General features: G+C 42.4%; 2 protein-coding genes across 2 annotated transcripts; both read right to left on the bottom strand.

Annotated features, from left to right (window-relative positions):
- Positions 1-14,307: 14,307 nt before the first annotated feature.
- LOC129846057 (uncharacterized) lies at positions 14,308-20,056 on the bottom strand. The gene is made up of 9 exons (XM_055914044.1): positions 20,039-20,056; positions 19,731-19,901; positions 19,516-19,582; positions 19,152-19,305; positions 18,833-18,869; positions 18,403-18,713; positions 14,991-17,991; positions 14,723-14,804; positions 14,308-14,545 (listed from the first exon to the last, which is right to left on the bottom strand). Exons 1-9 carry the CDS (start codon positions 20,054-20,056, stop codon positions 14,427-14,429), a joined length of 3,960 nt encoding a protein of 1,319 aa, XP_055770019.1. The 3' UTR covers positions 14,308-14,426.
- A 17,251-nt stretch (positions 20,057-37,307) lies between these two features.
- LOC129846054 (uncharacterized) lies at positions 37,308-44,518 on the bottom strand. The gene is made up of 9 exons (XM_055914038.1): positions 44,396-44,518; positions 42,751-42,855; positions 42,533-42,599; positions 42,169-42,322; positions 41,850-41,886; positions 41,420-41,730; positions 38,008-41,008; positions 37,740-37,821; positions 37,308-37,545 (listed from the first exon to the last, which is right to left on the bottom strand). The coding sequence occupies exons 1-9, from the start codon at positions 44,411-44,413 to the stop codon at positions 37,427-37,429; spliced, it is 3,894 nt and encodes a 1,297-aa protein (XP_055770013.1). The 5' UTR covers positions 44,414-44,518; the 3' UTR covers positions 37,308-37,426.
- Between the last annotated feature and the right edge of the window lie 20,934 nt (positions 44,519-65,452).

The raw sequence follows: 65,452 nt of genomic DNA, 5'->3' as shown, positions 1-65,452 counted from the left end.
CAGTTAGAGGGATATTTCTCCCTCCCTGGGCAAGGCTAGGGATATCTGGCCCCTTATTTGACATTTGGGGTGTCCCTGGGCACTTTCACATGGTTAATAGAATAACTATAACCGGATCCCCATGGATGTATGTCACGGACACTCTAGTCTAACTAGGTAATAATAGATTAAAAAATTTAAAAAATCAAAAATTTAGAAAACAATAGTTAAAATAAGAAACTAATATGGCTCAAATTGAGAAGGTTGAATAAGAGTGGGTGGAGAGCTATGCAGAGAATGGACAGAAGATGGCAGTATTGCAGCACCCAAATGGTCTCCCAGCCGACTGGTTGAATGCTGGTGACATAATTTTGTTTTTTGGAGTAAACATTAAGGTTAAGGGTTTCCGTGTACCCAGAGATAAGATATCTTAAAAGAATACACTCATATGGGAATAGGAGTTTTACTTTCTGAGTTTTATTTAGGCAAGGGACTTTGAGAAGATAAAGGGTTCTTTTGGGTATGTTTAGATATGGAACACGAATGTAGGTGTAACATTTTGACCTGTTTTCTGTTTCCATTGCATTTTCCGGCGACTTGATCACTCGCGGGGAAATGTGGTGAGAATAATGAGATTGTGTCATTTGGGATACTAGTTTTGAGGTAAAGTGATTATAATAGAGTTTATAACTCTTGACCATAAGGTAAGCATTTGTATTGGCCATTAGAAGATAAAGATAGGTTAATTAAGGTTATGTTAGGACTTTAAAGATTGACACTATAAGACCTGTTGTTATTTTTAAATCCATGCAGATAAAGTCAAAACAGTGAGACACTTAGTTAATATTGTAAAGGAACACATAGAAAAAGGCAGACAGATGGGTCTACCCCGCACTGTTGAGACCTTGAAGGTTTGAGAGCAGAGTGGGGAGGGTGGACCAGGAAATGAGCAAGGTGGGCTGTGAAATAAGATAGGAGGGAAATGGGTTAACATATATAAGCAGCACAGATACATTTCAAAGTAGATAGGTCACTTGACAGAGAATTGGAAAAGAATAGATATGGAGGTGCGCCCAGGGGAGAATTGGATATGCGGGGAATAGAAGGGACGTTCCTATAATATGATGTACTAGGTTATTATTTAGAGTAGGTAAGGTTGATACCTGGCCAGAGCCAGGTATCAAACGAAGGAGGGTACATTGTGGACTGGGAAAGGATGGGGCCCATTGGATAATAAACTTATTTAAAATTAAACATTTATAGCTAAAAAATTAGGCATAGAAGTTAAATATATAATCAGAAAGAACAAATGAGGAACTGTTTGTTAACCAAACCTGTATGTCCAAGAGTTTATACATTGCAGGTGAATCAAGGGAGAAGGTGAATCACTCGACCTGGGGGCATATCGCACTTGGAGGGTGAGACACACTGACACTGCCGAATGATCACAGAGTTAAGGAGAAGAACTGTTGCTAATAGAGCTCGGGGATCAACTCCTTAATGAAGAATTCCCTGCCCCTGACCTTTCCTCACTGTGTTCGTTCATAGAAGTGAAAGTGTTGCTTGATCTCTGGCTGATGATGTGTTCTCTGGGAGAGGGTGGGGTTTTACAGGACTGCCTGTAGTCCTGAGCTGTCTGATAAGGATATGATGGGGAGGTTACCATCGCAGTGCTGCCAGAACCACCACCAGTTCCAACGGACCAGGGTTCAGCCGGCCTCCTCCACCACTTCAAGACCAAGTCCCACGCCATCACCTAAGCTCTCCAATCTGGTACAGATAATAAATATAAAAGACATCTCAGATAGTGAACATTTGGGGACTGAAACTGTTTATGAGGAAAGGGAGAATATGTGTTTGGCCTACAAAACACTTAATAGAAAGGACTGTGTCGTATGTGGACATGCCAGACCTATTCTGGCTGCTCACCCATTTGTCCTAAGTAATGGGGAAGGTTGGATGTGCATCCAAATTTAACCCTGTGCAAAACTCTGAGTCTTGTGTTCCCAGAAGTCCCTCCCCAGAAGGACCGTGGGGAGTTAAGGCATATGGGGGACATAACAGCTGTAACACTGGTATAGGTAGAGGTATAGACTATGGAAGGCTCCCTGCTACTACCTGCATCACTAATACCACTATTAACTAGAGGTGTTGCTGATGTATGGTGGATGTGTGGACCTGCCAGGCGGTTGACCCCATTTTTGAAAGGAAATTGTCGTTGCTCATGTGTTTTGGCCAGTCTGATACCACCGTTGCCTATTATGATAGCTAATCAACTTCTGGGGAGCTACACAGGACACAGAGGCTTGGGACCAACCCAGGAGACGGCAGAAACGTGACGCTCCTTGGTCCGAGGGTACAGATAACATGCACACCAACCTGTTGGGGGTCCCAATAGGGGTCCCCCACGAATTCCAGACATTAACCAGGAATGATGGCCTGTGGCATCTGATGCCCATCATTGGCCCAGCTATTGTTGATGTTAAAACAAAAGGTCTGGATCAATTATAAACACACCCACACAGGACTTACAGGGATGGCTGAACAATTGGATGCTACCTCACAAACCAGTAGACACAATAGACTAACACTGGACATAAGTCTGGCCAACAAGGGAGGTGTAACAGTGTTGCACGTTTGTTCCTAACAATACTAGTCCGGATGGGAGCATTTCAAAAGCTCTGAGTGGGTTGGCAAGGTTATCAGTGGAGATGAAGGGTCTTGCAGGTGTGGAGGAGAGTGGACTGTTCCCCTGGCTGGGTGGTTGTTTTGGTAAGTACACTGCAAGGACGATTACTGGATTTCTGACACTAGTTGTGGTTTTTCATTTCTGTGTTGCCTGTATCATACCTTGTTTGAAGAAGTTTGTTACAGATGTGTAAGGGGCCTCTGGTTGATGCTCCAGTTGGAGAGGCTGATACGAAAACGAGCTTCCGCAGGAGAGTGGGCTGACAGAGGAGGACCCTTGGTTTGCTGTAGATGATGTTGTTGAATGAATAAAAAGTGATGTTTGTCCTCCCTGTTGTGAAGGTTTGAAGTTCCCGGGTGGCGACGAGCCCACCTGGTACAGGTTGTATAGAGGGATGGACCGGAGGGTTTAACATATTCTCGTTTTTTGGTTTACTAATGTGTGGTTGGCCACTCCAGGGGTAGTTATTGGAGTGGTCTCCTTTTTGGTCCTTGCTCATTTACGACTCAACTTACATTGATGCTATTGGTGTCCCTAGGGGTGCCAGATGAATATAAACTGGCGGACCAAGTGACAGCTGGGTTTGAATCATCATTTTGTTGGTGGTGTACAGTTAATAAAAATGTGGACAGAATTAACTACATTCCTTTTAATGTCCAGAAACTGGGCAATTGGACTCAACAAGGCTTCGAGGCGGTCCATGGACAATTGGCAGCTACGTCCCTGATGGCATTTCAAAATAGAATCGCGGTTGATATGTTATTGGCTGAACGGGGGGGGGTCTGTGCAAATGTTTGGTGAACAGTGTTGTACTTTCATTCCCAATAACACAGCTACGGATGGGAGTCTGACTGTAGCATTGGAGGGACTTCGTACCCTTAATGGTAAGATGAAACAGCATTCTGGAGTGGACACTACTATGTGGGACTCATGGATGGATGCTTTTGGTAAATATAAGACGCTGGTTTCCTCCATCCTAGTATCAATTTCTGTTTTTGCGGCCATTCTTGTACTTTGTGGATGCTGTTGCATTCCATGTGCGCGCACGCTTGCTAGCCGTGTTATAACTGCAGCCATAGACCCTAATCAGGAAAGGGCCCAAATGTTCCCATTGCTTGAGGATGGGGAAGCTGGACCTGTCTATCTATTTGAGGACTAAGATACTTTTATGTCACGTCTCTTGTGAGACGTGAAGAGAGGGAATTAAAAAAAATTGTCTTCTGACAAATTTTATCCTTTAGCTTTGTCTTTTTATATACTTTTATGTCACGTCTCTTGTGAGACGTGAAGAGAGGGAATCAAAAATTTGTCTTCTGACAAATTTTATCCCTTAGCTTTGTCTTTTTATATACTTTTATGTCACGTCTCTTGTGAGACGTGAAGAGAGGGAATCAAAAATTTGTCTTCTGACAAATTTTATCCCTTAGCTTTGTCTTTTTATATACTTTTATGTCACGTCTCTTGTGAGACGTGAAGAGAGGGAATCAAAAATTTGTCTTCTGACAAATTTTATCCCTTAGCTTTGTCTTTTTATATACTTTTATGTCACGTCTCTTGTGAGACGTGAAGAGAGGGAATCAAAAATTTGTCTTCTGACAAATTTTATCCCTTAGCTTTGTCTTTTTATATACTTTTATGTCACGTCTCTTGTGAGACGTGAAGAGAGGGAATCAAAAATTTGTCTTCTGACAAATTTTATCCTTTAGTTTTGTCTTTTTATATACTTTATGTCACGTCTCTTGTGAGACGTGAAGAGGGGGATTTGTATTAGATATTAGATAAGGAATTGTATTAGATATTGGTAACTTGTTTTAACAACTTCTCAACATTAGCTATGGTTGACACAATATACACACTCCCTTTTATATTGGACATATGCTGGACTCATTGGACAAATGCACGACACCCACAACTCCCCTCCCCCATGACAATCACTCAGACACACACAACTCAGGGTTGGAGCTCCAGACAAAGAACTACCTCAGGAACCAATGGAACGTGGACACCAGGCCTGTACAGGACTACCCAAGACCCAGACCGACCAATCGGAAGGCCAGACTCGCAGATCAACCTACTTTGCTTGTTGTCTATATATAAAACTGTACAACTGTGGAAACTCCCTCTTTTCCTGACGACCCCATACGGATCAGATAGAAAGAGCCGTGCTGCACGCTTTGCATAATATTTTTACACTTGAATAAACCTGCCTTATTATAAAATTATCCACCTCGTCCTATGTCTCCACTTGGTCTCCTGTCTCAAGTAAAACGAATTATCAACACGCTTAACGATGCGCCATTACAGGGACATCGTATGGGAAATGGCCAAGGGGAACAAGTTTCTGGACGAGAAGAAACTCCGCATCAAAGAAGCTCTGATACCGCAGGATCAGGCTGCCAGAGAGAAACTGTGGCCACTTATACAGAAGGCGCGACAAGAGGGAAAGAAGGCGGGGTTCAAGGGCCCACACGCGTTTATCGAAGGAAGAATGATTACTGGGTAACTCTGTTGACATTAACCAAATTGGAACTGTGAGTGCTACCATGAGTACATTTAATGTACTGCCAATTATATATGTACCGTTCGAACTGCAACTGATGAACACTTGCCAAGAAAAGGAAGTAAATAGATTTGTTATTCTGTTAACCACCGCTACCTCAGCTGAGCGTAGTTTTCCGTCAGGGTAATCCTCTAAAGGTTCACTGTTTTATTGTTCACGTTAATACTTGTTATCTAATTTGTGTTCTTTCTTTTTTAATGCAGGAGTTAGTTTTCAATTCACTCAATATCGTTAGTCTGAATGCTAGGGGTTTGAGAAATCCTACAAAAAGGAAAGCTTTATTTTTATACTGTAAACGCAGTAACGCAGATTTTGTCCTTCTTCAGGAAACTCATTCGGGTGAAAGTGATTTGAAATTTTGGAAAGCACAATGGGGACATATGGCCTATTTCAGTCATGGATAAAATCATTCTGCTGGTGTTTTGACACTTATTCACAAGTTTAAAGGTGACATTCTAGAATCCACATCTTCACAAGACGGCAGATGGGTCATAGTAACTGTTAAACTTGACAATGCTATTTTCATCATCTGTGATGTATACGGACATAACTCACATGCACCTAATAAGACCCTTTTACCCAATTTACCAGGAAAGTACAGGATTTAAGCAACAAATACTCAGAGGCTTTTCTAATTATTTCAGGAGATTTTAATGTAACACCTGATGCATCTGTTGATCGTTTTCTTCCTAGAACGAGTCAAAACCCTCAAAATAGTAACATTATTATTACATTATGCAAGGATCTCTGTGTTGAGGATGCCTGGCGTTATTTCTATCTGAATGCTAATGGTTAGTAGCACAGAACTATTTATATCTTTGAAAAACATGCAAATTACTTTAATAACATGTTCACCAAATCCAAAAAGTAGAAGAGAAATTCATGTTAAATTGTGTCAAAGGCTTTACAGAAGTCCAGAAATAGGACAACCACATCTGAGTCAATTGCATCTGAATAATCTATAAGGTCCAAGACTAAACGAATGTTAGAGCTTATGTGACGGCCCTTCATAAATCCTGTTTGAGTCTCATTTATAATGGTATCTATTCCTTTCTTTAATCTTTTGGCATAAACCAGAGCAATCAATTTGTAATCAACATTTAATAAAGTAATTGGTCTCCAATTGTCAATGAGAGAAGGGTCTTTATCAGGCTTCGGAATCAATGAAATAAGGCCCTGTTTCATAGTGGAGACCATTTCCCCATTTTTAATGCAATCTTGAAACATATTGAAAATCGGGTCTTCTAGCAACTCCCAAAACTGTCTATAGAATTCAACTGACAGGCCATCGGGACCAGGTGATTTCCCTTTTTTTATTGAATTCAGAGCCTCTCTAATTTCTCCAATTGACACAGGTGAATCGCAAACTGAGTGGAAATCATCCTCAATTACAGGGACATAATTCTGAATGTGGCAAATGTAGCTTTCACAACCATCTTCCTGAAATTGAGAGCTGTAAAGGTTTTCATAAAAGGAATTGACAAATGATGATATTGTAATGGGATCTTTGCATAAAACATTGTTAATTCTTCAGATAGATTATCTTTCCTTAGAAAACTGTCAAGCTTGCTCATCATCTCCTTTTCTCTATGGGTCTTTAATTGTATCAGCTCTTTGGCGCGTTTAATGGCTACGTAGAAGTGTACGACAGTGATGCCCAATTTTGCCATTTTTATTTATTTTGGTTGTGGAACTTCTATCTCTAGATATTCTGAATGATGCAAATTTGTATGGCTTAACCATTTTTAACCAAGAAATCAAAATTTCCCAACTGGCTGATGATACTACTCTTTTCTTAAGAGACAAAGACCATGTTGCACATGCCCTTAATGCTATAACTGCATTTTCTATGGCATCAGGATTAATGCTGAATGTTTCTAAATGTAAAATCTTATTTTTATTTGACTCTGATGATACAGAAATTAAAAATATTCCTGTAAAGGACTGTGTTAAATATTTAGGAATACATCTGTCAAAAAAACACTTAGTCAGACAACATTTGAATTTCTCTCCTAAAATTAAGAGAATTAAAAATATATTTAATAATTGGCTACAAAGAGATCTTTCTATACTTGGGAGAGTACATCTGTCCAAGTGTCACGCCCTGGCCTTAGTATTCTTTGTTTTCTTAATTATTTTAGTTAGGTCAGGGTGTGACATGGGGAATGTATGTGGTTTTTGTAGTGTCTATGGTGGTTGTAAGGTTTAGGGGGTTTATTAGAGTAGTTGGGTTTATGTGTAGTATAGAAGTCTAGCTGTGTCTATGGTGGAGTGTATGTTTCTAGGTATGTCTATGGTTGCCTGGGTGGGTCTCAATCAGAGACAGATGTCTTTCATTTGTCTCTGATTGGGAGCCATATTTAAGGCAGCCATAGGCATCATGCATTTGTGGGTAATTGTCTATGTTGAACGTTTGTTGCTTGTCTGTGCACTTACGTTATTTAGCTTCACGTTCATTTGTTGTTTTGTTAGTTTGTATATAGTGTTCGTTTTGTGTTTTCTCTCTCTTCTCAATAAAATATGTATTTTGCACACGCTGCGCCTTGGTCCAATATCTCTCAAGAAGACGATCGTGACAGAATTACCCACCTGAATCGGATCAAGCAGCGTGTGAAACAACAACAGGACCCACCTACACAGGACTATTGGAATTGGGAGGAAATTCTGGACCGCAAAGTACCAGGAGAATATAACCGCCCCAAAGCTGAGCTGGAGGCAGCGAAAGCAGAGAGGCGGAGATATGAGGAGGCAGCACAGAAACAAGGCTGGAAGCCCGTAAGTCAAACCCAAAAATTTCTTGGGGGGCTCTCGGGTAGTTTAGTTGGGTCAGTCGGGAGACGTGAGCCAACTCCTCCTGTTTACCGTAAGGAGCCGGTGAGGGCGGATTTGGAGGAGAGTGACGCAGAGACAGTAAAGGAGTTAATGGAGAAATTGGAGGAGAGAGTTATGAGGGATGTATTGGTTTGGTGCATGAGGCACGGCATCCGTCCGAATGAACGTGTTGGTGATTTAATGTCACCGGGAACAGCTCTCCATACTCGTCCTGAGGTGCGTGCTAGCCGTCTGGTTAAGACAGTGCCTACAGCACGCACAAAGCCTCCTGTGAGTCTCCAGAGTCCTGTGCGTCCTGTCACTGCTCCTCGCACTAGCCTTGTGGTGCGTGTCTCCAGTCCAGTGCCTCCAGTTCCGGCACCACGCATCAAGCCTCCTGTGCTTCTCCAGAGCCCTGTACGCACTGTTCCTTCTCCCCGTCCCCCCCCTTATGTGCGTGCCCTCAGCCCGGTACCACCAGTGCCGGTACCACGCACCAGGCCTATAGTGCGCCTCGAGAGTCCAGTGTGCCCTGTTCCTCCTCCACGTACTAGCCCTATGGTGCGTGTCTCCAGCCCATTACCACCAGTGCCTACACCACGCACCAAGCCTCCTGTGTGTCCCCAGAGTCCTGTGCGTCCTGTTGCTGCTCCCCGCACTAGCCCTGAGATGCGTGTCCCCAGCCCGGTACCACCAGTTCCGGCACCACGCACTAGGCCTAATGTGCGTCCCCAGGGTCCGGTATGCCCTGTTCCTTCTCCCCGCACTAGCCTGAAGGTGCGTGTCCTTAGCCCGGTGCCTCTAGTTCCGGCACCACGCACCAGGCCTACAGTGCGCCTCATCCGGCCAGAGCCATCCGTCTCCCCAGCGCCATCTGAGCCATCCGTCTCCCCAGCGCCATCTGAGCCATCCGTCTGCCCAGCGCCGTCTGAGCCATCCGTCTGCCCAGTGCCGTCTGAGCCATCCGTCTGTCCCGAGCCATTAGAGCCGCCCGTCTGTCCCGAGCCGTCAGAGCCGTTAGTCAGTCAGGAGCCACTAGAGCCATTCGTCAGACAGGATCTGCCAGAGCCGCCAACCAGACAGGATCTGCCAGAGCCGCCAACCAGACAGGATCTGCCAGAGCCGCCAACCAGACAGGATCTGCCAGAGCCGCCAACCAGACAGGATCTGCCAGAGCCGCCAACCAGACAGGATCTGCCAGAGCCGCCAACCAGACAGGATCTGCCAGAGCCGCCAACCAGACAGGATCTGCCAGAGCCGCCAACCAGACAGGATCTGCCAGAGCCGCCAGCCAGCCATGAGCGTCCAGAGCCGCCAGCCAGCCATGAGCGTCCAGAGCCGCCAGCCAGCCATGAGCGTCCAGAGCCGCCAGCCAGCCATGAGCGTCAAGAGCCGCCAGCCAGCCATGAGCGTCCAGAGCCGCCAGCCAGCCATGAGCGTCCAGAGCCGCCAGCCAGCCATGAGCAGCCAGATCCGCCAGCCAGCCATGAGCAGCCAGATCCGCCAGCCAGCCATGAGCAGCCAGATCCGTCAGCCAGCCATGAGCAGCCAGATCCGTCAGCCAGCCATGAGCAGCCAGATCCGTCAGCCAGCCATGAGCAACCAGATCCGTCAGCCAGCCATGAGCAGCCAGATCCGTCAGCCAACTATGAGCCGTCCAGCCAGGATCCGCCAGAGCCGTCCAGCCAGGATCCGCCAGAGCCGTCATCCAGCCAGGATCCGTCCCTCAGTCTGGAGCTGCCGTCCCTCAGTCCGGAGCTGCCGTCCCTCAGTCCGGTGCTTCCCCTTATCCCGGTGCTGCCCCTTATCCCGGTGCTTCCCCTTATCCCGGTGCTGCCCCTTATCCCGGTGCTGCCCCTTAGTCCGGTGCTGCCCCTTAGTCCGGTGCTGCCCCTTAGTCCGGTGCTGCCCCTTAGTCCGGTGCTGCCCCTTAGTCCGGTGCTGCCCCTTAATCCAGCGGGGTTAATGTGGAGGGTGGCCATTTGGAGGAGGCTACGAAAGCGGGTAGTGACTATGGTGGGGTGGGGACCACGACCAGTGCCGGAGCCGCCGCCGTGGACGGACGCCCACCCAGACCCTCCCCTAGACTTTGTGCTGGTGCGCCGGGAGTTCGCACCTTAAGGGGGGGGGGGGTTTATGTCACGCCCTGGCCTTAGTATTCTTTGTTTTCTTAATTATTTTAGTTAGGTCAGGGTGTGACATGGGGAATGTATGTGGTTTTTGTAGTGTCTAGGGTGGTTGTAAGGTTTAGGGGGTTTATTAGAGTAGTTGGGTTTATGTGTAGTATAGAAGTCTAGCTGTGTCTATGGTGGAGTGTATGTTTCTAGGTATGTCTATGGTTGCCTGGGTGGGTCTCAATCAGAGACAGATGTCTTTCATTTGTCTCTGATTGGGAGCCATATTTAAGGCAGCCATAGGCATCATGCATTTGTGGGTAATTGTCTATGTTGAACGTTTGTTGCTTGTCTGTGCACTTACGTTATTTAGCTTCATGGTCGTTTGTTGTTTTGTTAGTTTGTATATAGTGTTCGTTTTGTGTTTTCTCTCTCTTCTCAATAAAAGATGTATTTTGCACACGCTGCGCCTTGGTCCAATATCTCTCAAGAAGACGATCGTGACACCAAGGCAGAGGGACTGTCTCGTTTTGTGTACCCCTCATTATCGTTATGTGTAAATCCAGCTACTTGTAAGAGATCAATAAGACCTTTCTTGACTTCATCTGGAAAAATAAGTCTCACAAACTAAAAGAATCTGTCCTTTCTAACAAAAGAGCTGAAGGCGGTCTAGAAGTGTTGGATTTTGTTGACATAAATAACACTTTCAAGATAAACTGGTTGAAAAAATGTTTGATCGATACTGATTCAATATGGTATTTCATTCCAAATAATGTGTTTAATAAATTGGGAGGACTTCAATTTTTACTGAAATGTAATTATATTCCTGAAAGATTACCTGCTAAATAGGCTAGGTTTCACCAACAAGCTTTACTGGCCTGGAAAATATGTTTCCTGCACAATTTTCCCCTCATAAAACTCTTTTGTGGAATAATTCAGACATAACTGTAAGGAATAAGTCATTGTTCTACCCCAGCTGGCATGAGAGGAATATTGACTTTGTTCTTGATATTTTCCACAACAAGGGTAATATTCTCACATATGAACAATTTATAACATTGAAAGAGTTTCCAATACCTTTCAGAGTTTATTTCTGTGATCAAAGCCGTTCCCAGTGGTCTAACTACACTTATGAAAAGTCATCTTAGTTTTGGGAATGATCACAAAGTTTATCCAGAACTCAGATTGGAAGGCGTGGGCTTACTTGAGAGATCTTGTTGTAATAAATATATGAGACAAATTCTTCATTCACAAAACCAACTTACACCGAGAGGAAAGTTTTTCTGGAACATGCTTATTCCTGACATTGTCTGGAAAAATGCATGGTTAAGGCCTTACAAATACTGTATACCAAACAAAGTTAAGGAAGTGCACTTCAAAATTTTACATAAGATATATCCATGTAATTCTATGATTTCCAAATTTGTGGCTATTGATGATATCTGCGTTTTCTGTGAAAAAGGTGAGAATCTGTCTCACTTGTTCTTTGAATGTAAATTTGTGTCAGAATTTTGGGAAAACCTTGCAAAGTACTTATTTACCATTATGAACTCTGCCTATATTTTAACATAAAATATATAATATGTTACTATTGCGATGATAACAACCACTGAAATTATTTTTTTATTTTATTCTTGTTAACAAATACTTTATACACAAACAAAGATTTCAAAATTCTATACCAAAATTACAAATTTTTCTGATTGAATTTAATTATCTTATTAAAACATTAACCCTAGTGAATAACAACAAGAATAACATCTTCATGAATCATTATAATAAGATCTTTTCAGAGTGAATATAATTGCACTTAAATTGTTTATTTTTTGTATTTTTATTGATATATTTTGTATGTTTGAGTATTGTTAATACCTGTGTTTGGTTTGCTAGACATGTTTGATGTAGCAATGTAAGTTGATTTTTGTATTATGAATTTAAAAAATGATTAAAAAATAATAAAAATACTTAATCAGAATACATATCATAGTGTCACAGTACGTGCTGTTGACAGCCTACCCTGAACTCAAACAGGAACATGGATTTTGTGAAATCTGTTGTGAATGTGTAGTAATGTCTTTACAATTATATAACTGCCTTCATTTAAAGAGTAGCTGCTGCAGCTAAAGGGGATCCACAATAAATACAAATACAAACCCAATGCACCATGATAACACATGCATCAACTTGTTTTGACATATCACATGGGATATGACAGTTCCTGATTCTGAGATACTGTAAATCAACAGACCTTGAGAGGAGATAAAAGAACATCTGTTGATCTATTTCACAGGTTTCTGGTGGTTTCTAAGCATTCTACATGTGTTGGGGAAGGAGGGTGGGATCTCTCCAGAGCATCTAATTACATCAATCATGTCTTGCCATGCATGTTATGTACCATGCAAATATACATTGCCTAAGGCTGCAGTGGTATACTTCATGGAGACAGTGTTCATTGTTCATTTTACATGATGGATATATGCTACTCAATTTCATACAATCAATCATCAATCAGTACAATTTATTTATAAAGCCCTTTTTACATCAGCAGATGTCACAAAGTGCTTATTCAGACACCCAGCCTAAAACCCCAAATAGCATGCAATGCAGATTTAGAAGCACGGTGGCTTTGAAAAACTCCCTAGAAAAGCCGGAACCTAGGAAGAAACCTAGAGAGGAACCAGGCTCTGAGGGGTGGCTAGTCCTCTTCTGGCTGTGCCGGTGGAGATTATAAGCGTACATGGCCATTAAGGCCAGATTGTTCTTCAAGTACTGTAGTTCAAAGTTCTTCATAGATGACCAGCAGGGTCAAAAAATAATGTGGTTATAGAGGGTGCAACAGGTCAGCACCTCAGGAGTAAATGTCAGTTGGCTTTTCATAGCCGAACATTCAGAGGTCGAGACAGCAGGTGTGGTAGAGAGAGAGAGGGAGAGAGAGAAAGAGGTGGGGGAGAGGGAGAGAGAGCGAAGATCGAAACAGCAGGTCCGTGATAAGGTATCACGTCCGGAGAACACACATGCCTCTTCATGTGATACATGATGTTTGGCTGTGCTGTGTGAAGTGTTATCTTATGGGTTTGGTGATTGTTCTGTGTGAAGCCGTATTCTGCATTGCATCATGGAATGTGATGTGAAATCCCTGGCCCTATGGCTGTTGAAGCTACTCCACTGCACTGCTGCTGTGAGCAGGAGTGGGAGAGAAGCCATGCTTTTATTAGACTCTTGTTCTGTCACTCATTCTCCTGCCTCTCCATCTCAAAGGCTGCCAAATATTTTGAAGAGTGGATAAAGAGGTGGCTGTGTGCACACACACTCAGACTCCAACTCTATTTATAGGTTTGTCTTATTCCAGAATACACACATAATTGTGATTCACACAGTATGGTTCTATGTTTTCCACTCTGTGATTAAAAGTAGTTCTCAGAATAGAGCATTTTTTAATTGACCAATGCCCTTCTCCCCCGATTGCTCAGTTTGGCCTGGCGGCCAGCTCTAGGAAGAGTCTTGGTGGTTCCAAACTTCTTCCGTTTAAGAATGATGGAGCCACTGTGTTCTTGGGGACCTTCAATATTGCAGAAATGTTTTGGTACCCTTCACCAGATCTGTGCCTTGACAGAATCATGTCTCTACGGACAATTTCTTTGACCTCATGGCTTGATTTTTGCTCTGACATACACTGTCAACTGCTGGACCTTATATATTCAACATACAGATAACATCTCAGAGGGTTGATCTAGCTGCAGATAGCTAATTCTCCTCTATGTGTTTTCCCCTTGCTGCTAATAAGCTCTTATCAATCTAACTGAATAGAGAACATCTGGTTATCTGACGGTCTATGCAGCAACTATTGTATTAGAGACAAGCTCTGGTTATTATATTTTACTAGACAAGTCAGTTAAGAACAAATTCTTATTTACAATGACAGCAGGTTAACTGCCTTGTTCAGGGGCAGAATGACAGATTTTTACCTTGTCAGCTCAGGGATTTGATCTAGCAACCTTTCGGTTACTGGCCCAACGATCTAACCACAAGGCTACTTGCCACCCCAAGTCCTGCCAACTCAAAACTGCACAATAAATGTGTAACCAAGCGGGAACTAGCACATTTCTCTGAGAAAAGCTGCTTCAGTGCTACCAATCATCCAAAACACTTGAAACTCTTGTAAAATAATTTGCATTTATTTGATCAAATAGACTTTGAAAGGGTAAACATGCAGAAATTCCTCTTGTCAAAAGTCTTGCTGTTACAAAAGTAGTTCTTCATGCAGCGTAACAGGTTACAGGTTCTTCTTGGTGAAGCGCCTGAATGGCTTCATCATTGCTGAAAAGACCCTGACAATCAAGGATCGTTTTTTGATAGGCTGAGATATGGAGGGAGAAACCTCTCCAACTGGAGCTAGAAACACAAGAGAAATGGATGGGGTAAGAAAGAAAGAGAAATTGAGCGAGAGAGAAATACAGTATAATAATGTTGAAAAATAACAGTGCTATGAGTTTGGTAGGCATACTCTATGTTTCTAACACACACCTAAACAAAACTACAAGCTATAGCAGAGCTCTAAAACATCCTTACCTATGCAATGTCCATCAGTAGAGGGAATCTCAGTCTGTTCCTGGACTGAATGGCAGTCCTTTTTGTTTCCTCTCTTGGAACGCTAACAGGAGAAAGGTAAAGAAAATGGTACAGAGAATAAATAAATAAATGGAACACTTCTGAATCCAAGGCAACAATTTAGTGATGAATAAAACATATTTATCACATATATTTGTCTGATCATAGCCACATCAATAACATCAGCACCTAACTGGAACAACAAAAAAATGCTAACTCCCTGCTATACCTTGAAGTTGATCCTGAGTTTGGTCATTGAAAAGCAAAGGAAGCTCCTTCTTGCTTTCTGCTCAGCCCCCCTCTCTGTCTCAGCCTGGTCTGATGGGTTTGTTGCAGCAGAAGCTGGTCTTGACGCCTCCTTGCATCCCTGTACCAGCTGCTGGGTCAAGGACTTTACCAGGACTCTGTCAAATGTAGGGTCCTGGGAGGAAATAGCTGCTTGCAGGGTGTTATAAGAGCCAAACTCCTCCATGAGGTTTTTATGTACACCTCTGAACACCCTGTGGATGTGCAGGTTCTGGGAATATGCCTGTGTCCTGGAGAATCTGGATGCAGCACAGAACTCAGACAGGACTTGTCTGGTGAATTGCTGAGATGTTTCTGTCATGTCTGCTGCCTGTTGGGAGGGTCCATCTAGGGCTGAGGGTCTGATCTTCGATAGCAACCGTATCACAAGTATGGTGACCAAACACATGACATCATCTTTGCTGGAGTCCATCAAGTACTGCAGTAGGAATGCAGTGGCACTGCTGATGTCCGGGGTGATTAAGAGCTCCCTCAGATGGCCAGAGCTGCTGGGGAGGCACACCTCCTTCTCTTCAATGTCAATCCCATCTCCCTTTGGTACCAAAGAGGTTCCCTTGCTGGTGAAAGACGGAGTGGATGATCGAAAAGAGGCTTTAGCACTCGGTGGTCGGCTGCTGTCAGTCATTGGACTGTTACGATGCAGGGGTTCATCTGTGTGTGCCATCATCTTTGTCTTTAGGTCACTTGTAGAAATCTCTGGCATTTTAGAGTCCCTGATGTCGATGCAGGAGCTCCTGACTATGGGGCAGGTCAGATCAAAAGGCACTTTGTTTGGGATGGGAGTGCCAGGGAGGTTGATCTCTAACTCACACTCTGACCTAGGACCCTTTGAAGAGCTGGACAAGGAACTACGACCCTTTAAAGAAGTGGACAAAGATGAACAGGTTCTAGGGATGTCTTGGCAGACTTCTTCACTGTCATCCTCACTTTTCTCAACCTCCTTCAGCATAGTTCCTACCATATCGTTGATCTGAAGGAGCTCCCTGGAATCCTTCATTCGCCCTAAGTTTGAGATTTCACTCTGGATAGCAACCAGGATTTCCCCAAGGGTCTCTTTGGAAGAAGCATTTTCTGTCCTTTCGGATCCGGATGGCTTCAGCCCTGTGAAGAAATCCTTAAGTGTGTTCTTCATACTGACACAGATGGTCTTAGCTGTTGACCAAAGCTTCTCCTCTGATATTTTAACACTCAATTCAGTGTCATCCAGTTGGGAGCCCCCGTGGGAGCACTGTGAAACTTTCCCACTTATTTCCAGTAGCACAGTGCCAGTGGACTCATTCTTCTGGAAAATAGTCGCCATTCCTTTGATAAAGGTTTCCACTAATCCAGAGGCTGTATTTTGAGAAGACATGGACGCAATCTCTGATGGCGAGCTAGATGATAAGCCAGCCTGCAGACTTTTCTGAAGACCAGTATGGCTGATCTGTGTGATAAAGGAATGACTGGATCTCATCAGCACTTTACTCACTGCCGCTTCTGCCTGAGTCTGAAAGTCATTGCTAGAGAGCTTCTTAATGCTCTGAATCAGACTAGTAGAGGACTGTGTGATTCTGACACTCTCTTCTGAGCTCAGTTGAGAACATTGAGTACTCACACTCAAGTCTTCATTGGGTGAGGATGACTGGGAAATAGTATAGTCATCAAGCTCTGATAGGACACCATCAACAAACCAACAAGCCTCTAGGGACTCATCAGATGAACTGACAACGTCCAAGGATTTACTCTCCACTTTTGATAACTCTGACTTGTAGATGGAAAAAACACTGCTAAGAACTTCTTGAGTACTGGTATCCAGATTGTAGAGACAGAGAGCTGATATTGGTTGGCTCTCACTGGGAACTCTACTAAGTTTGGTGCTGGGTAACTGGACCTCAACAGTTGAAACAGTTGCCTTTTCCAGGGTGTCTGAAGACTCCTGAAGAGAAGCGTCCTTAGCCACACCTTCTTCTCGAGCGGATAGAGTTAAAAGGTCCCTCAGCTTTGCTCGTATAAGGCCGTAGAGTGTGCGGGCTGGAGAGAAGGTTATCTTCTGTGAAGAACCTGTTTTGTGGTCATTTACAGGAACTGGCCAATCAACTGCGTCACATGTGCCTTCAAATGATGCTATCGTCTCCATGCCTCCCACAAATGCCTTAACAATCACTGTGGCAGTGGAGGTTACAGATGTCAGGGCTGTAGAGCTGGTATTCAGGGGTGCTTCAGTAAGGCTAGGAGCAGCACTAGAAGCCCTAGAGGAAGGAGCCATGCCAGAAGAGCTGCTGACTTTCCTTGTAAGGATGGTGCTCACCGCCTTGAGGGCTTTAGACTGAAAGTCGGGGCTAGAGAGGGTCTGAAGCTTTCTGGCCACCACACTGGTAGAGGATCCAGTCTCTTTGAGAAAGTGAGTGGTTTCTTCTTTCCCAGATGGACACTCAACATCAAGGTCACATTGAAGATTGGTCAGAAATTTAGACCCCAAGATTGTCATCTTCTTGGCCAGATCCAAGAGGATGTTGAAGTCCTGTGCCATTTTGTCCATTGTGCCGACAATGGCATCCAGCACATCATCGGTCACAGGGTCCATGAGGGGCTCGATAAACCCTACCCACTCTGGCTCAGACGTTTTGCTCTGTAGCTCGGCCAGGATCTGCACCGAGGCTACCCGAATGACCTCCTTGCCTGCTGCTATGTCCTGACTGTCCATAGGGGGGAAACTCCCCGAGCTGGCCTGAATGGCCACTGAGAGGCCAGAGTTAAGCTGGTGTACTACCTCCCCCACGATAGCACAGCTCAACTCGGAGGAGCTGGAGGAGGTGGGGTTGGAGTGACCCTCAACCAGGGATATCAGGAGGCTCTCTTCCGTTACCCCAAAAAGAGCCTTCAGAGGCTCCTCCATGAGGGGAGCCTCTCTAGTTGCAGGCAAGCTCTGCAATGAGGTCTGGGACCTTGAAGATAAACACACAATCACCACTTATGCCATGCAAATGTGACCAACTGGTATCTTATCTGGGTCATTAGTGAGCCTGAAAACCAAATTAGAGCAATGATGGTTTACTTCTCATACCATCGTAGTTCTAGAAGCCTAAAGCCAGCGGACGCAATTTTTTGCCTGATTTTTATGTTTATACGATATCAGAATATGACTAATTCTGAAAGGCATGTACCTGATCTATTTATTCATAGATTACTTTATGGCTTACCCAGTTAAAAATTACTTTCACCTGGACCCACCCCCTCAGGGGCAACATTTCTGACCAGAACTTAAAATTACAAGGTATGCATTCCAAGTTAATAATTTATGATAAGTATGAGTCAGGTCTTGAAATTATTAAGTTGAAATATTGCTGTGAACATACCTCTTAGGCGACCAGCATGATGATGAGGTTCTGCGAGTGGATTTTTGGCGGCACACTGCACTGCCATTCCTCCTCCTCTCCTTAGTCCAGTAGTTCATCTCACTGATCAGCAGCCTTTTCTCTCTCTCATCCAGACTGCCTAAGGAATCCTCAGACCCTGTCAGAGAGCACTGGGATTCTGGGGAGGTTGCCCCACTCCTCAGGTTCACCCCCATGATACGAGCTAGCGCTGGTAGGAGAATGCGGAGGGCTGTCTGGGTCACGACCTTAACAATCTTCAGACACAGCATGGAGAGCTGCTCGAATGTCAGCTATGACCAACAAAAAGAGTAATGTTTTTGCCAATCAACCAATTCCATGACACCATTCCCTATATATATGTATATATAGTGCACAACTTTTGACCAGAACCTTATGTGGAGAGACTTACGTTATTTTTCATGCCATGCTGAATCACTCTCCATTGGCTAGAGAAAAGAAAAGAAAGGAAACATATTTTAGCTGCACACTGGTGTTGAGTTAGTGGAGTCACTAGATAGCCATGTTAGGGATAATAAAAGTGTATTTAATTAAGCTATTAGCAAGTACATGAGTCATTTTGTTCTTGATTTACAGCAAGAGTTATGGGTGGTTACAGTGATGTTAGGGTTAGGTGTAGTGTTTAAAATCCCATTTGTGGTTAGAAGGTGCACTATGACTATAAATTCAGATAAGTTGTATGTGAGGTTGGAAAAAGAAATGGAACTTGCTCATCAGTTAGACTCCTCAGGAAAGAGAGGAGGATTGGGGCACAGCATGTCCCAATCTTGAGAGAAGGCATTAGAGTCCTCTGAGCCTCCTTCTCCAGCTGCTCAATGATAGATCCCCTTTCCCGGTAACCACACCCGGGTGTCTGAGAAGACTCTGGGAAATCGCAAAGAGAAATCTAAAGTTGAATCTTAACTTTATTCCTAATTTCCTTCACCTTTAGTGATTTGATTGCACTGGACAGGTAAAAGCACATCTCTCTGAAGGCCTCCACTATATTGCTTTCACCTATATAGATACTATCTTCTCAGATCAGTGCTGATGAATTTGAACACAACCTGCACCCAACATTAAGTAATCTCGGACCTGCACCAATGCTGCTGTCCTCCTCCACGGAAGTCTTCTTGGCACGGCCACTGGACTTACGTTTAGCCTACATGACAGATTATAGGTCTCATAGCAGATCTAAGGTCAGTGTAGTGTCTCCTAATGCTTTAAGGTTAGGATTTAGTGATAGTAAACTAATCCTAGATCTGTGCCTAAGTAGGCAGAGGATGTGTAAAGGACAGCATATTTCTTACCTTGCCTCCTGTCCTGTTCTTGTTGGTCTCATGTGTCTCTGTTTCCTCCTTAATATTCTCCACAACTTTATTTTGGTCATCCAGATGATCCTCCCAATTCACGTTCTGGTGGATAAACGAGAAGTCGATATCAGTCCAAGGTTGTGACTTTATGAAACAAATGATTCTCTCCTATTTCAAACAAAATGGCAATAGTGGTCAGATTTCAGTCCATGGATTAAACCAGTGAGACCTATTGCTGGGGTAGTGACCTACTATATTGTTAGTAATTTCTCCTCTAAACTCAAAATAGGCTAAATGAACCATACCTTGCTGTCGTCTGACATGATGTGTAGCTTATTGTTGTAGGCTGTTTAGAGGTAATACTAATACTTCCTTTGAAAAAACGTCAGTGAACCATCGGCAGACAACTGATGTGAATATGAACGTACTTGAATTATGCCAAAGCATTGTTGAATACTCGATTCCGATTGGCTGAAGCCAGGGCATTCTTCAAAGATGTCATACACACATGATGTCACAATTAGGCCTAAGTCTAATGTCTATATGAATTGTCAATGCCATTAGAAAACAGATCATAGCTTGTCAAAGTTCTGCCAAACGAAAATATTTGTAAGTGCACGTTGTTGCATTTAATTTATGGTTTATCAAGCATCCTCATTCATCACCATGCACAAACACGTAACTCGCTGCAATCCATTAGCTACAATTCTGAGGTTGCAAATGTAGCAGTGTGATGTTGTTCCCCTAGATTACGCACCAAATTGCACACAAGGACCAATTCAAATAGGCCAGGTCAAGAGGGGATGTTAATAATCTGATAATAATAATAATAATTCAGTGTATTTTTTTATTTAATTACAGCTGCATAGCTAATGTTTTTATTTGGTGTACAAACACTTTTTTCATACCAATATTGTACATACAAGTGATTGTAAAAGTTTTGTATATTTTGGTTTGGCCCATCGCGGGTTATCTGTATCCCCATACCACTTTATCGTTCTCTTTTGCCTGACCCTCGGCTAGCAAGGTATGTTGTCCTTGGCTCCGAAACTGTTTAATATAAAACCGTCATAAGGTTATACAATGTACTGTTTTGCAACCATACGTTTGTTATAGTGTGGACAGTGTAGGAATTTATGTTAACAAGTTTCACAGAGCTCACTGACTGGGGTATCTGTTGTAACTCTGTTGTAACTCTGTTGTAACTCTGTTGTAACTCTGTTGTAACTCTGTTGTAACTCTGTTGTAACTCTGTTGTAACTCTGTTGTAACTAAGTACTTGTGACAGTGGTTGAGTGAGTGTCCATGTGCTCGCGCAGGTGCCGGAGAGCTGTGACTGCACCAAGGGTAACGTGTGTGTTGTCTCTTCGTGTGCAGGTATGTCTTTTATTTTGTCAGAATTATGTTCTGTATAGTTTTACTTGTATATGCTGTTGTGCAGCGAGTGTGTGCACGCAGCACCTGTTAATTCCTTTTGGCGCTCTTTTGCCTGACCCTCGGCTAGCAAGGTGCCGGAGAGCTGTGACTGCACCAAGGGTAACGTGTGTGTTGTCTCTTCGTGTGCAGGGCAAATAAAAAGATTTCAACGAGCAGACCATCAGTTGTGGCAGCGTCTTCATTAAGAATTACACAACGCAGAACGAACCACGCTACAAACTGGTGCCGCGACCTGCCGACTGGTTAGCTCAAGCTGACCACCGGAGCTGTGCATGTGGAGGAGATGCGCGACCCGCGCATGCGCACTTGTTGGTGGTTTGCTATAAGTGAATGTATACTGTAAATAGTGAAGGTGAATGTAGCATATTCACTAGATAATTGTATTGGTGTTTATTTGCATGTTTTGAGGGAATTTGTTTATTGTATTTTTTTTGTATTTGTATGCAGTAAATTACATTGTAGTTTAGTTCTCTATTGAGCCATGGAAGACTCTCAAGTTCATAAGATGAGTTATGCTAGGGATTTTGGTGTGGGTAGAGGGAGGGGTGTCCATGCATTTACACCATTGGTACAGTCAGCTCCTGGGAGTAGAGTGGCTGCTAGTCCTGAGTTTACAAGCACTGGGAGGGGTAGGCTGTTTACTCCACCTGACCAGGGTCTCCCACCTCTGTCTCTTGATGTACCATTGTCCCCAGTCCTCAGTAATAATGGGACACCGAGTCAGCTTAGTGACCTTATTAAGCAGATTGGTTCAGAGATAGGAGAATCTATCAGAGTGAGTTTACTGCAGCCTGGGGCTTCAAGTCTTTCTCCTGCCCATCCCCCTGACCAACCCCAGCAGTTTCCCCTGCCTGAACAATGTGGGTCAACTTTTATTGATGCGTCCAAGCTGAATCTGGTTGTGAAGTCAGAGGTTAGTGCTCCACCTTTCTTCAGGGGTGATGGCTCAGATAAGTACTCTGTCCTGGAGTGGGAGGAGCTAATGGGAGTCTATCTAGAGAAGAGGGGTCACTGGGTCTGAGAATGTTGGGGAGGTGATGTCTAGGCTCATGGGGAGGGCACGGGATGTGACCAAAGTCTGGATGCGTAACAACCCTGTTGTCACAGATGTTAAGGCAGTGTTCAGTGTTCTCAAGCAACACTTTGGGGATACTGTCTACTCAGTTATGCCATTAGCTGACTTCTATTCAATGAGACCATATGCTAATGAGGGTCCACTAGATTTCTGGATTAGGTTTAACAAAGCTGCAGAGGCAGCTGAACAGTACCTTGTAAGTGAGGGTAGAACCTTGCCCAATCAGTGCTCAGAGTTGGCAGTCATGTTTGTACGCAACTGTCCTGATAAAGAGTTGGCCCAAGTGTTCAAATGCAAACCCCTTCGTGACTGGACAGCCAGTGAGGTACAGGATCGTTTGGATGAACTGTTAAGGGAGCGTAAAGCATGTAGAATACAACTTTCACAGCAGGTGGCTGCTGTCTTCGACTCCCCCCAGGAGGAAGTGGATCCTGAGAGCAAACCTAATGTGTCATCTTTTTCTCGATGTGGCCGTGAACCAGAACAGGCCCAATCTGTATCTGAGGGTGGGACATTAGAGAAAGTTTTGAGTATGCTAGAGAAGGCTCTTGTCAGCAATACTCAGTCCGTGAACAGAGGGCCCCGTAAACAGTTCCCCAAACGTGAGCGTGAGTGCGCTGTCTGTGGAAGCACTAATCACTGGACCAAAGCTCACTGTCAGATGCACCAGCTGTGTTTCAAGTGCTTCTCTCCTGGCCACATGAGCTTTGACTGTAGTGAGACTGGGAAGCGAAAAAGCCCTGTATGTGGACAGACTGGCAGGTCTCAAGGAAAACTAGAACGCCTCCATTCTGAGGAGGGCAATGTGAGGCAGTCTAATTTTTCCTCCACTGATGATGATATCCAATCTGTTTATTCTTATTTTTGTGAGTCAGTACCCAAGAACAACACAGTAATTTTTCAGAACACAATGAGAATTTCTCAGAATGACAGTTTGTTTTACACCACCGTGCTAGTACAGGATAAAGTTGAGCTGAAGGGGATGTAAGATAGTGGGTCCATGGCTACTACTCTGCGCGCAGATATTGTACCTCGGTTGAGGGAGGCAGGAGTGGTAGAGGGGAACTTTCTAGCTCCTTCAGATATCATACTGGTGGGTTGTGGTGGGACGCAAACTAGCCCAGTGGGCATGTGTGACTTGAAACTACAGCTTTATGGCTTCAGTTATGTAGTCCCAGTGCTGATTGTAGATGGGCAGGTTGATGAACTCATTGTTGGCACTAACGTGTTGAAGTCTCTGATTAGACAGTTCAAATCAAATGACAGCTACTGGCGGGTGGTGGGTACGCCAGGTCCCTCTGGCCAGTGTGAGGACAGCCAGTTCCTGCGTCTCCTATCAAATCTGGAGAGATGGAGAGGAGACTCCATCCCAGATAAAGTGGGCACCATTAAGTTGAAGAGGGCAGTAACGCTCCAACCCATGAGTGAGCATCTGGTGTGGGGCCGCTTACCCCCAAAGACAAAACTCTCTGTGGGCAGTACTGTTGTTGTCGAGCCCAGCACGTCTTGTTGTGTGAATCGACACATACTAGTAGGGAGAGTAGTTACGCCTCTGTGGGGGGATGGATGGCTCCCTGTGAAGATTGTGAATCCAACAACTTCGCCAGTTACCCTGAGACGAAATGCTAAAGTGGCAGATGTGTACCCTTGTATTGCATTGGAGGATTTTGATGATGTCAAGCAGCAAGCTGCTTACCAGAACGTGGCAAAAGTACAATGTGACAGCTCACATGGCAGTCTTACAGCCAAGTGTTCAGTTGGTGGCACTGTAGTTAATGGCAACAGTACACTGAGCAATCTTGGACTTCAAGGCCTGTCTGTTGAGGAGTGTCCAGTCTCACAGTTCTGGAAAGACAAACTTGTCGGTTTAATTGAGAAGTATGACACGGTGTTCTCTAGACATAGCCTGGATTGTGGAGAGGCAAAAGAGTTCTGCCATCGCATACGGCTGACTGATGACCGCCCATTTCGATTACCTTATCGTAGGCTTTCTCCAGCTGATTACCAAAAACTCAGGGAAACACTAGATGATATGGAGGAAAAGGAAATCGTCAGAAAATCCAGCAGCGAGTATGCCTCACCATTGGTGCTGGTATGGAAAAAGAATGGGGACTTGCGTCTATGTACTGACTTTAGGTGGTTAAACGCCCGCACAGTGAAGGATGCTCACCCCCTGCCTCATCAGGCTGATGTACTGGCGGCGCTGGGAGGTAATGCCTTCTTCAGCACAATGGACTTGACATCTGGGTACTACAATGTGCCACTGCATGAGGAGGATAAGAAATACACTGCCTTTTCCTCTCCTTTAGGTCTGCACGAGTACAATCGTTTGCCTCAGGGCCTTTGCAACAGCCCGGCTACGTTTATGAGAATGATGCTGACCATCTTTGGGGACCAAAACTTTCTAAGTCTCCTTTGCTATTTGGATGATCTGATGGTTTTTGCTAAGACGGAGGAAGAGAGTCTGCAGAGACTTGAGATGGTTTTCCAGCGGGTTGCAGGAGCACAATCTTAAACTGTCTCCGTCTAAGTGCAAGTTTTTGAGGAGGTCTGTTAAGTTTTTGGGCCACATCATTTCTCAGGAGGGCGTAGCCACTGATCCTGCTAAGGTTCAAACCATTTTGAATGTGACTGAGAGTGAGATGATGGAAGCTGATGGTGTCACTCCGTCTCCTAGCAAAATTCGTTCTTTCTTTGGTATGGTAGTATACTATCAACACTACATTGAGAATTGTTCCATGGTTGCTAGGCCATTGTTTCAGCTGACTACAGGTCAGAAGAAGCCTAGGAGAGGCAAGGCCAGAAAGAGGCCTGGTCCCTCTCGCAGGCTCACTGCTGCAGACTGGACTGCCGAGTGTCAACTCGCTTTTGAAGCTTTGAAAGCAGCACTAGTTGACCAGGCACTGCTGGCTCATCCAGATTTTTCTCAGCCATTTTTGCTTTCTGTTGATGCATCTACTAGTGGTTTGGGAGCTGTACTATCCCAAGTACAAGATGGGAAGGCCATAGCCAGGCCAATAGCTTTTGCTAGTAAATCTCTTAATCATGCACAATCCAAGTATCCTGCTCACCGGCTGGAATTTCTAGCCATGAAATGGGCCATTCATGATAAGTTCAGCCATTGGCTGCGAGGGCATAAGTTTACGGTGTGGACCGACAACAATCCACTCAAATATATTCTTACAAAGCCGAGACTTGATGCATGTGAGCAGAGATTGGTTGCAAAGCTGGCACCTTTTGATTTTGATATCCAGTACATACCAGGGCCCAAGAATGTCGTTGCTGATGCTTTGAGCAGAGAGCCATTTGTCCGCTCCAAAGTTCTGCACCGACTGACAAGAATTCCATATGATGTCCTGCTGGAGGAAGCCAGAGGTCTTCGACTGGATGATGTACAAGACATGTTCCGTCTCTCCTGTGAGCAGCCCGAGGCTGGCTGTGGAACGTCTATGGCTCCTGGGAGTGAGTTGAGTAGAGCTGGAGACGATGTCAGTGGGTTGGTTTCCTGTGAAGAGGTGTCTGCTGTCCTCCAGGCCCATCGCCGATGGGATGATGGTGCCACAGTGAGGGCCGTTTCACATGTGCAGCACCTTGAGAAGTTGATGTCCATGGGTCAGAGCCCTTTACCTGTCCTTACACACAAGGAGCTGTATGATAACCAGTCACTGGATCCTATCATCAGCAGAGTAATGTTCTTTGTAGATAGAGGCCGGCGCCCATCTAGGAGAGAGCGAGTCTTTGAAGCTAAAGAAACAGTTTATACTCTAAGACAGTGGGGGAAACTCACCACGCGGTTAGGGATTCTGTATCGTGTCTCAAAACACCCAGTGAGTAAGACGAAAATATTCCAGTATGTTGTACCAGTGTCTTTGAGAGGCCTTGTGTTGAAGGGAGTTCATGATGATGCTGGTCATCAGGGTCAGCAGCGCACATTGTGGCTCACGAGACAGCGGTTTTACTGGGAATCTATGGAGAAGGATGTCAAGGAATACGTGGCCCACTGTAAGAGATGTGTTGAGTAAAGCACCTGAGCCTGAAGCAAGAGCTCCACTTGTCTCCATTGTGACAACGGCACCTTTAGAACTTGTGTGTATTGATTTCTGGACTGCCGAAGATTCAAACAACAAGTCTATTGATGTGTTAGTAGTGACTGATCACTTTACTAAGCTGGCCTGTGCGTATCCATGTCCAAACCAGTCTGCTAAGACTGTTGCTCGTGTTCTCTGGAATAATTTCTTCTGCATTTATGGGTTCGCTGATTGCATCCATTCTGACAGGGGTGCAAACTTCGAGAGTTTACTTATTGCAGAATTACTTCAGTTATCTGGTGTTGAAAAGTCCCACACCACACCTTATCATCCCATGGGTAACGGTCAAGCAGAACGTCTGAATCGCACACTGGGTGGGATGATTAGAGCTCTGCCAGCTAGGTCTAAGGCTAAATGGCCTCAGATGTTGAACACATTGACATTCTCCTATAACTGCACTGTTCATGAGACTACTGGGTTTCCACCCTTCTTCTTGATGTTCGGACGCACCCCTAGGTTGCCGGTAGATGTTATGTTTGAAAGTGTGCTGTTGGATGGGGACACAGTAGATGTGGATAAGTATGTCCAGTCTCTGGGTGAGGTTCTGAGAGAGGCCATGACATTGGCCCAGCAGCATGCCAGTAAGCAACAAAAGAGACAAGCCGAGGTATACAACAGACGGTCTAAGGGTCACTCGGTGCAGAAGGGAGATAGAGTTCTACTTGCTAACAAGGGGGAGAGGGGCAAGAAGAAACTGGCTGATTGCTGGGAGAGTGTGGTGTACATAGTGGTTGCAAAGAACAGCTCACTGAACACATATCGTATCCAACACCCTACCACTGGACGCATCAAAACTGTGCATAGGAACCTGATTATGCCAGTCAACTTTCTGCCTTTACCTTCATGGGAGGAACCTGAGGGTCACGGATCTCTATCGAGTGGTGACGTGATCTCTGAGATGTCTGCAAAGTCCAGCCAAATGGATGGGAGTGACGCCAGGACTGTCCACTGGGTAGCAGGCCTTCCTGAGTCTTCTGGGAGGATACTCCAAGAGGATGGTGAAGTCCCGGCTGATGGAAGTGAGGTGGAACAACCGTATGAAGTCCCCTTAAGTGAGGTGTGCTCAGCAGAAGTGGACCAGAGAGATATCCCCGAAGCCTACAAGAGTTCTGATTGCGAAACTCCATTTAGTGTGGATGATGTTACCTTGGTTGAAGATGCTTCGTCAGTGTGGTCTGTGACAATCTACCAGGATTCTGATCAGTCGTCTGACACTACTAGTGTTGAGTCGGTAACTGAAGGTGTGCTGGCTCCGGAGATGCGGATCTGTAGTACTCCCCATCCTGAGGTTAGACCTCTGAGCAGGGTTAGTGCTGTCTGTGATATTCCTGCTAGGTTTGTGGGTGAGGGTGTTCGGACTAGACTGGGTAGACTTATTAAGCCAGTGGATAGGTTAATCCAAACTATGTCTACACAGGAAATGAAACAGTTCTTGGTTTCTCAGTGACGGTAGGATATTGCCTACCTTTTCTTTTGTAGGAATGTAGGAATCTAAGCATGTCTTAGAATGATTTGTGGATTTGTCTAATATATTTGACAATTCATGTAACTTTGTGTGTAGTCCATCGGCATAAAATGTATATGGCATTTTTCGTATACGGTTGAATAAGGGATTAGCTACCCCTTATTTTTCCTAATCCTTCTCGGGATAGCTTTTCAGCTGATCGACCATTTGTGGGTCTAGAATTAAGGGACTACACTGGGTTACTCTGTCGCCCTGTGGGTGTGAATTTTTTTTTCTTTCTTTGCTTTGTTACCTTTGAGGTAATGTGTTTTGTTTTGGGCCTATAATCTAGTGTAAAACAGTGGGGGTGAATGTAGCAGTGTGATGTTGTTCCCCTAGATTACGCTCCAAATTGCACACAAGGACCAATTCAAATAGGCCAGGTCAAGAGGGGATGTTAATAATCTGATAATAATAATAATAATTCAGTGTATTTTTTTATTTAATTACAGCTGCATAGATAATGTTTTTATTTGGTGTACAAACACTTTTTCATACCAATATTGTACATACAAGTGATTGTAAAAGTTTTGTATATTTTGGTTTGGCCCATCGCGGGTTATCTGTATCCCCATACCACTTTATCGTTCTCTTTTGCCTGACCCTCGGCTAGCAAGGTATGTTGTCCTTGGCTCCGAAACTGTTTGATATAAAACCGTCATAAGGTTATACAATGTACTGTTTTGCAACCATACGTTTGTTATAGTGTGGACAGTGTAGGAATTTATGTTAACAAGTTTCACAGAGCTCACTGACTGGGGTATCTGTTGTAACTCTGTTGTAACTATCTTGTTGTAACTAAGTACTTGTGACAGTGGTTGAGTGAGTGTCCATGTGCTCGCGCAGGTGCCGGAGAGCTGTGACTGCACCAAGGGTAACGTGTGTGTTGTCTCTTCGTGTGCAGGTATGTCTTTTATTTTGTCAGAATTATGTTCTGTATAGTTTTACTTGTATATGCTGTTGTGCAGCGAGTGTGTGCACGCAGCACCTGTTAATTCCTTTTGGCGCTCTTTTGCCTGACCCTCGGCTAGCAAGGTGCCGGAGAGCTGTGACTGCACCAAGGGTAACGTGTGTGTTGTCTCTTCGTGTGCAGGGCAAATAAAAAAGATTTCAACGAGCAGACCATCAGTTGTGGCAGCGTCTTCATTAAGAATTACACAACGCAGAACGAACCACGCTACACAAAGCTGCAAAACTAGGACATGCAATAAATTATAACCACTTGCATTTACAATAATTTAAAATCAATGACGTTCTAGGGGGCTTTAACTATTTCAGCACTATTGTCCGCTGCATAGTGCTGACACGTTTCAAGGCATCAGGGGACCGTGCCATGGTGCTGAAATGTTTCGAGTCTGGGCACCACCTGAGACCGCGGCATGGTGCTGAAATGGAGCAGGGCTCAGTTCTATGGGTATCTCATGCTGATTTTCCTGCTAGCCTATGTATAACGATACTATAATTACATTATTTTCATCCATCCGTCAACACAAATGGCATGTCAACGTTTCCCAAATAATAATGCAATGAAGCCAAGCCGAGATGTATGATTCTTCATCCAGAGGAAGAAGCACCACTGTATCATCTAAAACCTTCAGAGAGCTCCCTTAAAACTGCAGTATAAATTCTCCACAGCTGTTATGGTAGCTAGGTAATTTAGCAAGACATGGACGAATCCAACACATAGCGTTTCTACTGAGGTGACTGACTGTCATGTTGCTAGTTCTAATGACGCTATTAAAACAAGAATAGTTATTTGTAATTGCTCTGGGAGCTAGTCATTGCAGAGCCCAGCTACACATCCTGCTTGCTGGGCTCATTATGGACAGCCAATGAGCAGTTCAGGTAAAAAAGTCATCCAGATCTGATCCCTAAAGAATACATGCTACTAGGACACTGTAGCAACCTGCCGGCCTGCACAATCCTCCATGGCACTAATGCTACACGCGTAGTATGGTATGCTAACATCCCACAACAATTACCCAATTGAATTACTTGCCTAAACTTCCAATCATACTTATTTTATAATATCAACCACGGTTTCTGCACTAAAGGCAGACTTGCTATTAGAACAAGATGAAATTAGGAAAACTCTAAACCTCGTTAAACGTAGGGAAAATGAACCTTACCTGGCTGTCGTCAGCCATTATGTGTAGCCTGTTAATAAAGGGTCTGCGCCTCTAATACTGTAGCTGTTCTGATAGGCTACTGTAGCTGCTCTGTAACTGTTAAACTAGTCTAATCTAATCTATCCGTTGAAAACCCGTCAGTGAACCGTCCTCAAACACAATGAACTGATGTCAATATGGAAATTAACCTTCACATAAAGATATCAAATACATGACGTCAGATATGCCTAGAGGTTTTGTTGACTTAATCAGAATGGATGGAGGCCAAGATGGCGTCGCTCTTCAAAGCAATATTGAGGGTTAGGTGGTTAACAGTCAAATATTGGCTATTAATATTGAAATAAACTAACTATAACTTTTTTTATGGACATGGGATACGTTTAGAGTTCGTTTTTGTCAAGTTGAATGGGAAGAACACGACAGAAAGACAAAAGTAGACGAAATATCCAAGTCTCACAGAAGACGGCTGACATGCTAGCTAGCCACAACGAGAACCAGAGCAGCATGGATACACAAGAAGCCGCGAACTCAAGCAAGAGAAAGAACAAAACTGACCAGGAGGAAATCCTTGCAACCTCTTTACCTCAGACCCCAAGTAAAAATCCACCGGTGAAAAAAGTAAAAGAAAACATTTCCATATCGGAACTTTTCTCTGCAATCCAGTCCCTGTCTACTAAACAAGACGCCACGCTCTCCAAAGTGTCCCTCATAGAGCTGGCTACAGAATAAACATTAAAGAAGATAGATAATTTGTCAGAATCTGTCAACTACACAAAATTGTGAGCGAGAACAAGGATAAAATAACGTTCCTAGAGAATGAGCTGAAGAAAATGCAATCCAAAAATAATGAGCTGTGTGAGAATGTAGCTGAACTTCAAAGGTACTCTCGCAGGTGGAATCTGAAAATCCAAAGGGAGAGGATATTAGAGAAGTAGTCATTAATATCCTGGGAAAAGTGGCACCATGCATCAAAGACAGGCTAAGAGACGTGATTGATGTGGTACATCGACTTGGGAAACGAAGATCTGATGGACACCCTCGCAATATCATATTGCGCTTAACTATGCGCCATTACAGGGACATCATATGGAAAATGGCCAAGGGGAACAAGTTTCTGGACGAGAAGAAACTCCGCATCAAAGAAGCTCTGATACCGCAGGATCAGGCTGCCAGAGAGAAACTGTGGCCGCTTATACAGAAGCCGCGACAAGAGGGAAAGAAGGCGGGGTTCAAGGGCCCACACGTGTTTATCGAAGGAAGAATGATTACTGGGTAACTCTGTTGACATTAACCAAATTTGAACTGTGAGTACTACCATGAGTACAGTTAATGTACTGCCAATTATATATGTACCGTTCGAACTGCAACTGATGAACACTTGCAAGAAAAGGAAGTAAATAGATTTGTTTTTCTGTTAACCACCGCTACCTCAGCTGAGCGTAGTTTTCCATCAGGGTAATCCTCTCAAGGTTCACTGATTGTTTTATTGTTCACATTAATACTTGTTATCTAATTTGTGTTCTTTCTTTTTTAATGCAGGAGTTCGTTTTCAATTCACTCAATATCGTTAGTCTGAATGCTAGGGGTTTGACAAAAATCCTACAAAAAGGAAAGCTTTATTTTTATACTGTAAACGCAGTAATGCAGATTTTGTCCTTCTTCAGGAAACTCATTCGGGTGAAAGTGATTTGAAATTTTGGAAAGCATAATGGGGACATATGGCCTATTTCAGTCATGGATCAAATCATTCTGCTGGTGTTTTGACACTTATTCACAAGTTTAAAGGTGACATTCTAGAATCCACATCTTCACAAGAGGCAGATGGGTCATAGTAACTGTTAAACTTGACAATGCTATTTTCATCATCTGTAATGTATACGGACATAACTCACATGCACCTAATAAGACCCTTTTTGCCCAATTTACCAGGAAAGTACAGGATTTAAACATCAAATACTCAGAGGCTTTTCTAATTATTTCAGGAGGTTTTAATGTAACACCTGATGCATCTGTTGATCGTTTTCTTCCTAGAACGAGTCAAAACCCTCAAAATAGTAACATTATTATTACATTATGCAAGGATCTCTGTGTTGAGGATGCCTGGCGTTGTTTCTATCTGAATGCTAATGGTTAGTAGCACAGAACTATTTGTATATTTGTAAAACATGCAAATTACTTTAATAACATGTTCACCAAATCCAAAAAGTAGAAGAGAAATTCATGTTAAATTGTGTCAAAGGCTTTACAGAAGTCCAGAAATAGGACAACCACATCTGAGTCAATTGCATCTGAATAATCTATAAGGTCCAAGACTAAATGAATGTTAGAGCTTAAGTGACGGCCCTTCATAAATCCTGTTTGAGTCTCATTTATAATGGTATCTAATTCCTTTCTTTAATCTTTTGGCATAAACCAGAGCAATCAATTTGTAATCAACATTTAATAAAGTAATTGGTCTCCAATTGTCAATGAGAGAAGGGTCTTTATCAGTCTTCGGAATCAATGAAATAAGGCCCTGTTTCATAGTGGAGACCATTTCCCCATTTTTAATGCAATCTTGAAACATATTGAAAATCGGGTCTTCTAGCAACTCCCAAAACTGTCTATAGAATTCAACTGACAGGCCATCGGGGCCAGGTGATTTCCCTTTTTTCATTGAATTCAGAGCCTCTCTAATTTCTCCAATTGACAGGTGAATCGCAAACTGAGTGGAAATCATCCTCAATTACAGGGACATAATTCTGAATGTGGCAAATGTAGCTTTCACAACCATCTTCCTGAAATTGAGAGCTGTAAAGGTTTTCATAAAAGGAATTGACAAATGATGATATTGTAATGGGATCTTTGCATAAAACATTGTTAATTCTTCAGATAGATTATCTTTCTTTAGAAAACTGTCAAGCTTGCTCATCCTCTCCTTTTCTCTATGGTTCTTTAATTGCATCAGCTCTTTGGCGCATTTAATGGCAACCACTGACTTTATATTTGAAAAATTCCCATCTACTTCCATGACCCAAGTCTTTTCTTGCAAAAATATCTTTAGCTAATGATTTGATGTTTTCAATGAGAGCAGTATCTTTAAGAAGTGTATTGTTTAATTTCCAATATCCTCGAGTACCTTTTGATTTTTTAGTAGCTTGTAAATTCAGGGAAATCAAGTGATGATCAGAAAAGGGAGCCAACTGACGATCTACATCTATAACAAATTGTAACAAAAAAGGGGAAATTAGGAATAAATCTATTCTAGATTTACGTGACATAGTTTTGTTGGTCCAGGTATAAGTGTAAGACAGGGATGCCCAATTTTGCCATTTTTATTCGTTTTGGTTGTGGAACTTCTATCTCTAGATATTCTGAATGATGCAAATTTGTATGGCTTAACCATTTTTAACAAAGAAATCAAAATTTCCCAACTGGCTGATGATACTACTCTTTTCTTAAGAGACAAAGACCAGGTTGCACATGCCCTTAATGCTATAACTGCATTTTCTATTGCATCAGGATTAATGCTGAATGTTTCTAAATGTGAAATCTTATGTTTATTTGACTCTGATGATACAGAAATTAAAAATATTCCTGTAAAGGACTGTGTTAAATATTTAGGAATACATCTGTCAAAAACCACTTAGTCAGACAGCATTTGAATTTCTCTCCTAAAATTAAGAGAATTAAAAATATATTTAATAATTGGCTACAAAGAGATCTTTCTATACTTGGGAGAGTACATCTGTCCAAGGCAGAGGGACTGTCTCGTTTTGTGTACCCCTCATTGTCGTTATGTGTAAATCCAGCTACTTGTAAGAGATCAATAAGACCTTTCTTGACTTCATCTGGAAAAATAAGTCTCACAAACTAAAAGAATCTGTCCTTTCTAACAAAAGAGCTGAAGGCGGTCTAGAAGTGTTGGATTTCGTTGACATAAATAACACTTTCAAGATAAACTGGTTGAAAAAAAATGTTTGATCGATACTGATTCAATATGGTATTTCATTCCAAATAATGTGTTTAATAAATTGGGAGGACTTCAATTTTTACTGAAATGTAATTATATTCCTGAAAGATTACCTGCTAAATTGGCTAGGTTTCACCAACAAGCTTTACTGGCCTGGAAAATATGTTTCCTGCACAATTTTTCCCCTCATAAAGCTCTTTTGTGGAATAATTCAGACATAACTGTAAGGAATAAGTCATTGTTCTACCCCAGCTGGCATGAGAGGAATATTGACTTTGTCCTTGATATTTTCGACAACAAGGGTAATATTCTCACATATGAACAATTTATAACATTGAAAGAGTTTCCAATACCTTTCAGAGAGTTTATTTCTGTGATCAAAGCCGTTCCCAGTGGTCTAACTACACTTATGAAAAGTCATCTTAGTTTTGGGAATGATCACAAAGTTTATCCAGAACTCAGATTGGAAGGCGTGGGCTTACTTGAGAGATCTTGTTGTATAAAATATATGAGACAAATTCTTCATTCACAAAACCAACTTACACCGAGAGCAAAGTTTTTCTGGAACATGCTTATTCCTGACATTGTCTGGAAAAATGCATGGTTAAGGCCTTACAAATACTGTATACCAAACAAAGTTAAGGAAGTGCACTTCAAAATTTTACATAAGATATATCCATGTAATTCTATGATTTCCAAATTTGTGGCTATTGATGATATCTGCGTTTTCTGTGAAAAAGAAGGTGAGAATCTGTCTCACTTGTTCTTTGAATGTAAATTTGTGTCCGAATTTTGGGAAAACCTTTCAAAGTACTTATTTACCATTATGAACACTGCCTATACTTTAACATAAAATATATAATATGTTACTATTGCAATGATAACAACCACTGAAATTATTTTTTTATTTTATTCTTGTTGCCAAATACTTTATACACAAAGATTTCAAAATTCTATACCAAAATTACAAATTTTTCTGATTCAATTTAATTTTCTTATTAAAACATTAACCCTAGTGAATAACAACAAGAATAACATCTTCATGAATCATTATAATAAGATCTTTTCAGAGTGAATATAATTGCACTTAAATTGTTTATTTTTTGTATTTTTATTGATATTTTTTGTATGTTTGAGTATTGTTAATACCTGTGTTTGGTTTGCTAGACATGTTTGATGTAGCAATGTAAGTTGATTTTTGTATTATGAATTTAAAAAATGATTAAAAAATAATAAAAATACTTAATCAGAATACATATCATAGTGTTACAGTACGTGCTGTTGACAGCCTACCCTGAACTCAAACAGGAACATGCATTTTGTGAAATCTGTTGTGAATGTATAGTAATGTTTTTACAATGATATAACTGCCTTCATTTTGAAGAGTAGCTGCTGCAGCTAAAGGGGATCCACAATAAATACAAATACAAACCCAATGCACCATGATAACACATGCATCAACTTGTTTTGACATATCACATGGGATATGACAGTTCCTGATTCTGAGATACTGTAAATCAACAGACCTTGAGAGGAGATAAAAGAACATCTGTTGATCTATTTCACAGGTTTCTGGTGGTTTCTAAGCATTCTACATGTGTTGGGGAAGGAGGGTGGGATCTCTCCAGAGCATCTAATTACATCAATCATGTCTTGCCATGCATGTTATGTACCATGCAAATATACATTGCCTAAGGCTGCAGTGGTATACTCCATGGAGACAGTGTTCATTGTTCATTTTACATGATGGATATATGCTACTCCATTTCATACAATCAATCAGTACAATGTATTTATAAAGCCCTTTTTACATCAGCAGATGTCACAAAGTGCTTATTCAGACACCCAGCCTAAAACCCCAAATAGCATGCAATGCAGATTTAGAAGCACGGTGGCTTTGAAAAACTCCCTAGAAACGCCGGAACCTAGGAAGAAACCTAGAGAGGAACCAGGCTCTGAGGGGTGGCTAGTCCTCTTCTGGCTGTGCCGGTGGAGATTATAAGCGTACATGGCCATTAAGGCCAGATTGTTCTTCAAGTACTGTAGTTCAAAGTTCTTCATAGATGACCAGCAGGGTCAAAAAATAATGTGGTTATAGAGGGTGCAACAGGTCAGCACCTCAGGAGTAAATGTCAGTTGGCTTTTCATAGCCGAACATTCAGAGGTCGAGACAGCAGGTGTGGTAGAGAGGGAGAGAGAGCGAAGATCGAAACAGCAGGTCCGTGATAAGGTATCACGTCCGGAGAACACACATGCCTCTTCATGTGATACATGATGTTTGGCTGTGCTGTGTGAAGTGTTATCTTATGGGTTTGGTGATTGTTCTGTGTGAAGCCGTATTCTGCATTGCATCATGGAATGTGATGTGAAATCCCTGGCCCTATGGCTGTTGAAGCTACTCCACTGCACTGCTGCTGTGAGCAGGAGTGGGAGAGAAGCCATGCTTTTATTAGACTCTTGTTCTGTCACTCATTCTCCTGCCTCTCCATCTCAAAGGCTGCCAAATATTTTGAAGAGTGGTTAAAGAGGTGGCTGTGTGCACACACACTCAGACTCCAACTCTATAGGTTTGTCTTATTCCAGAATACACCCATAATTGTGATTCACACAGTATGGTTCTATGTTTTCCACTCTGTGATTAAAAGTAGTTCTCAGAATAGAGCATTTTTGAATTGACCAAAGCCCTTCTCCCCCGATTGCTCAGTTTGGCCCGGCGGCCAGCTCTAGGAAGAGTCTTGGTGGTTCCAAACTTCTTCCGTTTAAGAATGATGGAGGCCACTGTGCTCTTGGGGACCTTCAATATTGCAGAAATGTTTTGGTACCCTTCACCAGATCTGTGCCTTGACACAATCATGTCTCTACGGACAATTCCTTTGACCTCATGGCTTGATTTTTGCTCTGACATACACTGTCAACTGCTGGACCTTATATATTCAACATACAGATAACATCTCAGAGTGTTGATCTAGCTGCAGATAGCTAATTCTCCTCTATGTGTTTTCCCCTTGCTGCTAATAAGCTCTTATCAATCTAACTGAATAGAGAACATCTGGTTATCTGACGGTCTATGCAGCAACTATTGTATTAGAGACAAGCTCTGGTTATTATATTTTACTAGACAAGTCAGTTAAGAACAAATTCTTATTTACAATGACAGCAGGTTAACTGCCTTGTTCAGGGGCAGAATGACAGATTTTTACCTTGTCAGCTCAGGGATTTGATCTAGCAACCTTTCGGTTACTGGCCCAACGATCTAACCACAAGGCTACTTGCCACCCCAAGTCCTGCCAACTCAAAACTGCACAATAAATGTGTAACCAAGCGGGAACTAGCACATTTCTCTGAGAAAAGCTGCTTCAGTGCTACCAATCATCCAAAACACTTGAAACTCTTGTAAAATAATTTGCATTTATTTGATCAAATAGACTTTGAAAGGGTAAACATGCAGAAATTCCTCTTGTCAAAAGTCTTGCTGTTACAAAAGTAGTTCTTCATGCAGCGTAACAGGTTACAGGTTCTTCTTGGTGAAGCGCCTGAATGGCTTCATCATTGCTGAAAAGACCCTGACAATCAAGGATCGTTTTTTGATAGGCTGAGATATGGAGGGAGAAACCTCTCCAACTGGAGCTAGAAACACAAGAGAAATGGATGGGGTAAGAGAGAAAGAGAAATTGAGCGAGAGAGAGAGAAAGAGAGAGAAAGAAATACAGTATAATAACGTTGAAAAATAACAGTGCTATGAGTTTGTAGGCATACTCTATGTTTCTAACACAAACCTAAACAAAACTGCAAGCTATAGCAGAGCTCTAAAACATCCTTACCTATGCAATGTCCATCAGTAGAGGGAATCTCAGTCTGTTCCTGGACTGAATGGCAGTCCTTTTTGTTTCCTCTCTTGGAACGCTAACAGGAGAAAGGTAAAGAAAATGGTACAGAGAATAAATAAATAAATGGAACACTTCTGAATCCAAGGCAACAATTTAGTGATGAATAAAACATATTTATCACATATATTTGTCTGATCATAGCCACATCAATAACATCAGCACCTAACTGGAACAACAAAAAAATGCTAACTCCCTGCTATACCTTGAAGTTGATCCTGAGTTTGGTCATTGAAAAGCAAAGGAAGCTCCTTCTTGCTTTCTGCTCAGCCCCCCTCTCTGTCTCAGCCTGGTCTGATGGGTTTGTTGCAGCAGAAGCTGGTCTTGACGCCTCCTTGCATCCCTGTACCAGCTGCTGGGTCAAGGACTTTACCAGGACTCTGTCAAATGTAGGGTCCTGGGAGGAAATAGCTGCTTGCAGGGTGTTATAAGAGCCAAACTCCTCCATGAGGTTTTTATGTACACCTCTGAACACCCTGTGGATGTGCAGGTTCTGGGAATATGCCTGTGTCCTGGAGAATCTGGATGCAGCACAGAACTCAGACAGGACTTGTCTGGTGAGTTGCTGAGATGTTTCTGTCATGTCTGCTGCCTGTTGGGAGGGTCCATCTAGGGCTGAGGGTCTGATCTTCGATAGCAACCGTATCACCAGTATGGTGACCAAACACATGACATCATCTTTGCTGGAGTCCATCAAGTAGTGCAGTAGGAATGCAGTGGCACTGCTGATGTCCGGGGTGATTAAGAGCTCCCTCAGATGGCCAGAGCTGCTGGGGATGCACACCTCCTTCTCTTCAATGTCAATCCCATCTCCCTTTGGTACCAAAGAGGTTCCCTTGCTGGTGAAAGACGGAGTGGATGATCGAAAAGAGGCTTTAGCACTCGGTGGTCGGCTGCTGTCAGTCATTGGACTGTTACGATGCAGGGGTTCATCTGTGTGTACCATCATCTTTGTCTTTAGGTCACTTGTAGAAATCTCTGGCATTTTAGAGTCCCTGATGTCGATGCAGGAGCTCCTGACTATGGGGCAGGTCAGATCAAAAGGCACTTCGTCAGGGATGGGAGTGCCAGGGAGGTTGATCTCTAACTCACACTCTGACCTAGGACCCTTTGAAGAGCTGGACAAGGAACTACGACCCTTTAAAGAAGTGGACAAAGATGAACAGGTTCTAGGGATGTCTTGGCAGACTTCTTCACTGTCATCCTCACTTTTCTCAACCTCCTTCAGCATAGTTCCTACCATATCGTTGATCTGAAGGAGCTCCCTGGAATCCTTCATTCGCCCTAAGTTTGAGATTTCACTCTGGATAGCAACCAGGATTTCCCCAAGGGTCTCTTTGGAAGAAGCATTTTCTGTCCTTTCGGATCCGGATGGCTTCAGCCCTGTGAAGAAATCCTTAAGTGTGTTCTTCATACTGACGCAGATGGTCTTAGCTGTTGACCAAAGCTTCTCCTCTGATATTTTAGCACTCAATTCAGTATCATCCAGTTGGGAGCCCCCGTGGGAGCACTGCGAAACTTTCCCACTTCTTTCCAGTAGCACAGTGCCAGTGGACTCATTTTTCTGGAAAATAGTCGCCATTCTTTTGACAAAGGTTTCCACTAATCTAGAGGCTGTATTTTGAGAAGACATGGAGGCAATCTCTGATGGCGAGCTAGATGATAAGCCAGCCTGCGGACTTTTCTGAAGACCAGTATGGCTGATCTGTGTGATAAAGGAATGACTGGATCTCATCAGCACTTTACTCACTGCCTCTTCTGCCTGAGTCTGAAAGTCATTGCTAGAGAGCTTCTTAATGCTCTGAATCAGACTAGTAGAGGACTGTGTGATTCTGACACTCTCTTCTGAGCTCAGTTGAGAACATTGAGTACTCGCACTCAAGTCTTCATTGGGTGATGATGACTGGGAAATAGTATAGTCATCAAGCTCTGATAGGACACCATCAACCAACCAACAAGCCTCTAGGGACTCATCAGATGAACTAACAACGTCCAAGGATTTACTCTCCACTTTTGATAACTCTGACTTGTAGATGGAACAAATAGTGCTAAGAACTTCTTGAGTACTGGTATCCAGATTGGAGAGACAGAGAGCTGATATTGGTTGGCTCTCACTGGGAACTCTACTAAGTTTGGTGCTGGGTAATTGGACCTCAACAGTTGAAACAGTTGCCTTTTCCAGGGTGTCTGAATACTCCTGAAGAGAAGCATCCTTAGCCACACCTTCTTCTCGAGCGGATAGAGTAAAAAGGTCCCTCAGCTTTGCTCGTATAAGGCCGTAGAGTGTGCGGGCTGGAGAGAAGGTTATCTTCTGTGAAGAACCTGTTTTGTGGTCATTTACAGGAACTGGCAAATCAACTGCGTCACATGTGCCTTCAAATGATGCTATCGTCTCCATGCCTCCCACAAATGCCTTAACAATCACTGGGGCAGTGGAGGTTACAGATGTCAGGGCTGTAGAGCTGGTATTCAGGGGTGCTTCAGTAAGGCTAGGAGCAGCACTAGAAGCCCTAGAGGAAGGAGCCATGCCAGAAGAGCTGCTGACTTTCCTTGTAAGGATGGTGCTCACCGCCTTGAGGGCTTTAGACTGAAAGTCGGGGCTAGAGAGGGTCTGAAGCTTTCTGGCCACCACACTGGTAGAGGATCCTGTCTCTTTGAGAAAGTGAGTGGTTTCTTCTTTCCCAGATGGACACTCAACATCAAGGTCACATTGAAGATTGGTCAGAAATTTAGACCCCAAGATTGTCATCTTCTTGGCCAGATCCAAGAGGATGTTGAAGTCCTGTGCCATTTTGTCCATTGTGCCGACAATGGCATCCAGCACATCATCGGTCACAGGGTCCATGAGGGGCTCGATAAACCCTACCCACTCTGGCTCAGACGTTTTGCTCTGTAGCTCGGCCAGGATCTGCACCGAGGCTACCCGAATGACCTCCTTGCCTGCTGCTATGTCCTGACTGTCCATAGGGGGGAAACTCCCCGAGCTGGCCTGAATGGCCACTGAGAGGCCAGAGTTAAGCTGGTGTACTACCTCCCCCACGATAGCACAGCTCAACTCGGAGGAGCTGGAGGAGGTGGGGTTGGAGTGACCCTCAACCAGGGATATCAGGAGGCTCTCTTCCGTTACCCCAAAAAGAGCCTTCAGAGGCTCCTCCATGAGGGGAGCCTCTCTAGTTGCAGGCAAGCTCTGCAATGAGGTCTGGGACCTTGAAGATAAACACACAATCACCACTTATGCCATGCAAATGTGACCAACTGGTATCTTATCTGGGTCATTAGTGAGCCTGAAAACCAAATTAGAGCAATGATGGTTTACTTCTCATACCATCGTAGTTCTAGAAGCCTAAAGCCAACGGACACAATTTTTTGCCTGATTTTTATGTTTATACGACATCAGAATATGGCTAATTCTGAAAGGCATGTACCTGATCTATTTATTCATAGATTACTTTATGGCTTACCCAGTTAAAAATTACTTTCACCTGGACCCACCCCCTCAGGGGCAACATTTCTGACCAGAACTTAAAACTACAAGGTATGAATCCAAAGTTAATAATTTATGATAATAATTTCAAGACCTGACCCATAGTTAAGTTGAAATATTGCTGTGAACATACCTCTTAGGCGACCAGCATGATGATGAGGTTCTGCGAGTGGATATTTGGCGGCACCCTGCACTGCCATTCCTCCTCCTCTCCTTAGTCCAGTAGTTCATCTCACTGATCAGCAGCCTTTTCTCTCTCTCATCCAGACTGCCTAAGGAATCCTCAGACCCTGTCAGAGAGCACTGGGATTCTGGGGAGGTTGCCCCACTCCTCAGGTTCACCCCCATGATACGAGCTAACGCTGGTAGGAGAATGCGGAGGGCTGTCTGGGTCACGACCTTAACAATCTTCAGACACAGCAATGAGAGCTGCTCGAATGTCAGCTATGACCAACAAAAAGAGTAATGTTTTTGCCAATCAACCAATTCCATGACACCATTCCCTATATATATGTATATATAGTGCACAACTTTTGACCAGAACCTTATGTGGAGAGACTTACGTTATTTTTCATGCCATGCTGAATCACTCTCCATTGGCTAGAGAAAAGAAAAGAAAGGAAACATATTTTAGCTGCACACTGGTGTTGAGTTAGCGGAGTCACTAGATAGCCATGTTAGGGATAATAAAAGTGTATTTAATTAAGCTATTAGCAAGTACATGAGTCATTTTGTTCTTGATTTACAGCAAGAGTTAGGGGTGGTTACAGTGATGTTAGGGTTAGGTGTAGTGTTTAAAATCCCATTTGTGGTTAGAAGGTGCACTATGACTATAAATTGAGATAAGCTGTATGTGAGGTTGGAAAAAGAAATGGAACTTGCTCATCAGTTAGACTCCTCAGGAAAGAGAGGAGGATTGGGGCACAGCATGTCCCAATCTTGAGAGAAGGCATTAGAGTCCTCTGAGCCTCCTTCTCCAGCTGCTCAATGATAGATCCCCTTTCCCGGAAACCACACCCGGGTGTCTGAGAAGACTCTGGGAAATCGCAAAGAGAAATCTAAAGTTGAATCTGAACTTTATTCCTAATTTCCTTCACCTTTAGTGATTTGATTGCACTGGACAGGTAAAAGCACATCTCTCTGAAGGCCTCCACTATATTGCTTTCACCTAAATAGATACTATCTTCTCAGATCAGTGCTGATGAATTTGAACACAACCTGCACCCAACATTAAGTAATCTCGGACCTGCACCAATGCTGCTGTCCTCCTCCACGGAAGTCTTCTTGGCACGGCCACTGGACTTACGTTTAGCCTACATGACAACAGATTAAAGGTCTCATAGCAGATCTAAGGTCAGTGTAGTGTCTCCTAATGCTTTAAGGTTAGGATTTAGTTATAGTAAACTAATCCTAGATCTGTGCCTAAGTAGGCAGAGGATGTGTAAAGGACAGCATATTTCTTACCTTGCCTCCTGTCCTGTTCTTGTTGGTCTCATGTGTCTCTGTTTCCTCCTTCATATTCTCCACAACTTTATTTTGGTCATCCGGATGATCCTCCCAATTCACGTTCTGGTGGATAAATGAGAGGTCAATATCAGTCCAAGGTTGTGACTTTATGAAACAAATGATTCTCTCCTATTTCAAACAAAACGGCAATAGTGGTCAGATTTCAGTCCATGGATTAAACCAGTGAGACCTATTGCTGTGGTAGTGACCTACTATATTGTTAGTAATTTCTCCTCTAAACTCAAAATAGGCTAAATGAACCATACCTTGCTATCGTCTGACATGATGTGTAGCTTATTGTTGTAGGCTGTTTAGAGGTAATACTAATACTTCCTTTGAAAAAACGTCAGTGAACCATCGGCAGACAACTGAAGTGAATATGAACGTCCTTGAATTATGCCAAAGCATTGTTGAATACTCGATTCCGATTGGCTGAAGCCAGGGCATTCTTCAAAGATGTCATACACACATGATGTCACAATTAGGCCTAAGTCTAATGTCTATATGAATTGTCAATGCCATTAGAAAACAGATCATAGCTTGTCAAAGTTCTGCCAAACGAAAATATTTGTAAGTGCACGTTGTTGCATTTAATGTATGGTTTATCAAGCATCCTCATTCATCACCATGCACAAACACGTAACTCGCTGCAATCCATTAGCTACAATTCTGAGGTTGCAAAGCTGCAAAACTAGGACATGCAATAAATTATAACCACTTGCATTTACAATAATTTAAAATCAATGACGTTCTAGAGGGCTTTAACTATTTCAGCACTATTGTCCGCTGCATAGTGCTGACACGTTTCAAGGCGTCAGGGGACCGTGCCATGGTGCTGAAATGTTTCGAGTCTGGGCAGCACCTGAGACCGCGGCATGGTGCTGAAATGGAGCAGGGCTCAGTTCTATGGGTATCTCATGCTGATTTTCCTGCTAGCCTATGTATAACGATACTATAATTACATTATTTTCATCCATCCGTCAACACAAATGGCATGTCAACGTTTCCCAAATAATAATGCAATGAAGCCAAGCCGAGACGAAGCACCACTGTATCATCTAAAACCTTCAGAGAGATCCCTTAAAACTGCAGTATAAATTCTCCACAGCTGTTATGGTAGCTAGGTAATTTAGCAAGACATGGACGAATCCAACACATAGCGTTTCTACTGAGGTGACTGACTGTCATGTTGCTAGTTCTAATGACGCTATTAAAACAAGAATAGTTATTTGTAATTGCTCTGGGAGCTAGTCATTGCAGAGGCTAGCTACACATCCTGCTTGCTGGGCTCATTATGGACAGCCAATGAGCAGTTCAGGTAAAAAAGTCATCCAGATCTGATCCCTAAAGCATACATGCTACTAGGAAACTGTAGCAACCTGCCGGCCTGCACAATCCTCCATGGCACTAATGCTATAAGCGCAGTATGGTATGCTAACATCCCACAACAATTACCCAATTGAATTACTTGCCTAAACTTCCAATCATACTTATTTTCTAATGTCAACCACGGTTTCTGCACTTAAGGCAGACTTGGTATTAGAACAAGATGGAATTAGGAAAACTCTAAAGCTCGTTAAACGTAAGCTAAAATTAACCTTACCTGGCTGTCGTCAGCCATTATGTGTAGCCCGTTAATTAAGGGTCTGCGCCTGTAATACTGTAGCTGTTCTGATAGGCTACTGTAGCTGCTCTGTAACTGTTAAACTAGTCTAATCTAATCTATCCGTTGAAAACCCGTCAGTGAACCGTCCTCAAACACAATGAACTGATGTCAATATCGAAATTAACCTTCACATAAAGATATCAAATTTATGACGTCAGATATGCCTAGAGGTATTGTTGACTTAATCAGAATACAGGATGGAGGCCAAGATGGCGTCGCTGTCACTTCAAAGCAATATTGTGGGTTAGGTGGTTAACAGTCAAATATTGGCTATTAATATTGAAAGAAACTAACTATAACTTTTTTTATGGACATGGGATAAGTTTAGAGTTCGTTTTTGTCAAGTTGAATGGGAAGAACACGACAGAAAGACAAAAGTAGAAAGAAATATCCAAGTCTCGCAGAAGACGGCTGACATGCTAGCTAGCCACAACGAGAACCAGAGCAGCATGGATACACAAGAAGCCGCGAACTCAAGCAAGAGAAAGAACAAAACTGACCAGGATGAAATCCTTGCAACCTCTTTACCTCAGACCCCAAGTAAAAATCCACCGGTGAAAAAAGTAAAAGAAAACATTTCCATGTCGGAACTTTTCTCTGCAATCCAGTCCCTGTCTACTAAACAAGACGCCACGCTCTCCAACGTGTCCCTCATAGAGCTGGCTACAGAAGAAACATCAAAGAAGATCGATCATTTGTCAGAAACTGTCAATCAACTACACAAAATTGTGAGCTAGAACAAGGATAAGATAACGTTCCTAGAGAATGAGTGGAAGAAAATGCAATCCAAAAATAATGAGCTGTGTGAGAATGTAGCTGAACTTCAAACGTACTCTCGCAGGTGGAATCTGAAAATCCAAAGGGAGAGGATATTAGAGAAGTAGTCATTAATATCCTGGGAAGAGTGGCACCAAGCATCAAAGACAGGCTAAGAGACGTGATTGATGTGGTACATCGACTTGGGAAACGAAGATCTGATCGACCCCCTCGCAATATCATCTTGCGCTTAACTATGCGCCATTACAGGGACATCATATGGGAAATGGCCAAGGGGAACAAGTTTCTGGACGAGAAGAAACTCCGCATCAAAGAAGCTCTGATACCGCAGGATCAGGCTGCCAGAGAGAAACTGGCAGCTTATACAGAAGGCGCAACAAGAGGGAAAGAAGGCGGGGTTCAAGGGCCCACACGCGTTTATCGAAGGAAGAATGATTACTGGGTAACTCTGTTGACATTAACCAAATTGGAACTGTGAGTACTACCATGAGTACAGTTAATGTACTGCCAATTTTATATGTACCGTTCGAACTACAACTGATGAACACTTGCAAGAAAAGGAAGTAAATATATTTGTTATTCTGTTAACCACCGCTACCTCAGCTGAGCGTAGTTTTCCGTCAGGGCAATCCTCTCAAGGTTCACTGATTGTTTTATTGTTCACATTAATACTTGTTATCTAATTTCTGTTCTTTCTTTTTTAATGCAGGAGTTCGTTTTCAATTCACTCAATATTGTTAGTCTGAATGCTAGGGGGTTGAGAAATCCTACAAAAAGGAAAGCTTTATTTGTATACTGTAAACGCAGTAACACAGATTTTGTCCTTCTTCAGGAAACTCATTCGGGTGAAAGTGATTTGAAATTTTGGAAAGCACAGTGGGGACATATGGCCTATTTCAGTCATGGATCAAATCATTCTGCTGGTGTTTTGACACTTATTCACAAGTTTAAAGGTGACATTCTAGAATCCACATCTTCACAAGACGGCAGATGGGTCATAGTAACTGTTAAACTTGACAATGCTATTTTCAGCATCTGTGATGTATACGGACATAACTCACATGCTCCTAATAAGACCCTTTTACCCAATTTACCAGGAAAGTACAGGATTTAAGCAACAAATACTCAGAGGCTTTTCTAATTATTTCAGGAGGTTTTAATGAAACACCTGATGCATCTGCTGATCGTTTTCCTCCTAGAACGAGTCAAGACCCTCAAAATAGTAACATTATTATTACATTATGCAAGGATCTCTGTGTTGAGGATGCCTGGCGTTATTTCAATCCGGATGCTAAGGGTTATACCTGGACCAACAAAACTATGTCACGTAAATCTAGAATAGATTTATTCCTAATTTCCCCTTTTTTGTTACAATTTGTTATAGATGTATATCATCAGTTGGCTCCCTTTTCTGATCATCACTTGATTTCCCTGAATTTACAAGCAACTAAAAAATCAAAAGGTACTCGAGGATATTGGAAATTAAACAATACACTTCTTAAATATACTGCTCTCATTGAAAACATCAAATCATTAGCTAAAGATATTTTGCAAGAAAATACTTGGGTCAAGGAAGTAGATGGGAATTTTTCAAATATAAAGTCAGAGTGGTAGCCATTAAACGCACTAAAGAGCTGATGCAATTAAAGAACCATAGAGAAAAGGAGATGATTAGCAAGCTTGACAGTTTTCTAAAGAAAGATAATCTATCTGAAGAAGAGGAGTCTGTGTTCAGGTCTTTACAACTAGAATTAGAACAGACTTACACGGATCTGGCAAAGGGCGCCTTTGTAAGGTCAAGAGCAAAATGGATTGAAGAGGGGGAAAGAAACACTAGTTACTTTTTTGCACTTGAAAAGAGAAACTACAAAAGAAAATCTATAACTGCACTCAAAATTAACAATGTTCTATGCAAAGATCCCATTACAATATCATAATTTGTCAATTCCTTTTATGAAAACCTTTACAGCTCTCAATTTCAGGAAGATGGTTGTGAAAGTTAAATTTGCCACATTCAGAATTGTGTCTGGGTAATTGAGGATGATTTCCACTCAGTTTGCGATTCACCTGTGTCAATTGGAGAAATTAGAGAGGCTCTGAAATCAATGAAAAAGGGAAATCACCTGGCCCCGATGGCCTGTCAGTTGAGTTCTATAGACATTTTCCGGATTTTCAATATGTTTCAAGATTGCATTAAAAATGGGAAAATGGTCTCCACTATGAAACAGGGCTTTATTTCATTGATTCCGAATGTAACAGTATAACTTTACCGCGTCCCCTCGCCCCGACCAGGGCGCGAACCAGGGACCCTCTGCGCACATCAACAACTGACAACCACGAAGCGTCGTTACCCATCGCTCCACAAAAGCCACGGCCCTTGCAGAGCAAGGTGCAACACTACTTCTAGGTTTCAGAGCAAGTGACGTAACTGATTGAAACGTTAGTAGCGTGTACCCGCTAACTAGCTAGCCATTTCACATCCGTTACACAAAGCCTGATAAAGACCCTTCTCTCATTGACAATTGGAGACCAATTACTTTATTAAATGTTGATTACAAATTGATTGCTCTGGTTTATGCCAAAAGATTAAAGAAAGGAATAGATACCATTATAAATGAGACTCAAACACGATTTATGAAGGGCCGTCACATAAGCTCTAACATTCGTTTAGTCTTGGACGTTATAGATCATTCAGATGCAATTGACTCAGATGCGGTTGTCCTATTTCTGGACTTCTGTAAAGCCTTTGAACATTGAACATGAATTTCTCTTTAGGTCTCTTAAACTTTTTGGATTTGGTGAACATTTTATTAAAGTAATTTGCATGTTTTACAAAGATTTAAATAGTTCTGTGCTACTAAACTTTAATACTTCCAAAAGATTTAGTATCAACAGAAGTGTACGACAGGGATGCCCAATTTTGCCATTTTTATTCATTTTGGTTGTGGAACTTCTATCTCTAGATATTCTGAATGATGCAAATTTGTATGGCTTAACCATTTTTAACAAAGAAATCAAAATTTCCCAACTGGCTGATGATACTACTCTTTTCTTAAGAGACAAAGACCAGGTCGCACATGCCCTTAATGCTATAACTGCATTTTCTATTGCATCAGGATTAATGCTGAATGTTTCTAAATGTGAAATCTTATGTTTATTTGACTCTGATGATACAGAAATTAAAAATATTCCTGTAAAGGACTGTGTTAAATATTTAGGAATACATCTGTCAAAAAACCACTTAGTCAGACAACATTTGAATTTCCCTCCTAAAATTAAGAGAATTAAAAATATATTTAATAATTGGCTACAAAGAGATCTTTCTATACTTGGGAGAGTACTTCTGTCCAAGGCAGAGGGACTGTCTCGTTTTGTGTACCCCTCATTATCGTTATGTGTAAATCCAGCTTCTTGTAAGAGATCAATAAGACCTTTCTTGACTTCATCTGGAAAAATAAGTCTCACAAACTAAAAGAATCTGTCCTTTCTAACAAAAGAGCGGAAGGCGGTCTAGAAGTGTTGGATTTTGTTGACATAAATAACACTTTCAAGATAAACTGGTTGAAAAAATGTTTGATCGATACTGATTCAATATGGTATTTCATTCCAAATAATGTGTTTAATAAATTGGGAGGACTTCAATTTTTACTGAAATGTAATTATATTCCTGAAAGATTACCTGCTAAATTGGCTAGGTTTCACCAACAAGCTTTACTGGCCTGGAAAATATGTTTCCTGCACAATTTTTCCCCTCATAAAACTCTTTTGTGGAATAATTCAGACATAACTGTAAGGAATAAGTCATTGTTCTACCCCAGCTGGCATGAGAGGAATATTGACTTTGTTCTTGATATTTTCGACAACAAGGGTAATATTCTCACATATGAACAATTTATAACATTGAAAGCGTTTCCAATACCTTTCAGAGAGTTTATTTCTGTGATCAAAGCCGTTCCCAGTGGTCTAACTACACTTATGAAAAGTCATCTTAGTTTTGGGAATGATCACAAAGTTTATCCAGAACTCAGATTGGAAGGCGTGGGCTTACTTGAGAGATCTTGTTGTAATAAATATATGAGACAAATTCTTCATTCACAAAACCAACTTACACTGAGAGGAAAGTTTTTCTGGAACATGCTTATTCCTGACATTGTCTGGAAAAATGCATGGTTAAGGCCTTACAAATACTGTATACCAAACAAAGTTAAGGAAGTGCACTTCAAAATTTTACATATGATATATCCATGTAATTCTATGATTTCCAAATTTGTGACTATTGATGATATCTGCGTTTTCTGTGAAAAAGAAGGTGAGAATCTGTCTTTGAATGTAAATTTGTGTCAGAATTTTGGGAAAACTTATTTAACATAATGAACACTGCCTATAATTTTAACATAAAATATATAATATGTTACTATTGCAATGATAACAAAACCACTGAAATGATAGTTAATTTTTTTATTCTTGTTGCCAAATACTTTATACACAAACAAAAATTCCAAAATTCTATACCAAAATTACCAATTTTTCTGATTTAATTTAATTTTCTTATTAAAACACTAACCCTAGTGAATAACAACAAGAATAACATCTTCATGAATCATTATAATAAGATATTTTCAGAGTGAATATAATTGTACTTAAATTGTTTATTTTTTGTATTTTATTTGTATTTATATTTTTTGTATGTTTGAGCATTGTTAATACCTGTGTTTGGTTTGCTAGACATGTTTGATGTAGCAATGTAAGTTGATTTTTGTATTATGAATAAAATACATTTATTAAAAAATAAAAATTAAATTTTTAAAAATTAAAAAAACATAGGGCGGCGCACAATTGGCCCATCGTCATCCGGGTTTGGCCGTCATTGTAAATAAGAATTTGTTCTTAACTGACTTGCCTATCTATATGATGGTTAAATAAATAAAAAATGCAATACAAAAAAAAATGTATATATTAGCATGTGAAGTAGCTGTAAAATCGCCTAAACCAACTATCAATGTAGGAGTCTTAAAATCTCACCAGGGGCTCGCAGTGTGACATTCGCAACGACACCCTGGACTAAAGAGGCAGACAAATAGGAGAGACCCTCCGTTAAATTACACATTTCTCGGTGTAGGAATATCGCAACCTCCCACGTTATGACATCGGCCGGTATTGAAATCTGACATGTACAGTTTTGGGGAGTAATGGATTACATGTAATGTAATCGGTTACATGTAAGGGACTACAAAAAATTCAAACTGTAATCTGTTACATTACCAGCAAAAATATTGTAATCAGATTAACCCAATAATGGTTGAATTCAATAAATTTAAGCTGCCTATCAGTCATTGTTTTTGAAACCAGTGGACAGCCAATGAAAAATGTGCTCTTGCAACCACTGCATAGTGCGGATCCAAGCCTATGGAATAAAAGTGGGGCTTTTATTGCTCAAAGTAATTCATGCTGATAATTTAAAAAATATCCATTGTCCTAATGGACACATGCTTGAACTTGTACACCTTTGATAGACTTAAATGGGCAATCTGTAGTGGCTACATCCATTTTTAGATTTATAAATTAGAATTATATATCCATTGATTTTTGAAGAATATAATTTATAAATGCCTCATGAGTTTAGAACCCAAAATATTAGCTTGTTATATTTCAATGTTTATGAATGTTGTAAATGTAAACAAACACTGTATATAGCCTCATAACATGGTTAAAAACATTTTTATATCATGGATGGTCAGTCCTTGCATCCATAGCTCTGTCTATTAATCTGAGAGTGGTTACATTTCTCCAGGCTCATCCCTCAGCCTTTTACCAAAACAGAGGCAGGATGTCCATTTTATTGTTTCATCTGTGGATTTGCCCTTTGAACAGCTGCATATTATCAAGATATCAGTGTCACCAACAAAAAGCTAAACAATAGGCCTATAGCAAATGCAGCATATGGCATTAATTTTTCACATGTAAATAGCACTTTTCAATAGTGCTCAAAGCATGCAATTCCATGAGCTCAATAACTCGAATCAATGAGCCAAATCAGTCCTCCTTGACAACAAAATCATAAACAGAGTAGGGTTGGCTAATAAGTCCGTAGCTCAGTTACAACAATTTGACTAATCTATACTTCCATATTTCCAAGTTCTATTCTTGAAGATCAAGGGGTATAACATTTATTGGAATGACTGGAATTCTGATAGACTTTGGTTTTTAATGTAAATATATAATTTAATCATATTATATGTAGTAGAAAGTGATGGGTTAGAAGAAGCCTACATTACCAACCCATTAAGTAACATTTTACATCCATATATGGCCAGCTATGTAAACTTTAACATTGAACGACATCTATTGCAGGATAAATCAATTGGTAACATACATTTTTGTCTTCTTCGAATGCCTCTTAAGGGGAAAGTAAACTAAAAGTTACAGAATGTAATCAGATTATGTTACTGAGTTTGGGTAATCTAAAATCACGTCACTGATTACATTTTTTTTACAGATAACTAGTAACTAACGGATTACATTTAGAAAGTAACCTACCCAACCCTGGACATGTATGATATACGTTTTAATGATCAAAAAGTTGTGTTCCTATTAACTTCCAGCATAGATAGAACATCGCTCAGAGATGCACAAAAACAATATAATAATCAAAATGGGTGAATCTTTCCTTTTAAAGGTGCAAATGACAGAAAATCCAAACTAGAATTCTATGTTGTACTGTTTAAAAGTCAACCATGCATTCAACCACTAGATGGGGCTAAATAGCCACTAACACTAAGAAATTGAGTTTTGCGTTGATGTTCATTATGTTCGACGTTAATGAAGATGACTGTCAGAGCAGAGTGAGGGCTAGGGGATTCCTCCCTTTGAAAATGAGAGGAAACATTTGGAAACTCTGAGCTTGGTACACGACAAGGTGACACTGAATTGTTTGGCTTTTTTTTAATCCATTTTTTCTATTTCTTTTGTTCGCAGCATGGTTGGGAAGGGCCCACCAGTCAGCATTTCACTGTTAGCCTACACCTGTTGTTTACAAAGCATGTGACAAATATAATTTGATTTGATTTGAAATGGAGTCTGGGTGAGATTGTGGAGAGATCGGTTGGTTGGCTCTCTGGCCGCTGGTATAAAGTAGTACGCTATACAGAGAATAGGGTGGGATTTCAGATGCAGCCACTGCCATTTTCCAGAAGGTGACCCCCTCCATGTCTCTGTCCTATGGGGACTAACCAACCGATCTCTCAGCCATCCTCTCCATTCTACTCAGAGGACTCATAAAGTGAAGTATATAGTAGATGAGAGGTTATTGGAGCTCTGTAGACAGCAGACCTGGCTTCAAATATTACTTCAAATCTTTCAAATACTTAACTGTTGATTTGGCCTGCCTGTGGTTCTAGATGGACTGGGTTTACAGCTGTGCGACTATTCTACTGGTTCCATTGCGCCAGGCAAGCTCAATAACGCTCAAATAAAGAATTTGAAGGGATTTCAAATAGTATTTGAACCCAGGTCTGCCTGTCACTGTGCTGTCCTGAGAGGGTTGCTGTGGTAATTGGCCATGATCGATGGGACGGGTCTCCCCCTTAGGCCTAGGCTGCACACTGAAGGAGGTGGGAGAGAGGAGTGGATGCTCGGAGAGAGAGAGGGGCGGTGGAGATACTAGAGGAGAGAGATGGGGAGAAGATATGAGGGGGGAGATACTAGAGGAGAGAGAGGGTGGGAGAGAGGGGAAAGATACTAGAGGAGAGAGAGGGGGAAAGATAGAGGGAAGATATTAGAGGGAGAGGGGGGGAGATAGAGGAGGGAAGATATTAGAGGGAGAGAGGGGGAGATAGAGGAGGGAAGATATTAGAGGGAGAGAGAGAGAAGATATTAGAGAGAGAGAGGGGGTAGATGGGGGAAGATAGAGAGAGAAGTGGGGGAAAGATTCTAGAGGAGAGAGAGGGGGTGGTGATATTACAGAGAGAAAGGGGGGAAGATAGTAGAGGAGAGGGGGAGGGGGAAGATAGAGGAAGAGTGAGAGAGGGGAAGATATTAGAGAGAGAAAGGGGGGAAGATACTAGAGAGAGTGGCAGATAGGGGAAGATAGAGAGGGGGAGATACTACTGGAGGGAGAGGGGGGGTGAATAACTAGACTATTGGAGGGGGTAGCGAGGGAGCAAAGAGTGATGGTCTGTCTGCCCTGGAGGGAGTAAAATGATGCAACAACCCTTAATCAAGAACGATTGGATTGGAGCAGTTAACTGAGCTTGTAACCACATTACCCCTGACCCTAACCCCACTACCACCTCCCTCCTAGTCCCTCCACCTGCCTCCCTCGGGTGCAGGGCAGTGAGGACACAGATACATGCAGCCCAGGGGGGCTAAGGTGTGGTACTACAGAGATCAATCCACCACTGGTCTGGAGGTGGGTGGCATGACATCATCATTCAGTCTGGGTAGGTGGGTGCAGCTCGCCTCTATCTCTCTCCCCTAAAGGTCAACAAAGCAAGGGAGGGATGTCCTCAAGCTTCTGCTTCTTTAACAAGTGTTCAATTCAACAGCCCTGCTATACCCACACATACTGACATTTTAACAGGAATTTCATGATGGGTGAAACGTAATAATGTTAATTGAACCGTTCGGTTGTATGCCTCTTATTTGCGTGCTGCGTCTCAAAGTTCTGGAAATCAGAGGCCCTTTTTATTTGTTTGTCTTACCAGACCTGCTTTGAGATGGTGCAGTTATCACCTGATATTCTTTTCGACTGGACAGGGTGTCCTTACTCCAAGACCATCATTGTGTTTTAACAATAATACATTTTTCCTTCATTGAGCTAAATCTGTATCACAATCCATTTTAATGAGTAACTTATATCTAATCACTTCCATAGCTGCCCCGCTCCTTGTGTTACTCTGTACTCATTGACGGTCGACCTCAAACGTACCCTAATGATCTAATTCCAACCACTGCCTGAGTGATTCTTAAATTATTTTTTATTTTTTTAAATCAGTCATCGCAGCTTTGTTTGGGAACTGTGATCTATTTTTGCCCGCTGCTGTTACAGCATGTTCTGCTGTTACAGTACATTCTGGTGTTTGGAGGCCAATCCAGGAAAAGAGGTGACGTCATGATGCTATCGCTTACAATGCTCTCTCTCAACTCCCAGATGTACACGTGTGTGTGTGTGTGTGTGTGTGTGTGTGTGTGTGTGTGTGTGTGTGTGTGTGTGTGTGTGTGTGTGTGTGTGTGTGTGTGTGTGTGTGTGTGTGTGTGTCTCGTGAGAGATGACCTCATCACTGCACTCCATTAAAAAAACATCTATGTAATTTAGCTCAAATTTTTGCCCCATTGTGACCCCTACTACAAAAGCAGATCCATATTTAGTATGACATACAGTACTGTACGATATCAGTGTTGTGTTCTGTGTTTATATCAGAGATAGAATAGTGCTGGATGTACAGTATGAGATGATTAGCTTTAGGGTGTTCTACAAGGCTATAGTTATGTCATCCATTTCCTCCACTTCCTCTATTAAAGATCCATTAACTGGTTGAGGAGAACCTTGCACAGTACATCTGTCACCCCTGACATCACCTCACAAGAATATTGTGTATAACCCTCCGGAAATGAAATCCATTACCCCATTCCCCTTAATGGAGCTTCTGAATGAGCGTTGTGTGCTACCGCGTTGTGTCCTCTCCAAAGGCCTTGAAGAATGTTCTGTGGTCTTCTAATCACATCCGTAACACCAAACGTGGATGGGTCATGAGATGTATGCCTGAAAAGGAAGGTCTATCTGAGAATTCACCGGCATGTGTCTAATAAAATACAACAACATCTCACAGTTAGGAGAGGCCCAGTGTGTCACCTTCCCTTCTCTGTTGTAGCCCACAAACCCATCGTTTCAGGATGGATCCTTGACTGACAGCCGTGAGCTGCTGTCTGATGCTGACTATTCCATTCATCCACCAAGTGACCGTGGCAGCTGACGCTTCTCCCCAAAAGTGACCCCCCCAACCCCCAACCCGCCAAACCCTGGGGACAGGGGCAGCCCAGACCACCCTCCATGGTGCCCTGCCTTGGGGGCCTCTTCTGGGGGGTAGTTGGGTGGGGGGCAGGCGACCAGCCCCAACCGTGATTTTTAGACACAGCCGACAGTCTGCCATCTCAGTTTACATACGGCGGATTCACAAATAGCACATTGTCCTCAGAGACAAACGGCAATCACCAGCGGACCTGTGATCAGATCAGAGGCGTGAGGAGAGAGGAGTGGCGTGTGTGCGTGTCCTTACAGGCTGGGGTTTGAGTCATACTGGAGAAGTGACATAGTAGGGTACTACTGATGCATTCTGTTGTTGCATACCATGTGTGTGCACGTGTTAGTGTATAGCTGTGTGTGCATGTGTCTGCCTTGTTATTTTGCAATTTAGAGAGTCATGATGACAATAGCCAATGATATATACACAGCAATATGCTTGTTGTGGTCACTGACATGAGTGAGTGACACCTGAATGTTACAGTATGCTACTGAGGAAGGCTTAGGGCATTGTGCTGTGCACTGACTGGATGGAGATAGTAATCCCTCAGCCCTTAGAGAGACAGTTTTAATATTACCACTCCTAACATTATTTCTAGAAGGACTAGTGGAAAGCCGCGTCAAGAGAGGCGCCCGTTTGAAATGCGAGCTGGCTGATACACTGCCCGCCAGAATGCCTGTTGTTACTGAAAAACCTACCAGGCCTGCCAAAGTCCTCCGGTGGGGGGTGGGGGGGGGGGGAGCAACGTCCCCACTCGCACCGCCCGCCCGTTCTCTCTCACTCTCATCTAAACACGTCTGTCATCGTTCGTCGTAGAGCATTCCGATGCCGGTGCCAATTCATGGACGTCTATGGAACGCTGTGCTGCAATCCAACCTTTCAGTTATGCTCTTCCTCATGCCGTCTAGCCTAGAGACAGGCTGAGTTCCAATGCTTTTAAATGGGCCAATGGCACGCTGTCCTCATGACCTCTGATCTCAAACAACTAAGTGAAATCAAAGTGGCTGGCCATGCGCCCACAACATTAAGTGCATGATATTAAATGCCCACAGTCACTAACCATTGGTTCCACCTCTTATTGGTTCCCACCTATCGCGTCTAATTTTAGTCATTTTATATCAGTGGTCACTAAGGAGTGGACGGACAGGTTTAAGATGAAAACAGGTGTACCAGGATCATAAGTCTCACTATACCAGTGATGTCAATGACTCACACTACTAACCATTGGTTCCCACCTTTGGTTACCCACCTATCGTCTTATTTTAGATCACTGGTCACTGGTCACTAAGGAGTGGACAGATAGGTTTAAGATTGAGTCGGGTGTAGTAGGTTATCTTAGGTCTGGGTCAGATATGCATTGAACCCTTTTTTTTTGGTTAGGGTTGGTCTCGGGAAGAGCTGATCCTGGATCTGTGCTTAGAAAGCAACGCCTTCCATTATTTAGTACACAGGCAGTGTGTGTTTGTGTGTGTGTGCGTGCATGCCTGTGTTTGTGTGGTAAAGAGAGATGGGAAGGTGACGACCTCTCCAATAGATCTTTTCTCTTCTCCGTCACTCCAAGGTATCCAGCTGTGTGATGACCTAACAATAGGACCTGTCATAGAACATCTCAGGAAAGAAAAAGACACACACACACACATCACTAGAAAGAATGGTGGTGAGACAGCATATGGAAGATAAGGTGGTTGACTCTATTTCCCAGTTCTTTCCATAGTCCTGCTTTCATGAAATCTCTAATGAATTTTACTATGATATTACAGTTCAGATGCATTTTCCTTTTCTTGTGTTAATAGTTTCTGAAGAACAATATAAGGTATCCATTGATGAGTTTAAACAAATGAGTTTAATCAAAATTAGGATGAGTCAAACATTCCATGAAAGGCCAGTGTCATACCGACCGCCATCCGCCATAATCTAGGAGTCTGTCATTCTATTCCACACCGACCTCAACAAACCATTTCTGTATGGACCTTGCTTCGTGCACAGGGGCATTGTCATGCTGAAACAGTAAAGGGCCTTCTTCAAACTGTTGCCACAAAGTTGGAAGCACAGAATGGTCTAGAATGTCATTGTATGCTGTAGCGTTAAGATTTCCCTTCACTGGAACTAAGGGGCCTAGCCCGAACCATGAAAAATAGCCCCATACCATTATTCCTCCTCCACCAAACTTTACAGTTGGCACTATGCTTTGGGCAGGAAGCATTCTCCTGGCATCTGCCAAACCCAGATTTGTCCGCCAGACGGTGAAGCGTGATTCATCACTCCAGAGAACACGTTTCCACTGCTCCAGAGTCCAATGGCGGCGAACTTACCACTCCAGCCGACTCATTGCGTCTGGTGATCTTAGGCTTGTGTGCGGCTGCTCCGCCTTGGAAACCCATTTCATGAAGCTCCTGATGAAAAGTTATTGTGCTGATGTTGCTTCCAGAGGCTGTTTGGAACTCAGTAGTGAGTGTTGCAACCGAGGACAGAATATTTTTACGTGCTATGTACATCAGCACTCGGCGGTCTCATTCTGTGAGCTTGTGTGGCCTACCACTTCGTGCTGAGTCTGTGTTGCTCCTAGATGTTTCCAATTCACAATAACAGCACTTAAAGGTTGACCGGGGCAGCTCTAGCAGCGCAGAAATTTGACAAACTGACTTGCTGGAAAGGTGGCATCCTATGATGGTGCCACATTGAAAGTCATTGAGCTCTTCAGTAAGGCCATTCTACTGCCAGTGTTTGTCTGTGTGCATGATTTTATACACCTGTCAGCAACGGGTGTGGCTGAAATAGACAAATCCACTAATTTGAAGGGGTGTCCACATACTTTTGTATATATAGTGTATATCAGCAAATGCACACATTCTTTTGCAATCAAGTAATCAAAATAACTTGTAAAGGTTCTGATTCAAATAGGTTTGATAAATTGATTACAATTATGCTATGCTTACACTGATAGTCTGTCTGGCACAGAACATGTGCATTGTTTTATCTCTGTGTTTATCAGATATGATGGTGCCATAATGCAAATATTTGCCTAAGGGTGGCTGCCAGCTTTGCAAACAAATTAATATACAGTATTTGGACAGTGAGTTGCAGTCTGTAAAAGTACAGCCAGAACAAGAGAGAGCAAACAGACACCGTTGCTGCTCTAAAACAGCAAAGTAATCAAATTTGCTGACAATTTTATTCTAATTCAGGGCTCCTCCGAGAGTCCTTGTCTTTCCTCCTCAACTGCTCCCAACACGCTCGCGCATCGCACTGTTTTCCCAGATTTCACTTCACATTCACATGCAGCTTGCTCTCGCCTCACTCAGACATTCTGTCGCCAGCCCCGTGACGTAACCTGCGCTAGTAACTTCCACTTTCAGCGGTTTTCCTCCGCCGCTAGTAGTCCTGAGGAGAATCTAGTTCCACCGGCTTGTCTCTGTTTGCTGCCGGCGGCTATTCCCTCCAATTTGCCAAATAGCCATGTCAAACTTGACCGGTGAAAATTCTTGACCAGTAAAAATTCTACGAAATTCTACGAAATCTTTCATCTCAAAAGGAAGATCTATTTAGCCTATTTCTCATAAATTATGTCAATGGTAACTTTATGACAATGACAGGTTCACTGTCATCATGGCATAGGCCTATTATATTCTGTTCTATTCCAGTATGTTATATTCTATTGTAGTCTATCATGTCATATTCTATTGTATTCTATTCTTCTTTGCTTCATTTTCTTACAGGCTTCCAGATGTAGGCTAGGCTATGGTGCACTATCCCACAATTGTAAACGATCAGTAATTATTATTAGCCTATGTATTGAGCCTATTTATCAATTCAGTCAATACATATAAAATGGGTTTATGTCTGCAGTCTAGTATCATCTCTCTCACACAAATCTGAGCGAGGAAATTAAACTTAATGTTCCTGTCGTCCAGCCTGCCTGCTGCCTGCCTGATACCCTAACGTCTATTTTCATGCATTAGCATGCAGTATTAATGAGATGGTTTGATGAATCGTTGCAGCTTCGTTCTCTCTGACAGTGCAACTATCAAAATGAGGGTTGATACAAACTAAGCCGTCTTTCCCCACATTTAACACAGGCCCATTGTTGTTAAGTTGTAACACAGCTGTCATTCTCCACTTTACTTTAAAACACTGTCTTTAGACCTAGGCCCTGGAGCAAGGTGTTCATTTGAGATGGTAGCCTATATGAGGACATGACAGAACATGCTCTTTGTGTTGACACTTGCCTTAGACACTTTAGTTCTCCCGACTACATAAATAGTGCTTATCGCGCCACAATCAAAGAAGGGGAACTAAGAACAAGCTTAGCACAGATCAGTTCAAGAGTTCAGATCAGTTCCATCAGATAACCACACCAGTGTTATCGCTCTTTCTCTCATATTTGCAAGAGATTACTGATCCAGTTCTGAGACAGAAGGTGTATTTTTAACTTGCGGTGATAATAGGCTTATATTAGGTCTACAGTAAATTGGCATATTCTGGTTATTGAATATATACTGAACAAAAATATAAACGCACCATGTAAAGTGCTGATCCGATGTTTCGTGAGCTGAAATAAAAGATCCCAGAAATGTTCCATGTGCACAAAAAGCTTATTTCTCTTAAATGTTGTGCACAAATTTGTTTACATCCCTGTTAGTGAGCATTTCTCATTTACCAAGATAATTTGTCCACCTGACAGGTGTGGCATATGAATAAGTTGATTAAACAGCACGATCATTACACCGGTGCACCTTGTGCTGGGGGAAATAAAAGGCCACTCTAAAATGTGCAGTTTTGTCACAACACAATGCCACAAATGTCTCAAGTTTTGAGGGAGTGTGAAATTGGCATGCTGACTGCAGGAATGTCCACCAGAGCTGTTGGCAGAAAATTACGTGTTAATTTCTCTACCATAAGTCACCTCCAACGTCGTTTTAGAGAATTTGGCAGTACGTCCAACCGTTCTCACAACCGCAGACCACATTGTAACCACACCAGCCCAGGACCTCCACATCCGGCTTCATCACCTGAGGGATCGTCTGAGACCATATATATTTCTGTCTATAATAAAGCCCCTTTGTGGGGGAAAATTTATTCTGATTGCCTGGGCCTGGCTCCCAAGTGGGTGGGCCTATGCCCTCCCAGGCACACCCATGGCTGCGCCCTGCCCAGTCATGTAAAATCCATAGATTAGGGCCTAATTTATTTATTTTAATTGACTGATATCCTTATATGAACTGTAACTCAGTAAAATCTTTGAAATTGTTGCATGTTGTGTTTATATTTTTGTTCAGTATAATATAAGAATGTATGTGTTTACACCCTTGACTGTAAGTAACTTTGAATAAAAGCGTCTGCTAAATGGCATATACTATTATGTTATAAAGTATTACACCAGAATAACCTACGTTTTTGTGTCAGTTATATGCATTTATTTATAATTCATTCAATGCATTCCTTCGACAAGAAATGATCAGTCTTTATTTACAGTGTGTGAATGTGTGTGGCCATTTTGTTGAATCAGCAATACATTAATGGCAATAAATGTATCTTTAGAAAAAATGCAACTGTTCATCAAAAACAGCTGTGCCAATCCATCTGCAAGAATGTTCTGCTATCTAATCACAATGAATCAAACCCTCAAACATGTTCACAGCTTCGTAAAATAAATATGCTAACTGTACTTCTTTTCTCATTCACGCAATTTGCACATAAAAGATGCAGCACATAACTGTATCTTTTAACGACAAACATAGGATTCAAATGAGTATATAGTCCTCTACAGGCAATCAACTTGGCGCTGCTCTAGAGTCTCCACTGCCAAAATAGCAACAGAGCTAGCCCTCTTTTAAAAAACTCCACGAAATAATACATTGTTCTATAGTTTATTCCACAGTGCATGAAAATGTTAGATGTGTAAAAGTAGGTCTTGTTATTCATGGACCGCCCCAAACTGTATCCCGCGGCATGATACTGGCGCTCCGCGGAGGGTGCGACGGCCCTGCGACTCCCTGACGCCAGCGCGAGGAGACCAGAGACAGGCAGCTGTATAGTATGGAAGCGTTGAGAGCGAGCTTGATAGCTGTTTATAAGGTACTGTAAACTTTATTTTTCACCCGTCAGAACATCAACAACCTTGGGTGAATGAGTATGTTCGGTTGACTAGATCTATTGCTTATAAGAAAATAGTATTTGCAACTTTTTAAAGGGGATAGAGACAGTGAAAGTGTATTTTAAGGCTTCAAACTTTTCTGTCTATCATATTTGGCAACAGAGATTGATTGACAATTAACGTTAGTAGAATGTGGGATTCATTTCATATTTGTAACATTGTATTGTCGTGTATTCTACAGTTGGAACACGTACTTGTGAACAATATTTATAGTGTGCACAATGTGTGCATTTCAATGTGTCAGTCTGCTTTGATGGTTAACCTTTGTGATGCATTGTGTTGGTATGATGTTTGATATCAGTCTGTCCATCTGTATTTGTTGTGATTAAATCTAATATGCTACTGATGTAGGCCCCTTGTACTCAGCAATAGTATCAACATCAGATTTGTGACACACATGTTTACTTTCCATCTGTAAATGTCATGCAGATTATTTGATTTATGTTCATGCATCATGCATGTAGCAGCAAAACCAAGATGCAAAACCAAGATTTGCGATATTTAATTGGATATTAACAGTGATCTTCATCTCAACGTCAGTGTCCATTTGGAGGGAAGCTGTGTCTCATTGCTAAATTACTCATTGCTTTAAATAATCAACATAGGCTATCTATCTTTTCCATCGTGTGTGTTTGCGCGCGCGTGCACATGCATGTGTGCGTGTGTTTGCGTGCACACGTGTGTGTGTGTGTGTGTGTGTGTGTGTGTGTGTGTGTGTGTGTGTGTGTGTGTGTGTGTGTGTGTGTGTGTGTGTGTTCCATGCCTCATGGATGCAGAGCGAGCCTGTGTGTCTGTGAGACCCTGAGCAGCAGGGCCAGATCTCCTGACATCATTGAAGATGACATATCAGATTACTCAAAGGACTGGAATTTGTCCTTGTCCACGATTTAGTACAATTGTTGAATCCTGCTGCATTCTTGTCAAATTCAGGTTTGTGTTTTATTATAAATGAACAATTTGTTTCTGTTTTTTTGCGGGGCACACTGTAGACTGACACTTTTGCTTTATTCAAACTGTTAAATAGATATAAAGATTGTGATGCAATGCCTGTGTTACATAGTTATAAAGATGTGATATTTCTGGAATGGTCTGATAACAGATAGATGTTGGGTTCGCTAAAGACAGGATAAGAGAAGGAGTGAAAGGGACATGTCTACTGTATCTCTAAATCCTAGTGTTGATAGTGATATTGATAATTCATATGCAACATTATCTCAGAGAATGAGGTATTTTTCTGTGTAGTTAACACTGTAAAAATGAGTACAGTCTTAGCTTAGACATTTAACCTAGATCTTATACAGAGGAAATGGCACATTTCTCAGTTCCTCTTCTGTTCATCTATAGGTGGACATCTCCTGTATTCAGTCTGGTACAGCACATGGTGGACTTGGAGAGACATTTCCCCCTTATAGGAATAAACAAGTTCCAGTCTCCAGCCATAACATAATTCTCAGTTCAGACAGAGGTATCCTCAGAATAGCCCTTCTCTATATGTGCGACCCATCCCATCCCAGACCCCTCATGATGTATTGGCCAGAGGTGTTCTCCCCACCAGCCCAACCACCACAAACAACACTTACCCCAAATGCCTGGGATGGTTGGGATAGCTGATTGAAAGCCCATGTGTTGGTTACAGTGGGTGAGTTATGTCTGTGGCTAACGTGAGGTGTGGTGGATGTGTGTGTGTGCGCATGTGTGCGTGTGTGATAACTGACCCTAGTCACCAAGGGCAACACCTCTCCGTCTTCCTGTCTGTCTGGTTATAGTTGTACATAGTCCATCTGTAAACTACCCACCCAATTTACCTACCTCACCCCCCATACTGCTTTTATTTATTTATTTTTCTGCTCTTTTGCACACCAGTATCTCTTCTTGCACATGATCATCTGATGATTTATCACTCCAGTGTTAATCTGCTAAATTGTAATTACTCGATTTATTGCCTACCTCATGCCTTTTGCACACATTGTATATAGATTCTCTTTTTTTCTACCATGTTATTGACTTGTTTATTGTTTACTCCATGTGTAACTCTGTGTTGTTGTCTGTTCACACTGCTATGCTTTATCTTGGCCAGGTCGCAGTTGCAAATGAAAACTTGTTCTCAACTAGCCTACCTGGTTAAATAAAGGTGAAATAAATAAAATAAAATACATTTCTGTCTATTAGAGACTGGGGAGGTATGGTTGTTTGGGTGTTGTGGGTAGGCCTAGTTCGTGAGGGCTTGCTTGCCGAAACATTCTCTCTGCTGCTTTTTGGAGATCATTCATCAATACTTGACATCCAGTTTTGGCACTTGATGATTGTTATCTGTGTATTAATGAACACATAATACATGGAATAGATACACCTCCTCCATGGCGATGGGTCAGGCCACACAGAGTGAGAGGGAGACAGCACAACGAGGCCATACAGTCACTATTTGTGTTGGGCTGCTGAGCTGACAGTTAGAGGGAACACTCTTGTGTGAAGTGGAAGGTTTACGCGAGAGGCTAGACAGTGTGTGTATTAATGAGAATTTGCATCCCCCTTCGCTCTCCTCCCTCGTTCCTCTCTCTCTCTCCTCACTCTTCCCCCTCTCTCTCTTTCCCTCTCTCTCTCCCTCTTTCCTCCCTCTGTCTCTCTCTCCCTCTTTCCTCCCTCGGTCTCTCTGTTCACTCTTTTTCTCTCTCTCTCAGACACACTTGCACATGCACGTACACACGAACGTACACACTCACGCACGCACACACACCCTCCTCTCCCATCCCTCTCTCTATTCGTTATCTCTCTCCATCTCTTCATCCCTCTCTCCTCCTCTTTACCTCTCTTCATCCCTCTCTCCGCTCCTCTTTATCTCTCTGCATCTCTTTATTCCTCTCTCCATCCACTCCTCCCTTCATTGCCAGCGACTCAATTGAGTGGGGGCTAATGGAGGCCCCATCCAGGCCCTGCTGATAAATAATGTAGCTTCTTTATAATGCCCCGTCTCTGGGGAGAGAGCAGAGAGCATCATTACTGGCTCCTCATCCTACAGCCCCGGCCCCTAAATTGATTAACAGCACTGACTGAAGCAGCTAGCGCAAAATGATCAATGGGGTTGGTAGGGATTGGTGGCTAGCAGCTAGCGCAGGCTTGGAACGGCACAGGTCAGGCTAACAGGCCTTGTCAATGACATGTGATCATGGGCTAACCTATTAGATCCCTCTGATTCCCATTAATTCTGCCTGGCTATACTAACTACTCACCAACGGGTTAGCGTTAGCGGCAGTTAGCGCACTAACCCAACACAGGCTGAATGAATGGCAGGCAAGGAAGGGAGATAGATAGATAGCTCTGCCTGGGCACTTTTATGGAGCTATTGTGTAAACGGCAGCGTGTGTTTCAGCTTAAATGGGCAGAGGGCGGATAAGAGTGGGACCTGTCCGCTACAGATATTTGTGTGATGCTTCATTGGGTCCTACAGATATTTGTGTGATGCTTCATTGGGTCCTGTAAGGGAGAGGCGTACCTGCATCCCAAATGGCATCCTCTCTATATATTACACAACCTGTAGGGCCCATAGCACTATGTGCACTGTGTAGGGAATAGGGTGCCATTTGGGACACACCCTAAGTATATTGTTGGGTAAGAGAGGTTAGAGAAGGGGACGGCAGGGCTGGAAGATGTTTGGGAGGTTAATGTGATTTAGGGAAGAAAGAAAAGTGTAGGTCAGGCTTACCTTAAGGAGGGGGATCGGATATCAGATTATCACAGATCTACAGGGTCGCCTGTAGTAAACAACGACCAGTGATCAAATAATGACTTGTAGTAACCATTTATCAGATAATGTGTGATCTAGCTTGGTAGTTATTGTGTCTGATGACTAATAAGGTGATACTGAAACCTTACCCATCACATTACCTTTTGTTTCTCATTTACATTTTTACCACTCCTGTTCTCAGAACATTCTGTATAAAGCTAATGTAAGTTTATCAGAGTAGCCCAAACCCTCCCCCATTCTATACAGTCCAGAGTAGGGCACAACACCGGCCCCATTCTATACAGTCCAGAGTAGGGCACAAC

Source organism: Salvelinus fontinalis, unplaced genomic scaffold (assembly GCF_029448725.1).
Source record: "Salvelinus fontinalis isolate EN_2023a unplaced genomic scaffold, ASM2944872v1 scaffold_0437, whole genome shotgun sequence".
Taxonomy (NCBI): domain Eukaryota; kingdom Metazoa; phylum Chordata; class Actinopteri; order Salmoniformes; family Salmonidae; genus Salvelinus; species Salvelinus fontinalis.
Note: the sequence above shows the minus strand (reverse complement) of the source record. Positions and strands in the feature narration are given on the sequence as shown.

Coding starts and splice junctions, on each gene's coding strand:
- LOC129846057 (XM_055914044.1), bottom strand. Junction 19,583..19,730: donor AGAACAGGACAGGAGGCAAG/GTAAGAAATATG, acceptor TCTGTCATGTAG/GCTAAACGTAAGTCCAGTGG. Junction 17,992..18,402: donor TCATGCTGGTCGCCTAAGAG/GTATGTTCACAG, acceptor TTTATCTTCAAG/GTCCCAGACCTCATTGCAGA.
- LOC129846054 (XM_055914038.1), bottom strand. Junction 41,887..42,168: donor CTGAGGAGTCTAACTGATGA/GCAAGTTCCATT, acceptor TCTTTTCTCTAG/CCAATGGAGAGTGATTCAGC. Junction 37,546..37,739: donor TACTGATGGACATTGCATAG/GTAAGGATGTTT, acceptor TTGTGTTTCTAG/CTCCAGTTGGAGAGGTTTCT.